This window comes from Taudactylus pleione, unplaced genomic scaffold (genome assembly GCF_031769625.1).
Source record: "Taudactylus pleione unplaced genomic scaffold, aTauple2 ptg000683l, whole genome shotgun sequence".
In the NCBI taxonomy this organism is placed as follows: Eukaryota; Metazoa; Chordata; class Amphibia; order Anura; family Myobatrachidae; genus Taudactylus; species Taudactylus pleione.
This window is the reverse complement of record NW_028285085.1, coordinates 59,505-124,230: the sequence shown is the minus strand read 5'-3', so window position 1 is coordinate 124,230 and position 64,726 is coordinate 59,505. Positions and strand designations below refer to the sequence as shown.

At 46.7% G+C, this 64,726-nt stretch overlaps 2 protein-coding genes across 2 annotated transcripts; one reads left to right on the top strand and one right to left on the bottom strand.

The window, feature by feature from the left end:
* Positions 1–4,651: 4,651 nt before the first annotated feature.
* PI4K2B (phosphatidylinositol 4-kinase type 2 beta) lies at positions 4,652–34,254 on the bottom strand. Its single transcript, XM_088455978.1, has 10 exons — positions 33,809–34,254; positions 24,164–24,318; positions 19,998–20,198; positions 16,755–16,886; positions 8,741–8,894; positions 8,385–8,476; positions 8,006–8,096; positions 5,595–5,728; positions 5,437–5,496; positions 4,652–5,044 (listed from the first exon to the last, which is right to left on the bottom strand). Exons 1-10 carry the CDS (start codon positions 34,101–34,103, stop codon positions 4,871–4,873), a joined length of 1,488 nt encoding a protein of 495 aa, XP_088312104.1. The 5' UTR covers positions 34,104–34,254; the 3' UTR covers positions 4,652–4,870.
* Positions 34,255–34,433: 179 nt separating this feature from the next.
* Positions 34,434–47,051, top strand: ATP5MG (ATP synthase membrane subunit g). The gene is made up of 3 exons (XM_088455979.1): positions 34,434–34,772; positions 43,172–43,332; positions 46,848–47,051. Exons 1-3 carry the CDS (start codon positions 34,709–34,711, stop codon positions 46,944–46,946), a joined length of 324 nt encoding a protein of 107 aa, XP_088312105.1. The 5' UTR covers positions 34,434–34,708; the 3' UTR covers positions 46,947–47,051.
* Positions 47,052–64,726: the final 17,675 nt, after the last annotated feature.

Below are 64,726 nucleotides of genomic sequence, written 5' to 3'. Positions count from 1 at the left end.
CTCAGCTATTCCCTATGCCAGTATAAAGTTATGCCCTGGTGGTCTAGTGGACTCCCAGATGAACAGGTGTCTACATCAGTGCCTCCTGTCTGTTTCTTGAGACCGGAGGAAAGTCTACGCATAGACGCGAGCTGGAACCCACCTTACCTGTCCCCTTGAGTCCCGGCTGCAGTCAGGGGTCCGACGAACCATACAGAGAGTACTGTACCTAGCCTATGGCTGGCGGCGCCGCCGCGAATGGGTGATGAAGCAGCAGTGCAGACATCCAGAGGACTGTCTAGCACTGCTTGCTGCTATGATTTACTATAACACAAAGCAGCCCCACTGTATAATGGTGATCCAGCTCCTGCTGGACACCAATGACAACTGAGTTGCCTTCAGGTTGTGGGCAGGGTATAGGGGGGAAGGACCGGAGCATCCTGGGACAGAAAAAGCTTTGCTGTTGGTGTCCGGTCTTCCAAGTAGCACCTACACCCCATTGTCTCCCTGTGGAGCCCTATGGACCCTGAAGAAGAAACTGTTTTTCTGCTAGCATTGCGTCAGCCCGGAGGGTGTCTGATTTGAGCGCCCTATCATGTCGCGCCCCTGTTCCTTCTCTTCCATTCAGACAGGGTTGTGCTGCGGACTCGCTTGGGCTACCTTCCCAAGATGCTATCCCGCTTCCACATTAATCAGAAGATTGTGGTACCTGTGTTCCAGATTGCGGATTCTTCCCAGCCAGAAGCTTCTTTGGGATGTGGTAAGGGCTCTCCGGCGTTATGCCAAGTGGAGCAGGGAGATTCGCAAGTCGGATTCTCTGTTCATCTTCTATGACATTCATAAGACGGGCTGGCTGCGCTTAACCATTTGTCAAGCTTACTCTTCGGCGAACCTTCCTATCCCAGCCGTGGTGATGGCCCATTCCACACGGTCAGTGAGGCTTCTTAGGCAGCACACTGTAGGGCTGCCACATGGTCATCTGCTCATACCTTCATCAGGTTTTATGCTTTTCATACTTTTGCGTTCTTAGACGCCACTTTTGGGTGTTCTGGGTTCACTGCAGCTCAGGAGCCTCCCCGCCCATAGTGGACTGCTTTGGGACATCCCAGTGTCATCCCTGTCCCTCTAGTGGAGGAATCAGAAAAGATGACTTATGTTTTACCTGTGAAATCTTTTCCTTCAACTCCATAGGGGGCACAGGGCACCCACCCTGACGCACCTCTCTGTCGGGGGGCTGTATTTTCCATGGTGTGTATGGTTCTGTATGTATGCCGGCCTTCCTTCTCCTCTGCCTCGCTTCTGCCATGGGCTTGCAAACTAAAACTGATGGCCTGTGGCTGGGTATAGAGGTGAGGAACCTGGGCTTGTGTGTAATTTCATTAATTATTTGGTGCCCAGACTCTACCCGGTATCATCCCTGTGCCCTCAATGGAGTCAAAGAAAAAAAAAAAAGACTTAATAGGTAAGATATGTTTCCTTTACTCTTGCAAAACAACCCGCTGTTGAGTCTATAAGCCAAAAGTCTTAAGGTGCGTACACACTGGATGACATACCGTAGGATATTGGCCAGATTGTACGATATATCATTCACATAGGCTGGGTGTGTACGCACTAGAACGTTAACGATGTGCACCCCAGTCATCTGTACATGCAGCTCAATCTGGGACTATCATTAGCGATGCCATGCTGCTTAATGCAGCATGGCCCCGCTCCCAACTCATCGGACTATCACTGAAAAAAGTATTCTATACTGTTCTTCACTTATGACTCTCTAAATTTTTACTTAAATCTCATACAATTTAGATGAACATTCCTATACTTCAAGACTTGTCCATGATTTGGTGACTATTTAAGCATGTCCCACTGTGTGAATCCCCTTTAATGCTGAGGGTACCACTGATAGGTGCAACGGGATGCAGTCACAATGCCGGATGTCGATATACAGACACCGGAATACCGAAAATGAAGATGCAGACGCTGCTATCCCGAACAGGATGAAGATACAGACGTAGGCATCCAGAAGGTTAAGTATGTGGCTTAGGCACCCCCAGGGGGAGTGTTAGTATTAGTTACCAGCCTGTCAGGATTTTGCAGATCGGGATGACGCCGTCGGTCTTCTGACCGCTGGCATCCAGTCTGCCAGCCATCCACACCCATTCCGATGCAACACTGAAGGCGTTTTCCAGCGGCTTGGCTGAGAATGACGACACTCCTTTTGCGATGATTGTCCCTAATTCTTCATCATACACTTTGGGAGGTTTGAGCATTTTTGCACAGAACATTTTGCTGCAGATGAAGAATGTGTAATGATGATAGTATCAGGCAAATAATGTATTTGTGTGTTAGCTGCTAGCCCTAGAGGAAGGTGTGTGAAGGATGAGAAAAGCATGAAGGTCATTTAAATGCTCCGGTCTCCTGGAGAATTAATTTGTCTCTAAGGCAGTGGAATTGACAATAGCGGAAAATGTAGCTTCACCAGTTTCTTTTGGAGAATATCCCCCTTACAGTAGATTCTAAAAATTACTAATGCCAGCTCAACTACTTCAGGTTTCAGATGTAGAACTTCACTAAAAGCGTTGTGGGAAGAGAATGTTTCAGTGGAACCCAATTTTATGGATGGCGATTATGAATTTTGGTAACTAACACAAATGGTCTTAACCTATATTCTCCAACTTATGACGTGATTATTACAATTCTAATTAGAGATGAGCAGTTTGGTTTTGGCTCGGTTAAGTTCAGATCTGAAAAACAAATCTTATTGGCTATCACATGTTTTGGATATCCTGCAAGATAAATCTGAAATTGTACTAAACTGAGCAAAACCAAACTGCTCCTCTGTAATTCTAACAGACAGTTTGTGAAATGACAAGTTTCTTTACGGTGCCTGTAATCTGATATTCGAACGTTATACCGTTTTTATGCCAATGGTTTAAAACATGGTTTGTTTTATTTTGTGTCCCTTTTATAAAATTCAAGGTAAATCGTTCAAAGTGAATCAGCATACCACATTAAACAAATTACGTTTCAGAAAGGCCAGATAAAACATTTGACATCCTAAATAAAACATTTACAAAAAAGGTGCCAAATTGTTCTGAAGTCCATTCTTTGGAGCTATACATAATCGTATTCTCCTCTTCATAGAATAGTTCCATTGCCCCACCCCCTTTAGGACTGAAGAGGTGACTGCAGTACTGCTTGGATGTAGTACGCCAGTTCAGTGTAAATCTATAATCATTTCTCTCCACATCATTTGAGGGATGGGCAATTGGGTAGCCTCTTATGAAATGTATTATTGGAGGATGTAATGAAGATGGGCAGAATTGGAGCTGGATCAGTTTGCCACTTTACTGACAGGGTCAGCCTGTCCAGGGACTTCCATGAGGAGTTACTGCTGACCATGAAGGGTAATCTGGCTACAGTGAGGGCTGGAACAGACACCTGGCCTGGTTCTCAGCTAAGCACGTTGTGTTTTGTATTTAGGTCTGTGTTCTGGGAGATTGTGGCCCTCAACAGTTTACCAAAACTTAAGTGGCTGCCCAAAAGAAATAATTGCCCACCCTTGTGTAGTATAATACAATTCTGCAAATAGACAGAAAAAGTAAGTAATTGTTTATTTTTCCAAATACTACATTATATCAAAAAGGATATGAAACCATTTCAGCTTTATCCATTAATAAAGGCTTTTTTTTTTACATACCTAAAACACAGAAAGGCAGAAGCAGTTTACAAAACCACATTCTCTTACAGTATGCGTTTATTCTGTAGAATACATCTTCATTTAGTCAGTGCATATACACATCGATCTACATCTTCCATACATTAAACAACTTAGGAAAAACTTAGATCTCTGGATGTTTTGCACATTTGTGAGCAGTCATTATTCAGATACATTTCCCTGGTTCACATGTGTACGGATATTTGAAATGAAGAGGCACAATGCTACCCATTCACATGAAATAAGGGACCAGAGAGAATTACATGATCATTTACCTCTGGTTGGAGGAGGAAATACAAATATTTCACGGGAAAATTGATTGTTAAATTTAAACTCAACATTCCAAAACGATTGAGGATAAAATTCTATTTCTATGTTATAGTCAAGAAACAACTTGCAGATGTAGCAATCGTCACTAACGGCTTCACCCGCTCTTATCCAGGTTACCTAGAAAGAACTATAGCGCCAGCATTTGTAGACCAGGGTGGCAGCGTTACACTGTTACATTTTTGGTATGAGCCTTAAAGTTATTTGGGTTATAGTTGTGTGGATGTTCGAGAATCTTAATGCGATAGGCAGACGCCATTGTTATAATTTACAAATAGGAAAGAAAAAGAAAAATATGTAATTTGGTCCAAAGGTTAAAATGTTCTCCAATTATGTAAATCCAACCAAGGGTTTTATTTTCCCTACCATAATGTGAACAGGGCACTTTCGGAAAATGCAAAAACACAATGCAAGTAATAACAGTGAAAAAAACTAAACATTAATTTAATGTGTTACACTTTTCCTTTTAACAAAATATTTACTTTTTTTTTTACAATTATAAATAAATCAAAACTAATTTGCAAAAGGATGCCTCATTCCAGCACTTATCAACTTTGTGGTAGAGGCAATTATTTCCTTCACAAGTTTCCCACCCCTCCCCCCCCCCCCCCCCCCCCCCCAAAAAAAAAAAAAAAAAAAAAAAAAGTTTGCAGGTATAAAATACAGTACATGTCAATGTAATCTTACCTGAATCCCTGACAATATAGATTCACATAGGACAGAACTGTAAACCAAATTACATTCAAAGACTTTCCTTAAGAGAGCAGAGGTTTGGCAACAGTTTTCACCTATTACAGTACTTGTGCAAAACAGCAGCTTTGTGAATTTAAGACGTGTTCTCTTGTCTGGCTACCAAGAGGAGAAGAACGGCTTCCTGCAGTGAAACGTCTGGGTGAATGCATTACTAAGGTGAACGATCCTGCCCTGACTTCCACTCCGACTTCGTTCCACTACTACTTTAGGCATCTGGACCAGCTGAATGGGAGATTTCTCGTCCTTTAGTGCTTGCGTCAGATTTAGGATCTGATTGAAAAAGGAAAAAACATAAAATATACACAAAAGGTGCTGCCAATTGCACAGTAAATAGACTAACGAAGGTTTATATATTTGTTTTATTCTTTGGTGGTAAAATGGTTCTCAGATATCGCTTTAGATTAGCTACAACTTAAAGAAAACCAGAATTACAGTACTAGAGCAAACTTTGTTCCAAGGTTACAGTTTCAATCAACACCTAAATAAAGTAAGGTTTTCAAATCTTAGATTACAGAACATGCAGTCATAGATTACCAATCATACACTAGATAGTCCCTTCTTGATTAACATTCTAGTTTATTATAAAGGTTTCATTATGAAGGGAGTTGTAAGTTATCTAGTTTGGTTCAACAAGGTCTCCATACAAAGAACCAGAAACATACCTGTCCTCTCATCACAGACATCTGTTTCTCAAATGTCGCTTTGTCAAATCCCTTATCAGTCTAAAAAGGTAAAAACAAAGTGGGAATAATTACACTCATGGAAAACCCCTTACTCGCACACAATTTATTATAAAGAGGAGTTATGAAACAATACACACTTTAAAGAGCTCATAAAGATCTTCACAAAGGTCTTGCACAAAATTCATATCAGAGATACGTGGAAGAATCAGGTCTCTTGTTTCCTGGCTGAAAGTAACTTTAGCCTGAGGAAGCCAGGCCCAGAGGAATGGATCTAAAATACACCAAGAGTAGAGAGTTCAATGTCTTTATAAAACAATGCTCCCCTACATTTTCCATGCCAGCATTGTACAGAAGAAAAAGTATTTGTATAAAAATGCTGTGATCGGACTCTATACTATAGCAGAGCGTCTTGCCCAGATAGATGCTGAAGAGGACATTATAAAAAGATAAGCTAACAATGAATGCAGGATTATTTTTATTATCCTTTATTTATATGGTACCACAAATGTTCCACAGCGCCTTACAGAGTACATAAACAAGTGACTTACAGTACAATGCAATGCAAAACAAGGTTTAAATACATTGCGGCATTAGTGATCATAACATCAAATGTTTAACAGGGTGTAAGCAACCAAGTGTTAGGTGCCCTTGTGGGGAGTAAGGAGTAGATGTAAATATAAGTAAAGAGAAGTACATGGGCGGGCCCGGCTCGTGAGATATTACATTCTAAAGGGAAGGGGCAGACAAATAGGCATGACACAGATGGGGTAGACGGGGAGGAAGGAGCATGTAGCAGTGGGTTAGTATGAGAGCTGGATCTTGGGTGCCCGTTTGAAGATTTCTAGAGGGGTGGAGAGTCTAATGGGGAGAGGGAGAGAGTTCCAGAGATAAAGAGCAGCACGGGCAAAATCTTGGAGGCGGGAGTGGGAGGAAGTAATCAATTGGCAGGAGAGGCGGCGTGCATTTGTTAATCGAAGGCGGCGGACGGGAGAAAAAAGGGAGATGAGATCAGAGATGTAAATGGGAGAGGAATGGGTAAGGGCTTTGTAAGTGAGTGTAAGAACCTTAAATTGGGCTCTGAAGGTGAAGGGGAGCAGATGTAAAACGTTTGGAGGGGAAGACGAGCCGAGCAGCAGCATTGAGGAGAGATTGGATTGGAGAGAGGTGGGAAGAAAGTAGGCAAGACAGGACTACTGTAAGCTCCTCCTATCTGGATTGAGTGGATGAGGGTTTTAGTAGCATCCTAGGTGAGAAAAGGTCTGATCTTGGAAATATTTATGAGATGGAAACGGCAGGACTGTGAGAGGTGCTGAATGTGTGGTTTGAAGGAGAGGGAGGAGTCCAGGATAACTCCAGACAGTGCATTTTGGAGCTAGAGAAGATGGTTGTGCCGTCAATTGATAATGAAATTGTGGGAAGTGAGGTTATGCGGGAGGGTGGGAAGATAATCAGCTCAGTCTTAGACATATTAAGTTTAATAAATCACTGGAACATCCAGGAAGAGAGAGACAGTTAGAGATAAGGAGTAAGGAGAGGGGGTAGGAGCAAGGTGGTAATTGGTGACTTTTCGTGAGGGCAGTTTCAGGACGAGTGGAGAGAACAGAAAGCCGGACAGAAAAGAGTGAAGGAGGGAGTGGGAGGAAAGAAAGGCGGTTGTAAACAATACACTCAAGGAGTTTGGAGACAAAAGTGAGAAGAGAGATGGAGCGGTAGTTGTTGAGAGAATGTTAGGGTTAAGGGTTAAAAATTTTTTAGAGACAAGTGCATGTTTGAATGCAGAAGGGACAGTGCCAGATGAAAGTGAGAGATTGAGGAGATGGGCATGATGGGAACAGGTAGATGGAGAAAGGTAGCGGAGGAGGCAGGAAGGGGTATTAGTGTGTGGACGATGCCTTATTTAATTAAATAGAAGCAATGTTTCCTGCTTATATAAATGCATACAGTGAAATCAGATTATATACGTGTTGCTGTTCAGCAAGTACACAATGGCATGAAGTTTGGATGTCCACATACATGTGAGCATGTGAGCGTATATACACACTTATCATATCAAGCACAATAGCATCAACTGCCAATAAAAGATGGAGATATTAGATTACAGTGTATGCCGTCTATTTTCCCATGCAAAAGTAACGTGTTTTATTCATGGTCCTGTTCATATACAAACGATCCTGTGAACAAGGCTTCAGGTGATACAGTATTTGCCTGTGTAACTTTTTATTAGTATATGCAAATAAGAATTTGAATATGATGTAACTTACAGCTCTGTGGTTAGGTTTGCAGTGCTTTCTTGTGTCAAACACACTAGAACACAGACGACTAGGGAATAAGTAGTGTAATTCAGGGAGAGAATAAGATGGGGCATTTCTCCCCACTATAGAACTGCCATTTGTCCCTGTGTAATACATGTTTGATGGCCTAGTTGAAGTGTATATGACTGGCAGCAGCTTCCTATGCAAAAGGCGGTGATCATTGTTGGTTATTACACTACTGCTGTCCTATGCACATACTTGTTCTTTGAAAGGACATTAAAACACACACTACTTACATGCTCTCCACTCATCAGGGTGTTTAAATGGAAATGCCAGGCCATTGTCAATTGCAGCAATTTTAATAATTGGCTCTGTATCATTCCAGTCCTAAAAATAGAAACATATTAGAGATTAAGCTATTGTTGCTAGGAATAAGCAATTCAACTAAAATAATTGGAAGAGAGAGAAATGCCAGAGGCAGTGTGAGGAAAAGGCCGGTCATTCCTTATATATTCATGTAATTCAGGATATTTTTAGAAATCCCGGACAGCTAGATAATACATCTCATATTTGTACTAAAACAAAACTGATGTAGCATAATAACTGGGTGCAATACTATGGCTCTGCAATTCTGCTAGATCCTGGCCCCAGTTGTAAACACAAAGGACATCATACCTTGGACACTGGCAAGTCATTGGCTTTCTCTGAATCTTCAATTAAGTCACCCTGGCTTTCATATCGAATTAGCCAGTTATCATTTCCTCTATCTGCGAATTAAGAACATAACTCGCGGTAAGTTTCTAAATAAGGAAACGGATCTTACACATGTACAGTACAAAATATATTCATCTTGAATTAAATATTAAAAACTGCAGCAATTTAGTTTGGATACATATTTATACTACTAAGCCCGACAAACTTTGTTTTCTTGAGAACATAAAACAATGTAAAATTTTCTTTTTTTTTTAATATAAATAGCTGTATGTAGGAACTGGATGAGCAAACCTAATGCATCAGAAATATATAATTACCAGTATTCCTAATAACATAGTCCAAAATGACGAGTCTCTCAAACTGGGACTGAAGTTGCTTGCGAGTATTCTCAGGCAGAGGTTCTGTTTCAAATCTCCTAATCCAGTAGTCAGCTTCCTTATAACCATCAACAAAGAGTTGAAAAGAACCAACCTAGAAATAAATCCGCACAGTGAATTGAATCGCCCAGAATACTGTAGTTTTTATTTGATTTTACAAAATGAACAGCAATATGATACCAGAAATATAAAGCCCATGGGCAGTAAAGAAGAGTTCAGTAAAACCAAGACGTCAGTCTATAGAAGAGGTCACAACTAGCATTTGATATGCACATTTATTAGTGTAAGAAATAATATGAGATATGGTAAGAACTTACCCTTGTTATCTCTATTTCTACGAAGTCCATAGGGTTCCACAGGATACCTTGGGGGTATAGGTGTGACGTCAGTCGCAGGGCACCAAAGAGTTAAGCTTTCAGCCTCCCAGGATGCACTAGGTCCCCCTCCTATACCCCGCCCCCGGGCCAAGGCACCTCAGTTAGTTACCAAGCCATAGGCCGGAGGAGGAGAAGGAAGAGAGAGAACAAAGATCTGGACACATACAAGAATCACATTCTCACCAGAGGGAGATGGAAAACCGGTGACCAGAGCAAAGCCCATCTGCAGCACAGGTGCGACAGGGCGGGAGTCCTGTGGAACCCTATGGACTTCGTAGAAATAGAGATAACAAGGGAAAGTTCTTACCATATCTCATATTTTCTACTTCAGGGTCCATAGGGTATCCACAGGATACCTTGGGGATGTCCCAAAGCAGTATCCTTTAAGGGTGGGGACGCTCCTGTGCAGAAAGGAGAATCCGCCGCCCGAAGGAAGCATCCTGAGAGGCGAAGGTGTCAAAACCTGTAATACCTCACGAAGGTATGGACAGAAGACCACGTAGCAGCCTTGCAGATCTGTACTGCCGAGGCACCACATCGAGCTGCCCACGAAGGACCCACAGACCTAGTGGAATGAGCCTTCAGAGAAGAAGGAGGGACCGGTAGGCCTTCATGAAGATAAGCTTCAGAAATAGCCATACGGATCCAGGCTGCCAAAGTTTGCTTTGAAGCAGGCCAACTCTTTTTACGGAAGCCATAGAGGACAAACAAAGCGTCCGACTTCCTAAACGAAGAAGTGCGGTCAACATAAGTCCTTAAGGCCCGCACAACATCCAAAGAGGCCTCACCCACGGAAAGACCCGGTGAGTTAAAGGCCGGAACAACTATTCCCTCGTTAACATGAAACTGGGAAACAACTTTGGGAAGAAACTCGGGCCGAGTGCGGAGCACTGCCCTGTTCCCATGAAAAACCAAGAAAGGGGGTCTACAAGAAAGAGCCCCTAACTCAGAAACACGTCTGGCCGAAGCAATGGCCAGAAGGAAAACAGTCTTAGCTGTTAGCCATTTAATATCCACTGAGCCCAGTGGTTCAAACGGCGGTCCTTGGAGAGCCCTCAGGACCACAGCCAAATCCCAAGGCGCCACAGGTGGAACAAAGGGCGGCTGAATACGGAGAACACCTTGCATAAAGGTGCGCACATCCGGGATTGTAGCAATCCTACGGTGAAACCAGACAGATAGGGCCGAAACCTGTACCTTCAAAGAAGCAAGGCGAAGCCCATGATCTAGTCCCGCTTGCAGGAAGGCGAGAATCCGAGACAGACGAAACTCCCGCGGTGCATAACCTCTCGGTCGACACCACTGGAAGAACGTATGCCACACGCGATGGTATATCCTCGCGGAAGACGGGTTCCGAGCTCGTAACATGGTACGCACCACAGAGCTGGAAAACCCCCGGGACCTCAGCATGGCCGTCTCAACAGCCACGCCGTCAAAGACAGCCGAGTCAGGTCCGGGTGAAGACAAGGACCCTGAGACAGAAGGTCCGGTCGTAGCGGCAACCGCAGAGGACTGTCCACGGACAGACCCTGAAGGTCTGAGAACCAGTGCCGTCTGGGCCACGCGGGAGCTATCAACAGGAGCGTCCCTCCTTCCTGTTTGAATTTCCGGATTACCCGTGGAAGAAGGGAGACCGGAGGGAACAGGTATGCGAACCTGAACGTCCACCGGACGGACAGAGCATCCACCAGAGACGCCCCTTCGTCTCTTGTGCGAGACCCGTACACCGGCAACTTGTTGTTGTGCCGGGACGCCATGAGGTCGATTTCTGGAAGACCCCACCTGTCCACCAGTAGTTGAAAAACGTCCGGGTGCAGGGACCATTCCCCTGGATGAACGTCCTGGCGACTTAGAAAGTCCGCCTCCCAATTTAGCACTCCCGGGATGAAGACCGCTGATATGGCTGGAAGATTGCGCTCCGCCCAAACCAGGAGCCGAGAGACCTCTACGAGAGCCGCCCGACTGCGAGTTCCTCCTTGCCTGTTTATGTAGGCCATGGTGGTAGCGTTGTCCGACTGGACCTGCACCGGGTGACCCTGGAGAAACCGCTGTGCCTGCAGGAGAGCATTGAAGACCGCACGGAGTTCCAAGATATTTATTGGAAGCTCCGCTTCTGTCGGCGTCCACCTGCCCTGGAACAAGTGTGGACCCGAAACTGCTCCCCAGACCCGAAGACTGGCGTCCGTTGTCAACAGGACCCAATTTGGAACCCAGAACGGACGTCCCTTGTTGAGGTGGGTCGTCTTTAACCACCACGCAAGGGACAGGCGAACCTCCGGGGTGAGCACAATCGTCTGGATCTTCAGAGACTGAGGCAGCCCGTTCCATTTGGACAGGTGCTGCAGAGGTCTGGAGTGAAACTGGGCGTATTCCACCATGCCGAACACCGACACCATGGAGCCCAGTAACCTCATCGCCGAGTGTAAGGACACCCGGCGGCTGTGCAGACAACTGCGCACCCTTGACTGTAAAGCAGAGATCTTGTCCTCCGTCACGAAGATCCTTTGCTGTCCCGAGTCCAATAAGGCTCCAAGATGCAGAATCCTCCGAGACGGGATTAGAGTGGACTTCTGCCCGTTGATTAGCCAGCCGTGCCGTTGCAGCAGTGCAATGGTCAGGTCCAAGTGGCGTAACAGGAGCTCTGGAGATCCTGCCACCAATAACAGGTCGTCCAAGTACGGCAACATGCGGACTCCCTGCAGCCGCAGAGAAGCTGCCATGACCGCCATCACCTTGGTGAAAACACGTGGTGCTGTCGCCAGGCCAAAAGGTAACGCCCGAAACTGGAAGTGGTCGCTGCGGATTGCAAACAGAAGGAACTCTTGATGGCGCAAAAGAATAGGGACATGCAGGTAAGCGGCCTGTATGTCCAATGACACCATGTAGTCCCCAGGTTCCAGCGCCAGAATGATGGACCGTAGGGTCTCCATCCGAAACTTCGGGACCCGCAAAGACTTGTTGAGTGCTTTGAGGTTGAGAATCGGACGATATGACCCATTGGGTTTCTGTACCAAAAATAGATTTGAATAGAAACCCTGGCCCCTCTGGGAGAATGGAACAGACACTATAACTCCAGCCTGGAGCATAGTGTGTAATACCTTCCGCAGCTCCGTAGCCTTGTTCCGGTCTGATGGTAGACCCGTGGTGAAGAATCGAGCCGGGGGTCTGTGCCGGAAGGAGAGGGCGTACCCGTGGGAGACCACCTCCAGAACCCAAGTGTCTGTTGTAGTGAACGACCAACACCGGGAGAACTGCAGCAGGCGGCCTCCCACCCTGGGATCCCCCAAGGGGAGACCCGGACCGTCAGGCCGCAGGCTTGTCATCTGGCTTGGGGGCCGGACGTCTGGTACTCCATGCCTGTTTCCGGGGCTTGACCGATTTCTTAGGGCCAGCCTGTCGAGCAAACGACTGTGGTTTGGGCCTGCCCTGGGCCCTAGATGACCGAAAGGACGATGGTCCAGAACCAGAAGGAGCAGCGGCCGACGGGAGACAAGCAGATTTGGCTGCCGCCAGCGTGGCCACAATCTTATCCAGATCCGGACCGAAGAGAACTTCTCCGGTAAACGGCAACGCTTCCAGACCTTTCTTGGAATCTGCGTCCGCCTTCCAGGATCGCAGCCACAAGGTGCGACGAGCAGCTACCGCTGCTGAAGAAATTCTAGACACCAGAGTACTAATGTCTAGAGCCGCCTCGTTGATGTAGGTGGCCGAATCACGGAGATTGCCAATCAACTCCGCCTGTTCGGCCGGACAGTCGGATTCAAAAGAAGCCTCTAATGAATCCGCCCAGCGCTCCATCGCTCTGGCAACCCAGCAAATGGCCATAACCGGCCGTGCTGCCCCCCCTGCAAGGGAATAAGCGGACTTCAGGCAGATTTCTACCTTGCGGTCCGTAGCATCCTTAAGGGAGGACATCGATGGCATCGGCAATGTGGCACTACGGACAAGACGGGTCACGTGAGAATCCACCTGTGGAGGGGATTCCCACTTAGCAAAATAATTATCCGCGAACGGATAAGCCACCGCCAGGCGTCTCTGCGGCTGGTATCTTTTGCCAGGTTGTTTCCACGCCTCCTCTAAATGGTCCACCAACTGACCCGAAAGAGGAAAGACTGTGGCATCGCCCTTCACATCTTTGAAAAAGGCATACTTAGATTTAGCCGCTGGGGGAACTTCGTCCTCAATCACCAAGGCTGTGCGGACCGCCCGAATAAGTCCAGGAATATATACTTTGAACTTAGCATCAGCGTCCGTAGTATGGAGAGGTTCCTGATCGTAAGGATCCAGAATCTCCCCATCATCAGACGTCCCTTCGTCATCCTCATAAGGAGCGGACAGAGACGCCACCGGCCTTTTATGAGGCCGCATCACAGACTCCCCTTGCAACACATCCGATAAGTGCTGTACAGAACTCATCAGGGAGTTAACCCACGCTGGCTCCTGAGAACCCGGGAGCGGGGAAATAGGGAGACTGTGGGGTACCACCAATTGTCGTAGGAACCCCTGCATGGGTGACGACACCACAGACTGCTGGGACAAACCCATCGGAGTAAACGCGGGCTGCGGAGCTAACTGGCCCACTAAAGCTGTTAACGCCTGAGCGAAACAAGCCCAGGGCGGCTCCTGTACCGGTGCTGTAACCGTAATAGGCCGCGCCATGGACAAACACTGCCGGCAAAGGCCCTCCACGCTACCCTCCCCCTCCGCTAACGGTACTTTGCACGTGGTACACTGTAGCCGGAGGGGAAAATCACTTTCAGACATGATGGCACCACGTATGTGACCTCTCTCACCAATTAAGTATTAAATAGGCGAGAGACCACCCTGCAGCACCGCACCGCAAGGGCTTTAGCAGAAAGAACAGGGACAGTAATAAAGCTGACAGTTTAGAGAAGAAAAGTTACAGGCAGCGCTAGCACAGTCACATACAATGCAGAGAAATAACAATTCCTGCACTAACAGCGCTGATCACTCAACTACACAGACACAGGGCCTGGTAGGACACAGCGCTGCATACACAGACCTGAGCCACAGCGGAGGAGAGGTATGCGGGGGGACCCAGACCACGATGCTTCCTTCCAGACTTCCAGCAGCGTTCACCATGCGTTGCAGAGAAGATGGCCGCCGAGGAGCAGAGAGAAGCTGGCCTGGGGGAGGAGCGCTGACACAGGGCCAGTCAGCACAGTGCAGAGAGGGCTGTGTGCAGCGGGGGAGGCGCCGGCTGTGAGACAGGGAAGGCGCGCTCCCCTGGCATGCATTTAACCCCTGGGACGCCGCAGCGCTACCGCTCTGCTGCGGTCCGCTGTCCCAGGGGGTAGTGGAAAGCGCAGGTTCAGTACCTGGCTCCACGCTGCAGCCAGTCCCCAGGGAGCCCCCTGCCTGGGGACTTAGGACCATGTGACCAGCGGGGACCCACCGCTGCTTACCTTTGTCCCCCTTGGATCCGGCCATGGTCCGGAACATCTGGGGTCACCGCTAGCTGTGACCCCAGATGCTCACCAGCCATCCCCGGATCGGTACCGGCGTTCTGGTACCGGCGGGGGTGTAGGGAAGACAGCATGGACGTCAGGACTGACTGTCCATGCTGTACATCCAGATGTGCAGCCACAGCTGCACTGAAGAAAGCTTCAGGGGCTCTTCTAGCCCCCACTCCGACAGGTGCACCCGACGCCGGCCGGGCACCAAACTAAACTGAGGTGCCTTGGCCCGGGGGCGGGGTATAGGAGGGGGACCTAGTGCATCCTGGGAGGCTGAAAGCTTAACTCTTTGGTGCCCTGCGACTGACGTCACACCTATACCCCCAAGGTATCCTGTGGATACCCTATGGACCCTGAAGTAGAAATTAATTTTAATACTCTAAGTAAACAGAAAGGTTTACCCGTAGCAGGGAAAGAACCAAAAGGATGTTTTGCTGGTAATTTGAAGGATATGGGCATCACCATCTAACCTAATCACTTCACTTGACCAAGGTTGACACTCCATGCGTTGTCCTGGCTGTAACTACCAACAGAGGATACGGTGGGCTTTAACCTTGCAGCACGGTACCAGGGACTCTAAGCAGCGAGTGGTGAAGACCACCAACAATGCTTTTTGAGTGAATGCTTTGGCTAGGGCAGAGGTTCCCAAAAACATTCTCAAGGCTTCCCTACAGTTCAGGTTTTAGAGATATCCATGGTTGATCACAGGCGGCTTAATTAGTACCTCAGTCAATTTGATTTAACCACCTGTGCTCAACCATGGATCTCTCTAAAACCACTGCTGGGGAGCCTTGAGGACTGCGTTTGGGAACCTCTGGGCTAGGGCCTTGTCAGCACTGCAAGCTCCCTACCTACTTGCACTTAAGATATACACAACCTGCCTTGAATAACAGGTGGGTGGAGTCCACGTGGCAAATGTATAACAGGCCGTCAGCCCAGTGCAGACTATTTTGATATGTAATCTGCTATTATAGGCTATGAAATGCTCAATTCGCTTTCAAATCTAGAATGGTCTAGTGTTCATTCTAGCACCCTGCTCCTGTCACAACCCGTGTAGTTCCTCTTTCCTGCCTGGGGTGTCGCTCTCTGCACTGGTGCTTCCTGCACATTCAGCTGATGCAACAAACTGCTGAGATACAGACCAGAGTGCGCTAGAAGCACCAGAGCAGAGAGAGACACCCTAGAAATGAAAGGGGAACTGCACGGGTTGTGACAGGTGCAGGGTGCTAGAAAGAACACTAATGGTCTATAATATCTTTTTTATATGTGGGAGGAGAAATCCCATCAAAACCAATGTGTACCCCAACTGCAGGCTACATGACACACCCCTCCCCTTCCACCACCGGACAGTACAAAAGTGGTGCAGACTACAATGGGATCATCGGAGACAGTGGAAATATAATTTTTTTGTTTTGCCACATGGAAGTGCTCTGGAATTGCTGTTCAAAAGCTGCTGTGCTGTGGTGTGGAGATGGCACAGCTTCAAGCTATGCCCTGTGTGACAGTTCTATCAGAAACTGCTCTGACAATATATACAAATGCCACTGCAAGGTACTATAACAGGCAGGTTTGTGCACAGCCGGACATCGTGGCAGCACATCACTGGTAATTTAATTCCCCCCTTAAATTCACTTCCATCATAATATTAAGGGGCCAGTGCCGCAATTATTAACAGTTTGTATCGTGGCCGCTTTACTTTTTACACAAATATCCTCGCTATATACTTAATCTAGCTTGTATTGACAGCGTTTGCCGCTGTTCCTGCAAGTTACAATCCGGGGATATCAGAGGAGTATAACTTTTTCGAAAGGCTCCTCCTGTGATTGCGACACTGCGCAGAATCCAGTGCTATACCGGGGAAACATAAAATTATGCAGAAACTATAATTTCTACATAAAGCTTAATGAAAAGAAAAAAAAAAACATTTAAAAAGATTTAGGGGCCTATTTATAAACACACATGCAGCAGAAATAAATGTAGTATACTCCATCTGATCAGTGCCATGGTAGAAACTAGGGTTACATACAGGACATGTCCACTATTATAACAAATAATCTGGGAGGGATATTATAGAATGCACTACAAGCCATGACCTCTTACCTTAGGGGGTAAGCCTATGCGGTGAAATTTGCGACCTACTTGTGGCACTTTTTCTAGAGCATATTTCTTGCCTCTTGATTTTGCACGATCTATTGCACTGTAATTGAAGGTCTCGCTAACAAGCCAAACCACCTTTATAGAAAGTAAAGAAATAAATAATACAAATAAGTGAGGGTGTAAAAAAGTATTACGCTATAAAGAACTATTTTAGTATAACCGTCCGGTTGGCCATACACACTAAGACTAGGGGTGAACAATAAGCGGCCCCCCAGCTGTTGTAGAACTACACATCCCAGCATGCCCTGCAACAATATTGCTATTTGGCCATGCTATAACTGTTGCAAGGTATGCTGGGATTTGTAGTTCGACACCTGGAGGGCCACTTACTGACCACCCCTGCACTAGACGATGTGCACCATATCGTTAGCGTCATCGTCCGGTTTAATGTGCAGCACATCAAACCTGACGTCACTGGCGACTGCAATATCAGTTCAGTGTGTACTCAGCTTAAGGTTATTTTTATTTATTTTCTCATTATGACCCAATTCACTTATCAGCATGTTTTTTGGATTGTGAGAGGAAACGGTACATCCACAGAAACACGGGGAGAACAAGCAAACTTTACACATTTAGGGACATGGTTAGACTCGAACCCATGACCTCAGCACTGCGAGGCAGCAATGCTAATCACTGCACAACTGTGGGGATATGCAAGTAAACACAAGCCAAATAGAACATGCTGCTCTGTCAGCATTTAGCATTAAGAGTTAAAAACAGGATTGTGTGAACTACACCAGTAAGAGTGATGGGTTCTAATTTTAGAGGTGATAAATAATGCATGAAAAGTTCATTATTAAGCACTCTGATGCAAACATCTGCAACACTGAATCTGTTGTCATAACGTGTGTTGCAAGTGGTGTGCTAGGTGACGGGCTGGGGTTTGTCAACAGCAGACTCCAGACTTTACCCTTTCCACTACCAAGATGCAACCTAATCAATCATATTACATGTGATGTATAGGACAATACATTAGCAGAAGAGAGCAGGGGTGTGGGTGCAGTTGCTATGGGGCCCGGACAGCCTCCTGGGCTCGCCTCCCCTGCACTCTGCTAATGGAGCAGAAACTTGCTATCTATGCACTAAATCACTGTCTGTATAATTTACAGTCATGAGACCATAATATGAGGAGCAATTTACAAATAAAACAGACTTTAATATACAGATAAAATATCTTCCTCCATAGAGACAAAGTGAGTAGGTAACACAAACACAGAAGCGGTGCAGAAGACAGGAGGAGAACCCTGCGGTTCTGGTATAAAAGAAAGACAGTTAAAAGGTCGACAATGTCTAGATGTTAGGCAATAGGTCGACAGGGACAAAAGGTCGATATAGTAAAGGTCGACAGGTACAAATGATCGACAGAGTCAAAAGATTGACACTTTTTTTATTCTAACTCTAATCTTCACCCTAACCCTCCAGTGCCTAACCCTTCCTCCTAGTAGCTAACCCTAACCGTCGAGGTAAGTGCCTCACCCTAACAAAAAAAAACAAAAAAACCATGTGTCGACTTTTTGACATTGTCGATCTTTTGTAACTGCCGACCTTCTATATCGACCCTTTGTACCTATCAACCTATTACCTGTCTTTCACCTGGTGTCTATCTAGACATTGTCAAACTTTTTACTGTCCATCTATAGTCCGGATACCGAATCCTGCATCTGCATAGGATGGGTACGGGTCAAAATCCTGACAGGGATAAGATCCAGACACCTGTCGGTAGGTATTCTAACCCTCCACCTCTAGCAACCCTACCCCTCCCTGGTGCCTGACCCTCCCCCCATTCCTACCCCTCCCTGGTGCCTGAACCTAACCTCCCTCCCTACTGCCTAACCCTCCCCATCTTCCTACCCTACCCTCCCCGGTGCCTGAACCTAACCTCCCTCCCCTACCCGGTGCCTGAACCTAACCTCCCCCCTAGTGCCTAACCCTCCCACCAACACCGCTACTTACCTACGGGATGCCATCGGTCAGGTAGCCAGCGCCGGGATTCTGACAGGTGTCGGGATTCCGGTGCCGGTATTCTAAGTCCCGGCATCCCCTGCTCTGGGATACTGAACGAATCCCACCTGCACTGCAGCTGAATGAACTGTGGGAGCTCAAGCTCTAATTTAATGATCAAAAAGATAAGTTGTAACATATTGAATACAATGTATGGGAAGACTGCAGCTGAAGAAATGGACCTCCATGGAGTAAACCAGCACAGATCAGTCACACAAGTTGGAATTAATGTACTGTAGGATGAGACTATTAATCTCTCTAATAGCTAATACTAAATATACATTAGAAAACAGTGAATGGATGCAGGTGAGACTGATATTCCTTATTTACTGAGAATAAATGTTCTATCATTGTGAGGACAGTATATTGTTAATAAAATATTGCAAATAGTGAATAGCCCCTCAATCATTATCATTCATCATTTCAAGGGGAATAAAACACATTATTAGAGTTATCTGACCATTTGTCATTCAGATATTCTCTTCTTACACTCTTATTTTATTATTGTGCTTGCTATACGAGATCTAGCAGTGATAAAATAAAAGGTGTGTTTTATTAGTGGAGGACACAACTCCAACAAGGAAAATGCAAGCCTAGTAACCAATACTCTACATAGAACATGTATTATGCATAGAATCAATTATTTCTCTCTCCTTCCTTGCAGAGTCAGGATACAGGGCAGAGGCGTAATTACAGTTGGGGCAGTGGATGCCATTTCTATGGGGTCTGGACCACCTCCGGTGCCCGCCTCACAATGCATTCAGTTTATGCTGCAAAACGCTGCTGCGAGAAACTGGGCACTACAATAGGGCATGAAATGAAAAACTGCTTTGGGGTGGGGGCCCCCTAACAATATTGCTATGAGGCCCACAAAGTTCTAGCTACACCCCTGGAAAAGAGCCTTCCATAACTAACAATCACCAGGTGTAAATTAAGTGTAATATATGGCTTCTTTACAGGTATTACAGGTATAAAATATACAGCCTTCACATTTTTTTTCTGCACTTTGAAAGGGTTTTGTATTAATTCTACAGATTAACAGGAGTCATGGTTTAGAATATATTTGCTTGTGTCTACAAGTGTGATTTATAATGAAACCCATAAATAAATTCTTAAAATAGCATTTATGTGCAAATCAGTCAGGTTTATGGAGTGTTTCAGGTGCAAGTAAAAGACCATTATTACCTTAGTTTTGGGTACAACGCCTAATCCCAGTTTTTCATCCACTAGATATGCTCCAGCCTCAGACAAATATCCCTGGTTAGGAACAAGGCAGCCACGGCCAAAGCAGCAAGGACAGCAAACCTTGTGAAAATATTTGGTCCATTTTGGGTTAAGGTGACCATAAGGCTCTTCAGATTTTGGTTTGAACACGCCGATTATTTTCTGGGGGGAGAGGAAGAGGAATAAACACATGTTGACACATAACAAAAAATGTATGATCACTTTTGCAAGCCCCACGTTTGTCATCTATCTAAAACTAGCTGGCGTACCCGGCATTTCCAGAGTTAAAGACTGGACCCTGGAGTCTATTTGTTTACTTTGTCATCACCTATAACCCCATTACACTGATCCTGAAACGTACCCCACTGTTTGCCAACATGCTTACAAACAGTGGCATAACTAACGTGGGTGCAAGTGGTACGGCGGCTATGGTGCCCAAGCTGCCTCTGTGGCCCGCCGCTCCCTCTGCACCCAGTCACGCACGCAAGGTGGCCCGGTCAAGTCAGAGCCACCGAGGAGAGCCTGGGTGTCAGCGATGTTGATTTGGTACCAGCCCTCCAGCTGATTACAGCTGGTGCAGTGGCAGGCTGTCATGGAGAGACAGTGGCGCCGGTCGCAAGGCATTTGGAGCTTGCAGACCGGCACCAAATTCAAATTGCACAGACGCTATCTGTCCATGTCTGCCGCCGCCTGCCAGTGCGCCAACAGTAATTAGCTGGCGGCCTGGCCCAAATCCACACCTGCTGGCTGCTGATGGCACACAGGGGAAGGAGAGAGGCTGCTGGAATGACACGGGGAGATGAGTTGCTGGGGGCAGAATGTGTAAGGGGCACTACTATTGTGTGGAATAATGTGTTACTGTATATGGGGCATAATCTCTAAACGGCATTACTGTGTGGTATAATGTATAATGGGCACTACTACTACGAGGCATAATGTGTATAAGGGGTACTCCTGTGTGGCATATCTTGAATGGGCTCTGTGAGGGGCAAATGTATGCTTTTTTTGTTTTTTTTATCATCTCTGGGGGAAGGGGGCTTTTAAGATCTTGTTATGTGGCCCACAAAGTTCTAGTTACACTCTTGCATGCAAATACAGAGGCTCTGGAATTAATATGAACTTGCATGAGTCATCAAGTTTGCTCAGACTGAGGTTAAAGGATACTTTTATAACTTATTTACAAATTTTTGTCAGACTGCTAATTTCAGTGGAGCCAGCCCTGGAACCTGCGTAATTTAAGAGTGTACCCATTTTTAGGGTTTGTGTGAGAATGTATGGCCCTGCCGGAGTTCAAAGCTAGGCAAAAACCTAATCCTGGTCAAACTACACCACCATGCCAAATTTGGTGAAGCTAGGTCCAAAACTTTGGCCGTGCATTTCTCGCTTATTATATAGATAAAAGATACCAGTGCCCCCAGTACTTACCAGACTTCACACTGGGCTTCACTCTTGGCACCGCTCCCGTTGTCACTCCCGCTGCATGTAATTGGATCCAGCAGACGCGCAGCCTCCTCAAATCGTGGGTGACGTCACTCGCGCACTGCATCACTGGGAACGCTGGTCTCTGAAGCGACCAGAGGCTTCTTTAGCCTCTGATTGCTTCAGAGACCAGCGTTCACAGTTGCAGTGGCGCAGCAACTTCTCCCTGCACCCCCAAGGGATCTGCAGGGGCTCTTGTTACGAGCCTAAGCACAGCAAAGAAAGAGCCGCATGCGGCTCTAGAGACGCGGGCTGGCCACCCACCCCCGATCCAGTAGCTCACCCTGCACTTGGTTTTGGTCTGTTGCACTTACACAGGATGTGGATCAGCAGTAAAAAGGTCGGTACACACTAGACGGTCTAAAACAGGGTGGCCAAAATGTTGTTCGCAGACACGTGACCGGTCAACATCCAGAAACAGCCAGCAGCAGCCAATAAGAGTCAGGCAGATTCTTATTGGCTGCTGCACCCAGGGCCGGCGCAATGTGCTTAGCTGGCCCTGCACCGCACGTGCCTACTCCATTTGCCAGGCCCCCACTGAGATTTTGTTACCAGCGGGCGCCCAGCATCTCCTTCCCTGCAGCCAGAGGTTGGAGCTCGCTTCCGAGCTTCGCCTTCCGGCTCCCGCTGTGGGTGAAGGGAGAGACGCCACTACTGGGGGCACCACAAAAGGGGCACTGTATAAGGGGAACTACTACAGTGGACATTATATAAGGGGTACTACTACTACTGTGGGCATTATGTGTATAAGGGGCCACAATGTGGGAATTATGTATAAGGGGCACTACTCTGTCGTAACATGAATAAGAAACACTACATGTGGTGTAATGTGAAGCAGGGGCACTTTGGTGTAATGTGAATAAGATTGTGCTACTGTGTAGTGTAATTTGAATTGGGGATACTAATAGGGGTATTCAATATGGGTGCGATAACATCGTTTGTTGCGTTAATATCACTTGTTTTGCTTTTACAACCTATTCAATTTCAAAGACTTATCGCAGTTTTGACAAGTCTTTGATAAAAAAACGGTGATAACTTTTCACCATTGAATAGGTGTCGAAAAAAAGTGCAGAATTGGAGTTTAGGGGGTGCAGGCTTAAAAAAAATAGCCTGCACCCCTGAGATTGACATTTATAAAAGAACTGTGTCAAAAAAAGTTTAGAAAAAAAAATAGGGACACCCCAAAAAATTAATTTAAAAATTGGGGTGCAAAAAAAAAAAAAAATGGGAAAAAATTGTTAAACAATAGGGAAATAGGTTCAGGGCTATTCTGCAAGTATGCGGCCGGTGTTTTCTAGAATAGATTTATAGCGGCAGGTGCACAAATGCAGAATTTAAAAAAAAAAAAAACTTACTTTAGGGACTTAAAAATATGCTAGTACCCATTTTCATGTACCCCAAATTTGATGGGACCACTTAAAAAAATAACCTAAGTGCTCTTCTGCATCACTTCTTCAATGTCGGGAAAAAAGCACCTGCTGTGGCTATTTAAATCCCTGACTTTCAATTAAAGGCTAAAACGGGGGTACCCATAGTGTTCCCCCATGTTTTTACAACTTTAGGGGGGTCTTGCAATTATTTTAAGGAAAAATTCGTAACTTTACGCAAATCCAACTTCGGAGTTTCCCGTTTTCGTTAATTTGATATTGAATACGGGGGATAAGCGGGCGCGCGCAGCAGACTTAACGCAGAAAAAAACTCCGATATGAAACGTTAACTTCGGCAGTGAAGTTAACTTTTCATATTGAATACCCCTCTAAGTGTGATATCGGCAGGCCAGACCCCACGCCTCTTGCTGCAAGGTGACGCATCCTTTTTGCATGCCACACCCCCTTTCTAGGGCTCGGTAGATGACAAATGTTTTTTTGGCTTTATAAAGTAGATCAGAGTCCAAAAGTCTTGCAACCCCTGGTGTAAACGGTATACAACATGATTGACAAGTAGAAGAAAAAAAACAAAGAATAAATCTTGATATGGTACAGGAACCGTTACTCAGAAAAAGTTTGAAAGTCTCACTAAGATTTTCTATATTGAATCAACTTGTATTTTATGAAGTGGTAATTTCAACTGTGGCAGGCATGTGTGTCAATTTGCCTTGTACAATTTAAAATAGTAGGGAAAGTGTGTAGTTCATCCTAGCTCTAGTGCAGGAGTTGGCAATAAGCAGCCCTTCAACTGCTGTAGAACTACACGTCCCAGCATGCCCCAACACAGTTTTGCTATTTAGCCATGCTGAAACTGTTGCAGGGATAAAAGGTCTCCAAATTAACCACTAAATTGCTTATCTATAAATAAATAAAACCTGAACACCAACTAAACTACCTCTGATTCCAGCAAAGAACATAATATGTACACAAGTGAATGGCTAATGTAACTACAGTAGGCATTCAGGTCATTAATCCTTATACCAGCACACACCTCCTATATACACTAACACATAGGAATGCTGTGTGTGAACTGAAACAGTAGCAATGATCAACCCCTACTCCTGCGGCTGTGGTAGTGCACTGCACAGGCTGTTACCAAGGCACAAGCATGTTCAAACCCTGCAAGAAGAGTAAACATTGTAATTGCTACAGACCACACAGTGGAGAATACCATGAAGCTGCATGCATACCAGGTCATGTTGATAGGTTTATAGTGCATACCCCCTTTGGATCTTTAACAAAGTAGCTTCCACTTGAGCCTTGTGAAATTCTTTCTGGAAATACACCACTTTCAATAGCTTGTTCGGCTCTGTGAATCACATCAGCAAATTCGATATCATCCAAAATGATGTTCAGCTCTTCACTACCACCATGACCTACAGCGAAGAAAAACAAAGTGTTTAGCAAAGGTGGATAGGTTTAATATTGATACAGGTATCATTTTGTCATCATCTCTTATATTTAGGGCTTATTCTAGCAACCTGCACTTGTCACAGCCCGTGTAGTTCCTCTTTGCTGCATGGGGTTTCACTCTCTGCTCTGGGGCTTCTAGCGCACTCAGCTGATGCAACAAACTCCTGAGATATAGACCTGAGTGTGCTAGAAACACCAAAGCAGAAAGTGACACCCCAGGCAGGAAAGAGGAACTGCACGGGTTGTGACAGCTGCAGGTTGCTAGAATGAACACTAATAAAGCAGATACTGTATAGTGGAGACCTCATGCAATAAAGACTAATAGAACGATTTAAAAGGAAGCAAATAAGTTTAAGGGAAGGAGTGGCGTAGCAGTGAACCAGAGAGGTTTCAGTTCAGTGGAGAAGCCACTGATAACTAGCTCACGCTTATTAAGTGCACCACCAACCATCTGTCTGATTATTTATACAGATAAGTATGCAAAATATTCCCTAGTAATAAAGGTCATAAAAAGAAAGTCACTACTCAAAGAGCCACACACAGTATTTTATTGGCTTTCCCGGACCCCTAGCAACCATCAAGTACAAAAAGTTGCCACAAACCATATAGCAGCAATTCAAGCTTTCCCATTTGGCAGGATCCTTTATTTGTAGGATACCACAGAAGGTCTACAGCACTCTACAATAGGGAGTCTATACAGTTGAAGTGTGAAAACTTACAGTGCAAGACAATACAAAACACAGGTGTATGAGAGCCATTTAAATATTACTGTTGTGGCCGGGGTCCCGAGTCACACAGGCATGCTGGCCACCACTGAATACATCGTCATGCTGTGGTGCCATAAAAAGGGGAATTGCTGACCTATCTGCCAATTGTGGACTAAATATATAAAGCCAATGTTATGCAAAGTAGGCTTAAATATGTACATCTTTAACAGTGTGTTTATATTTAATGGCTGCCCTGGAAAAAAAAATTAAGTCCAGTGAGTGTGCCAGTTGTACAGTCCCAATCCACAGTAGAAGTAGATCTTAAGAAAATATCCAAAACGTCCATAAAGAATGCAACCACACCGTGACAGTGCAGCGAGTGTTATCATACGGCCGCCATCTTGTTTGGGTAGTTATCCCAAACAAGATGGCGGCTGTATGATAACACTCGCTGCACTGTTTGACACTTAAGTTGATAAAGACGCTGCAGAGCATCGAAACGCGTCCGAGTGTCTGTTTATTTCTCCACCCTGTGCTATCTATCATACCTACCTAGCGTTATTCCCGGGATCCATCTTTCGCTGTAGGATTGTTTGATATACGTAGGGTATGTTGACTATGTGCTTTTATATGTATTTTTAATAAACTTTGGAGTATTAGCTATCCGTGGTGACTGTTTGGTCCCTTTATTTTTGGGGCTCCGTGGACTCTATCCATATGAGGAATCTGCGGATTTGTGATTGTTAAAGAAGACCCCTAAAGAAACTGCTACGTATCTGCATTATACTTTATTCATGTAAGCTTACATGTAAGCACCATTTGTTGCTATCACGGTGTGGTTGCATTCTTTATGGACGTTTTGGATATTTTCTTAAGATCTACTTCTACTGTGGATTGGGACTGTCATCACCTCTCCATCCATTTCTAACATTGGAGGTGTACAATATTTATGGCATGAACTGTATGACAAGAGAGTTCTCTTTTTCAATGTTTTTTCATATGGACTGATTGAAATACGTTCGGAGTCTGTGAAAAAGGTTCATTATCTGGAACATCTCATTAGCGCGGACTTGTAAGATCATTTTCTATATGTTTATGATTATATTTGTAAGTTGGTGACTTATATTTTGATCTTTTTTCTGCTGCTATATGAGGCAGCGCCAAAAGGTTGTGAAAGTCTTTTTCCTTTTTGATTATATTTTAACCCAACTCAGGGTCACAAATAATACTACACAACTGGATGTATCCAAACCAATTAGAAACTGTTGCAAATGGAAGAAAGTGAAGTAACCAGTAGCAACCAGACGCCAACCTTTATAAACTAATATTTATGGAAGTGATGGGCTACGGGCGGCCCCCAGAGACTACCTGTGGCCTACGACTCCTTGCCGCTTTGTTGGTTATAACCTGTAACAAGTCTGATATGCCATTACAGATAGGAGTCTGACTAAATGTATTGTTTTAATAATAAGAGTAATGTGCGGCCCTGAACTGTATCAAGATGCCTTTTGCCACTGTAGAATATGAAAGCAAATGCCTACTTGGTTGCTATGAGTAACAACACTTCATGTATTTGTCATTTCTACTAGCAACATAGAGCACAGAATGACCAAATGATTAACACATCACCCACAGGAGGGAGGTCAGTTGGTCAAACCTGAAAAGGTCCCATCTATGACTACTTAAAGCTGCCCATACACAGTAAGTTTTTTTGCACAATGTGTACGATTTTGATGGATCGTAACGATCAATCGTGCACATCGTGTGTTGTTCATGTACATTTACGATGCCGATGCGCGTCCCCACCATCGTAGAGCTGGATCGTAGATCTTACGGATAAACCGTAAGATTGCGATCTATCATGTACAATATGATACATAATATGCATATGGGGATCGTATGATCGTAACGCTCAATCGTACATCATTTTGACTACATCGTATGTAGAATTTCAAGGGCAATCGTACAACACATCTTACAACAGAAAATCGCACCGTGTATGGCCGGCTTAACCCCCTTCTTTAGCCAGGTACAGCAGCTCAGTTTTTCAGATGGCAAAGATAAGGAAGTTCAATTCATACTCCCTACCCATAATTAGATGGATGAATGGGTATAAAAATAATAAAAAAAAAAAAAAAAAAAAGAAGGATTGTTCCAAGTAAGACAGTGGGCCAAATGTAATAGACTGTGAGCTTGTGCCGCTGCGGAAATACATGAGAGTATGCCCGTATTTTTAAAGCAGAAAGCATGTGAAAAGGTTAAAAATCCAGCTTGGTTTAGCCTTTAACATGCTTACTGCTTTAAATATACAGGCATACTCGCAAGTATTCCCGTAGTGTGCTCCAGCTCGCAGTTCCATTTAGCCCAAAAACTTTCAGTTTTTACATGAATTCTACTTGTATCGTGAAAGTCCTTTTTTTGAACATTACTTGTTCCATTTTCTTGCATTTACTACATTTAAATAGAGTTAAATACTAAACAATGATATTGAAAATATATGTTAAACTGGAAGTAAAAAATGCATACCCAACGCATATTGAACATGTATGCGATTTTGGAGGTGTATCGGAAAACCTCTCTCAAATGCACATAAGTATAATAAAAAGGACCCCAGGATATACTTGTGATCCAATTTACTTTTCTATGCAGTATTGCACTTTTTATACAGATTCTCAACAACTCCAGAGCATGGCTGGTAGAGTCTGCGGACACTCGCTCTAGTACCAACTTGAGCTCTACCACCCTCCTCTGCTGGAAGTGCAATTAAACAGTTGCCATATGCTGCAATTTAAGTGACAAATTGAACAATGTATAAGTAATTCTCTCTAAAGCTAGAATTGCAGCAGAGTACAGTGACGTTATTTTCACAGTAATTGGAGAGGTGTTATATATAACTCAGCTCTACAGAAACATTGAGGAAGAGCAGAAGTGTTAAACATCTTGATTACATTTTATTAACACACCGCTGGCTTTACAGCTTGCCACCTTATTAAGGTATTTTTATGTGGCTCTCCATAAATCTGAACCGTAGTTGTAAGGACTTGTGATCCGATGATAGAACTAGGAACCAAAGTGGTTCCTTGTTCCGTAATCTATGCATAAATCATTCAAAGTGGATTTCATGTGCTAAAAGTTCAAATACTATGCAGTTCTGCATTTACAAATGTAAATCCCAGTGATCTCACATGAAACCACAGGGATTTGTATGCAAGACAAAGACTTAACGTGCCCATACATCAGCGACTGTTTGTCGCGATCCGGCAATGGGAAATGCCGGCGTTTCCGGGTGGAAACGCCGACCTCCCACCATTTATGTTCTGCGATCCGTCGCCGGATCACAGGCATTTGTCATGTTAAGTGTCCCCGATTTGAAGATTGCGATCATTTTTTGATCGCGATCGTCAAATCGCCAAAATCCAACATGTTGGATTTCTGCGATCCTGCGATGCCGGGTTGCAGCATCGCGGCAATCCATCGCAGATCGATGGGGCCCATCAGTCCTGTGAAATCCATGGGACACTCAAATCAGGCTGGATACAGACCAACGCTAATAGACCCATGCAAAATGGATCTTCTAATTGAGTAACAGCTACTAAAAGTTATAACAATATCATCAATGCAGTGCCACAATTGTCATAGTCATTAAGGTACAAACGACATCTGGATAAGGTGGTTTTAAAGGGAGAAGATTGGAACAAGGAGCTGGACCAAGATAATACAAACACATTTACCAAAGTGTATCCTTAGTGACAAACACCTCTGTTCTAACTGAGGGTTGGGTACGGGATCCTGGCGGTCAGAGTACAGACAGCGGCATCCCAGCAGTCAGAATCCCAAAGCCTGCAGGTAAGTACCCTAACCCTCCCCCTAATCCACTTCTTCTGTAGTCTAACCCTAACCCTCAACAGCCTAACCCTCCCGTAATGCCTAAACCCTAACCTAAAACTTATCGTAGGGATGTCAGTGGTCAGGATTTCGGAGCCAGGATTCCAACTGCTGTCAAGATTCCGGCACCGGGATTCTGAGCTCCGGAATTCAGACTACGTCCCCTAAATGATACCAAAAGACATAACCCTTTATCTGTTGCCGATCTAACATTTGCAGTCGACTATAGGAAGCAAGACACCATGATTGTTAAGTTACAAAGAAACGCAGATGTGTGCAAGTGCATGGAAAGTTTGCAAGCTTTAGGGCCCCCATACACCTACACGATTTGTAGACGATCACACGATTTTCGACTCGACGTACGTTCAGTCTTGTTGAAATTGTGCATTTTTTCATCCGATGCGCGCTCCCGTGGGTCCTTCAATCGTATCTTATGATCATATGTGCAGCACATATGTTCCATCGTATCGTGTTCAGATCGTGGCATTTTTTTTTTTTTTACATGCGATCCATTGTGTGGCAATACAGTAATTTCAATGACTGTTTGTCCCTATTCCCATAATAGGCGTGTGAGGCACAGGATCGATCTTACGACAGATCCTGTGCTAATAAAAAAAAAGAAATGGTGACGACGGGACTGCAGGGTAATCTGATGTGAATCGGATCGGATGCTGATCGCGTAGGTGTATGGGCCCTATTAGGATGCAATAAAAGGTTACAGGAGATAAAACACTTCTATTACCCAAGAGGTGTATGCTAAATATTTCATTTTTTACAGCAGCATAAGCTTTACACACACCATGGCCCTAACTGTGTGGAGTTTGTATATTCTCCCTGTGCTGGCCTTCCTCTGGTTAATCCGATTTCCGCCCATACTCTCAAAATATACTGGTAGGTTAATTGGCTCCTGATAAAAAAAAAAAAAAAAAAGAACCCTATTGTGTCTGTGTGTGTGTACATGTGGTAGAGGGAATATAGATTGTAAGCTCCACTGGGGCAGGGACTGATATGTATGGCCACATATTCTCTGTAAAAGCACTACAGAATATGTGTACGCTATATAAACAATTGGTAATAAATAAAACATACAGCCTGATAGCTCATCCCTTAACTGGATTAACAGTTCATTTGCCACTGTTGCTATAAATGTAAATAATCAAACAATAACGCTGCAGCAAATGATGCAGCCCCAGGGGGGCGAGAGTTGAAATGGGCGAAAAGTGACCTGTTTGGGGCTCAAACATCACTTTTCCCGATCGCGCCCAGCACTTTGGTCGGGGGTAGCCGTTTTACGCAGCTAAACCCAACCACTTTGGGCACGATTAGCATGAAAATCAGCAACAATTGAATAGTGCCCTGCTATCTGCCATCACTTTAGATGGGAGATCCAGACCGCAAAAACAATTGAATAGCACCCTTAGTGTAAAGCACACCGGGCTTTATACACTGAATGTGACTGCTGCTTTCAATTTTCAGCTCCAACCTGCTAGAAAGAGTCAGCTCTTTGAAAATATTATAATATAGATATAATTGTTTTATATTGCTGCCCCAAAAAAGGCCACTTGTGGCCAGAAGGAAATAAAGGAAGAAGATATGGGAGACCTTTGGGGAAATCATTTATACTACTATTACCATGTGCAGGCTAATTTCACGTTATCACATTGGGGGGAATTCAAATCAAAGCGATGTTTAATAGCCGCGGGAGGGAGCTCCCGCAGCTATTCAATTCACCGCACTGTTTGGGCGCACTAAGGATTTCTTCTCGCACCCCTCTGGGGATGCGAGGAGAAATCCGACCAAAGTGCCGGGCGCGCAGCTATTTTTCTGCTTAGCGCAGCACTAACAGCCGCGCGCCTGACCCTTTTGTCAGAGGATGCTGGTTAACGCGCCTTAACCGGCATTATCTGACCACACAGCGCACTGAATTGAATCGCCCCCATTGAGCTCAATATTGAATCATAGTCTTGCAGATCAATCACTGACCATTTGCTTTTTATAGACAAATGATCATTATCCAGAAAGCAGAAGAAATAAAGTTATTTAAAAAAGTGGTGGTTTATAAAAGCCGACACTTCTCAACGTTTTCATGTGCGGAATTTAAGACAGCAAGGAGATTAATAGTAAAGCACGGCCACTGCTTGTAGGTAAACCCAGAAGAATCCAAAATCTAAGTGCAAAAAAACCCCATGGAAACAGGATAGCTACCTGTTATTCCCTATTCATAGACCGTCAAAGAGCAAAAGTCTCAAAATCACCAATTGTAAAAATGGTTCAGACAGACTATTAATAAAAAGACTGATAAAGCCCCAGAGGAAAAAAAAAAAAAAAAAAAGAGGATGGGAAGTGGGAAGATCACACATACAGAGAGGCTTAGGGCTTACTCAGCAGCACAGCGTCAGTGACCTGGCCTGAGAAGCCACATGTTACAGCAGAACAGGGTTGATCCTGTTCCATGGTCTGGTTTACAATCACCATTTCCCGGAACCATAAGTTTGGATAGCCAGAGAAACCAGGATAAGGATTTCCCAACCAGTTAGCATTTGTAATTTATCTAGCACAGTCTTTGAAAGGACAGAAGCAAATTGGTTGCTTTGGGCAGCTACTCCACAGCTTCATTCATCTCCCCCATTAAAAAGAAGGCTCCATCTTCACGTCATCATTAATTTCACTCTGTGGTGATGTGTCAAGGTGGAATAGAAAGAGAATTACATAATGGGCAATGCACTTTCCATGACTCCTCCAAGACAGCAGCCTTCTATATCTCTTAAATATAAATAACATTTCACCATTCTGAACCACTAGCTGATGTACACGGTTTTACCCGGGTAGACCTTAAGGTGCCCATACACAGTGCGATATGCACCTTGCTATGCGACTTGTGATCCGACGGCTGACATATCAGGCGGTCCCCACACACGGAGTGATGGGATGGCCTACTGCCCGATATGCTGGCACCCCCACCCACATAGCGCTGCATGGGATCGTACATCGCATCCCCAGATCAAGTGAACATGCATTAAGATCTGGAGGTGCGATTTACGTCCCCACGGGAGTGCGCACTGGCCGATATACTGTACGATATAGCATCAATATTGTACCAATCCGTCGGATCGGCTGCTATATCGCACCGTGTATGGCCACCTTTAGATATTTACCATTTCCATCTTATCACTCCAGTAACACATTAATCCTTCACCTCTATAGTAATGCATCACTGCTATAGTAAGACATTACCCTCCCTCCCTTCAATCGACCATTCTGATAAGTGACAGAATTTAGTGCATACCACAAGTTCTCAAACTCTGGGGCACATGTTCTCAAACTCGGTCCTCAGAACCCAAAACATTGCATGTTTTCCAGGTCTCCTCACAGAATCAGAAGTGAAATAATTAGCTCCACCTGTGTCAGTAAGTAATGAATACACCTGTGCACCTGCTGGGTGACCTGGAAAACATGAACTGTGTGGGGTCCTGAGGACAGAGTTGAGAACCACTGCTTTATACTGTAATATTTTATTTGCAACATCCGTTTCCTCACCTATCTGACTTATGCAGGTCATACATATAAGACACGATACCTCGATCAAAAACACATTGATAATCGGCAATCAGTCAGAGAATCAAGAAAATTTAACATGTAAAAAAGCCCTGACTCACAGATTCCAACCATTTTCAGGTCGGAATCGTTGAAAAGATTGTCCAACATGTTGGATTTCTCCAATACACCTACTCCGGCAGAACAGGAAATTGCTCCGATACAGCCTAGATGTATGGGCCCCATTAGCTGCAGTAGGATAATGTGGGCCAAAAATCTACGGCCTAATTCCAGATTTTGCCAATGCCAATCCAATGATTGGTATACATCAATGATTGGCGATCTGTCAGGCAATCAGGGAAATTTAACATATAAAAAAAAAATCCCTGACTTCCCCGATTCCAACCATTTTCGGGATGGAATCGAGATTGTCCAACATGTTGGATTTCTCTGATCCCCCGAACCCCGGCAGAACAGGGAACTGTCCCAATACAGCCTAGATGTATGGGCCCCATAAGCCAGAAACTAATAATGTTGAGCTGGCGTATTACAGCCGATTGTTTCAATATAGTTTAAATTTAAAATCAGACATGAACACTTCAATAACCCAGGTGCGATTTTACTGGATTAAATCTGTTGCCTTAACCACACTGCCATCTAAGAGCACATCTGAGGCAATGTTAAAGCCACGCTGCAATCTAGGAGCACACCTTGTTCAATGCTGCAGTCACACTGCCAGATAGAAAGACATCTGGTGCAATGCTATATCCACACTGCCAGCTAGGCACACAGCTGGCACAATCCTGTAGTCACAACTGCCAACTAGGAACACAGCTGGCACAATTCTGTAACCACAACTGCCAGCTAGGAGTACAACTGGCACAATGCTGTAGCCACAAATGGCGTGATGTTGTAGCCACAGCTGCCAGCTAGAGGCAAATCTGTCACAATGGAGCAGACACACTGCCAGACAGGAGCATATCTGGCAATGTTACAGCCACACTGCCAGGTAGGAGCACATCTGGTGTGATCCTGTAGCCACAGTGCCAGGAGGGGGCACATCTGGTGTAATGCTGCAGCCACACTGCAAGGAGGGGGCACATCTGGTGCAAGCTGTAGTCACATGCCAGGAGGGGGCACATCTGGTGCAAGCTGCAGCCACACTGCCAGGAGGGGGCACATCTGGTGCAATGCTGTAGCCACACTGCCAGGAAGGGACACATCTGGTGCAATACTGTAGGCACGTTATGCAGCCGTGTGTGTACGTTGATGAGTGACAATAAAGTTGCCCCATGTCACTGTATGAGCCTCCCCCAGCAGCAGTTACCTGCGGAGGAATGCAGGCTCTCCCGGTCTGAGGAGGAACTAAGCCGTGGTCTCCCTTTCCTCCCCGCCTTAGGTGACGCAGCCCCGGACCTCTTCAGCAGCGGCTCCTCTTCCCCGGCCTCATCCTCCCGAGCCCGGCCAGGGAAATACCGGACTGCGCTTCCGGGTGTCACCCTGTCCTGCTGAGAAGTGACCGGACCGAGCGGCGAGGCTTCCCCTCCAGTCTCCGCGGAGGGCTCCAAGAACACCAGCAGTGGCGGGGAGGCTCCCGGTCCTTCCTGCGTCCCCTCCGCCATGGTAACTCCAGGAAGCCGTGTATCAGAGACTCGCGTGCAGCACAGCCATCCCCACACTTCGCTCGCACAACACTAAACTAAGAAAGGTCTGACCACGTCACCGAGCCCCGCACTGCCAAACAGCGTTTGGACGCTCCCTAATTGGCTGAGCAGCGCCCCAGCACTCCTCCTATTGGCTGCGCAATGCTACAGCACTGCTCCTATTGGTCGGGGTTTATAAGCCTCCCGACTAACGCAGACCGGCACTGTCACTGCGCATGCGCGTTCCTCTGTCAGTCCGCCCGAGGTCTGTGCGGTAATACGCTGTGATGTCACCCGATCAACAATACCTCAACAGCAGCTACACATGAGCAAAGCTCAAGCCTAACCTATCAGCTTCGCCGTTGTCCACGGATAGGGAGGTCTTCGTGACGCACCCGGCTTGCAACAGTTTCCAGTAGGTGCCGCTCTATCCTCTGCTAGAGCGTTCTTGTCTGCTCTGGGCGGGTGACATTGGGAGACGCTCTATCACTCTGACTTCCTCAGTCTCGTCTCTGTCTCTCCGGCTCAGGAGGTGACTTTCCCCTGTGCACAGTGCAGGCCTCAGGCAGTCCCCGGTGTGCAGCATGGCTCAGGCAGCACAGAAGCTCGTTAAGACCGTCGTAGTGAAGACGCCCCAGCTTGTGAACGGTGAGAGGAGGAGGAGGAGGTGTGCGCAGGAGGGTGGTGGGTTCTGCCCAAGGGTGTCCGGGACGTGTAGATGGCATTATGCCCGCTCTAGGGGCGACCACTTTAGGTTTTATCCAGGAGTTGTCTATTATTTCCTCCCTCTCTGTTATAGCACCAGTGTTGGGCAGCACGGTGGCGTATGGTCAAGCCCTGAGAGGTCATTAATTCAGTTCCTGACCAAGGCCATAACTCTGGCGTTTGTACGTTCTCCCCGTTTGTGTGAGTTTTCTCCCATAATCCAAAAACCATACAGTACTGATAGGGGATGGGCATCAATCTCTGATCTTTTGCAGAGATCGTTTTTCATGCCCCACTGATGGCAGTCTATAGAACGATTCAGGGGTCCTGGTTCTGAGTCGGACGCAGCGGCCACGTTGGACGCACTGGAGCCATATTTTTCGTATGCGTCTTGAGTCACGCTCTGCATGCATCCACATTTTGTATGTACTAAGTCTCAGTACATATTTGGATGCTGCATAAGGGGCGTTCCTGGGCAGTGATTAGGAGGTAATGGGGGTTGCTCAAAAGGTGCACAGAGATTTTGCGTCCTATGGGAGTGTTGCAGAAAACTGTTACCTACAAAGGCGCTGAACCGCTCACGTGGGAAGCAATGATCAAACGGCGGTAACTGCATCTGCCATAGGGCAGGTGCAAGTGCGTAAAAAGACTTACAAAGCTGTATTTCAGCATCTGCGCACAGTGACAGTGGGCGTCTCAGTCCTCGCACATTCGGATTGAATTACGCCTGGGAAGGGCATTGTAGCGACATTAGCGATAAGACACGTACACAAATCAGGTCGCCAGAGGTTTTTATAGAATCAATCCAAATACCTCAATGCTGCAGCAGTGAAATATTGAACTGGTCACTGACGTTTCCTGCTCCATAACATAAGTCGGATTTACTTTTTCTTTTTCTTTTTTCATTTGCTTATGCGCAATCTTTTATCTAAACAGTAATGGCGCATGCATCAAAATAATATCAATATTATTTTGCTGGTCATTTTCTTCTGCATTACATGCAGACATAACAATCGATGTGGACCACTGATTGACCATCCCTAATCCCAATGTCATGCCACCGTAAACTAGGGGTGAACAGAGGCCCTGATTCAGAGCCGGACGCTCTGACAGAGCGCTCGCTCTGATTCAGGGCTGGGCTATTTTTTTTTTTTTTTTAGAACGGCCTCCTGGCTGCTCGCATAGCTGTGGACCACCCACAGCTATAGCGAGCGGCCAGGAAGATGGTCGCGATGGTCAAGACTATCGCGACCATCGGGCTTGCGACGAGACCCTTGTGGTAGGGTCTCGTTGCCGCAAGCCCCAGAGAGATTTCGGCTCTAACAGAACCGAAATCTCTCCCACTGACATCACTCATGATGTCAATGGGGCCACCCCCAAACGGAGGCGTTCACATGGGAACGCCTCCATTTGGGCAGCCACTGCCCCGGCCCGCACACCAAAGGGGGCGTGCTGTCACTCAACAACGACAGCACGTCCCCTTTGGTACGAGACCCGGAGCGACGGAGTGCCCGTCGCTAACCGGGTCTCGCGTGGCGTGCGCGCGACGGAGCCGGCAGAGAGCTTCCATGCATGCTTATTTGCTGCTGTCATCGTATAGTTGATTTATTTATTTTATATAACCTTTGTATTGTCAGGGCTTCACCGAAAACTTAGGCAGATCTAACCACTGACCCTTAAAGGCCCCATGATGAATTGTTTCTACATCAGGGTCCATAGGGTATCCACATGATACCTTGGGGTATAGGTGATGACGTCAGGCATCGGGCACTATAGAGTTAAGTTTTCAGCCTCCCAGGATGCACTAGGGTCCCCCTCCCCGTTGGTGCCCGGCTCGGAGTCGGAGCACCTGTTTAAAGGGGGGCTAAGGATAGCCCCTGAAGTTTTCTTCACAGCAGGTGTGGCTGCACATCTGGAAGTACAGCATGGACAGTCACTACTGACATCCATGCTGTCTTCCCTACACCCCCGCTGGTACCAGAACGCCGGTACTGATCCGGGGATGCTGGTAAGCATCTGGGGTCACAGCTAGCGGTGACCCCAGATGTTTTGGACCATGGCCGGATTCGAGGAGGCAGCAGGTAAGCAGCGGGGTCCCGCGGTCGGTCTCTGCTGATACATGGTCCAGAGTCCCCAGGCAGGGGGCTCCCTGGGCACTGGCTGCAGCGTGGAGCCAGCTAACCAACCTGCGCTTCCACTACCCCCCTGGGACAGTGGACCGCAGCTAAGCTGTAGCGCTGCGGCGTCCCAGGGGTTAATTGCATGCCAGGGCAGCGCACCTTCCCTGCACACAGCCCTCTCTGCACCTGCCGATTGGCCCTGTGGCAGCGCTCCTCCCCCAGGCCGGCCTCCTCTCTGCTCCTCGGTGGCCATCTTTCAAGAAGCATGGTGAACGCTGCTGGAAGCTGTTGATCGGTGGCATCACGGTCTAGGTCCCCCGTCAATACCTCTCCTCCGTTGAAACAGGTCTGTGTATGCAGCGCTGTGTCCTACCAGGCTCTGTGTCTGCGTAGTTGAGGAACAGCACTGATAGTGCAGGGATTAATTTCTAGTGTCAGCCATTTCACTGTCCCTGCTCTTCTTCTGCTAAAGCCCTTGCGGTGCGGTGATTGCAGGGTGGTTCTCCCACTATACTAACGAGTATTTGTGAGAGTGGTCACATACTTACCATCGTGTCTGAGAGTGAATTTCCCTTCCAGCTTCTGTGTACTACGTGCAAAGTACCAATAGCGGAGTGGGAGGGTAACGCGGAGGGGCTATGTCGGCAGTGTTATTTTTTGGCGCGGCCAATTACTGTCACGGCTCCGGTACAGGAACCGCCCTGGGCTTGTTTCGCCGAAGCGCTTACATCCCTAGTGGGCCAGTTAGCTCCGCCACCTGCGTTTTCACAGATGGGATTGTCCCAGCAGTCAGTGGTGTCGTCACCCATGCAGGGCTTCCCGAGACAACTGATGGTACCCCACAGTCTCCCTATTTCCCCTCCCCAGGTTTCACAGGAGCCTGCGTGGGTTAATTCACTGACAAGTTCTGTACAGCATTTGTCGGACGTGTTACAAGGGGAGTCTGTGTTGCTGCCACATAAGCGGCCGGTGGCGTCTCTGTCCGCTCCTTATGAGCATGACGACGTGACGACCGATGATGGGGAGATTCTGGATCTATCTGACCAAGAACCTCTCTGTACTAAAGAGTCGGACGCTAAGTCCAAGGTTTATATTCCTGGCCTTATTCGGGCAGTCCGCACAGCTTTAGTTATTGAGGATGACTATCCTCCGGTGTCCAAGTCCAAATATGCCTTTTTTAAGGATATTAAGGGTGACTCCACAGTGTTTCCTCTTTCGGGTCAGTTAGTAGACCATTTAGAGGAGGCGTGGAAACACCCTGGTAAACGGTATCAGCCTCAAAGACTCTTAGCGGTGGCTTACCCGTTTGCAGACAATTACTTTTCTAAGTGGGAATCCCCTCCACAGGTGGATTCTCATGTGACACGCCTAGTACGAAGTGCCACATTGCCCATGTCCTCCTTGAGGGATGCTACGGACCGTAAGGTGGAGATCTGCCTTAAGTCCATCTATTCCCTCGCGGGGGGGGGGGGGTTTGCCTTGGATATCAGTACCCTCACATCTCGGATTTCTTCGGCAGCTGTTGCTGCTCGTCGCACCTTATGGTTGCGATCCTGGAAGGCGGACGCTGATTCCACTAAAGGGCTTGGAAGCTTTACCCTTTAATGGAGAAGTCCTATTTGGTACAGATCTGGACAAAATTGTGGCCACGCTGGCGGCAGCCAAGTCTGCATGTCTCCCGTCTGCTGCAGTCCCTTCCAGTTCGGGTACGTCGGCCTTACAGGGCCCAGGGTAGGCCTAAAGCACAGTCTTTTCCCCGACAGGCTGGCCCCAAGAAATCGGCACAGGCCTGGAGTACCAGACGTCCGGCCCCTAAGTCTGATGACAAACCTGCGGCCTGACGGTCCGGGCCTCCCTTTGGGGGATCCCAAAGTGGGAGGCTGCCTGCTGCAGTTCGCCCAGTGTTGGTCGGTAACCACGACAGACAATTGTGTTCACGAGGTGGTTTCTCACGGGTATGCCCTCTCCTTTCGGCACACGTCCCCATCCCGATTCTTCACCACGGGTCTTCCCTTAGACCGGAACAAAACCATGGAACTGCGGAAAGTTTTGCACACTATGCTCCAGGCTGGAGTTATAGTGCCTGTTCCATTCTCCCAGAGGGGCCAGGGTTTCTATTCCAATCTATTTTTGGTGCAGAAACCCAATGGGTCGTACCGTCCGATTCTCAACCTCAAACCTCACGAGTGTTCACCAAGGTTATGGCAGTCATGGCGGCTTTCCTGCGGCTGCAGGGGGTCCGTATGTTGCCGTACCTGGACTACCTTCTGTTGGTAGCAGGATCTCCAGAGCTCCTTCTACGCCACTTGGATCTGACGATTGCGGTACTGCAACGGCACGGCTGGTTAATAAACTGGCAAAAGTCCACCCTGATTCTGTCTGAGGATTCTGCACCTCTGAGCCTTATTGGACTCCAGACAGCAGAGAATCTTTGTGACGGGCGAAAAGATCTCTGCCTTACAGATGAGGGTGTGCATTTGTCTGCAGAGTCGCCGTGTGTCCCTGAACTCGGTTACTGGGCTCCATGGTGTCCGTATTCGACATGGCAGAATATGCCCAGTTTCACTCCAGACCTCTGCAGCAATTGATCCTGTCCAAATGGAATGGACTGCCTCCAGAGGCTCAAACCCCAGACGATGGTGCTCACTCCGGAGGTTCGCCTGTCCCTAGCCTGGTGGTTGCAGACGACCCATCTCAACAAGGGTCGTCCATTTTGGGTGGCGAACTGGGTCCTGTTGACAATGGACGCCAGCCTTCGGGCTGGGGAGCGGTCACGGGTCCACACTTGTTCCAGGGCAGATGGACTCAGGCGGAAAAGGAGCTTCCAATAAACATCTTGGAACTCCGCTCGGTTTTCAATGCTTTCCAGCAGGCACATCGGGTTCTCCAAGGTTACTCCGTGCAGGTCCAGTCGGACAATGCCACCACCGTGGCCTACATAAATAGGCAAGGAGGAACCCGAAGTCGGGCGGCACTCGTAGAGGTGTCCCGCATCCTGGTCTGGGCAGAGCGCAATCTCCCGGCCATATCAGCCGTATTCATCCCGGGAGTCCTCAACTGGGAGGCGGACTTTCTCAGTCGCCAGGACGTACATCCGGGAGAGTGGTCTCTGCACCAGGACGTCTTTCAACTTCTGGTGGACAGGTGGGGTCTTCCAGAGATCGACCTCATGGCGTCACGACAACAAGTTGCCGGTGTACGGGTCTCGAACAAGAGACGAAAAGGCGTCTCTGGTGGATGCTCTGTCCGTCCAGTGGACGTTCCGGTTTGCTTATCTCTTTCCTCCGTTTTCCCTTCTTCCACGGGTAATCCGGAAATTCAAACAGGAAGGAGGGACGCTCCTGTTGATAGCTCCCGCGTGGCCCAGGAGGCACTGGTTCTCAGACCTTCAGGGTCTGTCCGTGGACATTCCTCTGCGGTTGCCGCTGCGACCAGACCTACTGTCACAGGGTCCTTGTCTTCACCCGGACCTGACTCGGCTGTCTTTGACGGCGTGGCTGTTGAGACAGCCATGTTAAGGTCCAGGGGGTTTTCCAGCTCTGTAGTACGAACTATGCTAAGAGCTCGGAAACCATCTTCTGCAAGGATATACCATCGTGTGTGGCATACGTTCTTCCAGTGGTGTCGACCGAGAGGTTATGCCCCTCGGGAGTTCCGTCTGTCTAGAGTGTTAGCTTTCCTACAGGCGGGACTAGACCATGGGCTACGCCTTGCTTCTCTGAAGGTGCAGGTGTCTGCCCTGTCCGTCTGGTTCCATCGTAGGATTGCTACAATCCCTGATGTGCGCACCTTTATGCAAGGTGTTCTTCGAATTCAGCCTCCCTTTGTTCCACCGCTGGCGCCTTGGGATTTAGCTGTGGTCCTGAGGGCTCTCCAGGGACCGCCGTTTGAACCACTGGGCTCAGTGGACCTTAAATGGCTGACAGCTAAAACAATTTTCCTTCTGGCCATCGCTTCGGCCAGACTTGTTCTGACTTGGGGGCTCTCTCCTGTAGACCCCCTTTCCTGATTTTTCATGGGAACAGGGCAGTGCTGCGTACTTGTCCTGATTTTCTTCCCAAAGTTGTTTCACGTTTCCATATCAACGAGGAAATCGTTGTGCCGGCTTTTAACTCACCTGGTCTTTCAGTGGGTGAGGCCACTTTGGACGTTGAGGAGGCCTTAAAGATGTATGTTGACCGCACTTCTTCGTTTAGGAAGTCGGACGCCTCGTTTGTCCTCTATGGCTTCCGTAAAAAGGGTTGGCCTGCTTCAAAGCAAACTTTGACAGGTTGGATTAGTATGGCGATTTCAGAAGCTTATATTCATGAGGGCCTACCGGTTCCATCCTCTGAGAGGGCTCATTCCACTAGGTCTGTGGGTCCTTCGTGGGCAGCTCGACGTGGTGCCTCTGCAGTCCAGATCTGCAAGGCTGCCACGTGGTCCTCTGTCCATACCTTTGTGAGGTATTATGCGTTTGACACCTTTGCCTCTCAGGATGCTTCCTTCGGGCGGCAGATTCTCCTTTCAGCACAGGAGCGTCCCCACCCTTGAAGGATACTGCTTTGGGACATCCCCAAGGTATCCTGTGGATACCCTATGGACCCTGATGTAGAAAATATGAGATATGGTAAGAACTTACCTTTTGTTATCTCTATTTCTACGAATTCCATAGGGTTCCACAGGACTCCCGCCCTGTCGCACCTGTGCTGCAGATGGGCTTTACTCTGGTCACCGGTTTTTCCGTCTCCCTCCGGTGAGAATGTGTTTCTTGTGTGTGTCCAGAACTTTCTTCTCTCTCTTCCTTCTCCTCCTTCGGCCTATGGCTTGGTACGTAACTAAGATGCCTTGGGGCGGAGTATAGGAGGGGGACCTTAGTGCATCCTGGGAGGCTGAAAACTTAACTCTATGGTGCCTGATGTCATCACCTATACCCCAAGGTATCCCGTGGAACCCTATGGACTTCGTAGAAATAGTGATAACAAAGGTAAGTTCTTACCATATCTTTTTTTTTTTTTTTAGTTTTCTCACATGAAATTGTATATTGATCAGGACTCTCCTTTTAGATTGTTCTACTTCTATATAACTATTGCGGGAGCTTTACTGATGTTCCTAGAAAGGCCCTGTGTCTAACCATAAGTATTGTTTTCCTGTGTGTATTGCTGCTCTCAACACACACATAAAATTTCAGTGCGCTGAAACCTGCTGATGTAAACAGTGCACTAATCTCCAACTGTTGACTTTTAAAGGTGCCTATCCACTAGACAATTAAAGCGATTGAACGATATCGATATTTTTTGAACATCGTTTGAAAATTTGGTCTTTTAGACATCTATCATCGTGCAAATATGCTGGTCAACCTGACAATATCGTCAGGTTCAGCATGTTTGCAGATGATTGGTTGTGCCTGCACTGAAAAAAATATCATTCAGTGTGGGCACCCTGCAGTGTAGTGAACGAATGAACGCTAACGATATCGTTCAGTCTTTTCACTGTCTGGTAGTGGATACTCGCCTTAACCCAATACTCAAGTCAAACCCCAATCTTCAGGTTGATTGGAACAGCCATACACCAAGGCAGGAGTGAGACCTATTGGGTGATAATTGTATAACGCGTAGATGTAATTATGGTGCTGGGGGACAGTGCAGAACCTTCTAAGAGCTCTAACCCATTTCTGAGATGTCCATGTCTAATAATGGGGGGCTGTACTAAAATTCTAGCACACATTGTCAAGTCTTTAGAATTTGTTAAGTTTCTTTTTATATTGGATTGCCTTGAATTTTAGGGCCTGATTAATACCCGCTCGCAAGTGGGTCAATGATGGCCCAATGCGCATGCACACGACTCCCAGGATGCACTTTGTTCACAGGAATAAAATTACAACCTAAATGAAGGGATTGTTTACCCATTCATTCACATCAAATTGATGCAATAATCTAGTCCTGTTTATAAAAAAAAAAAATTAAGGCCGAATAGCTTTTCAATTTATGAAGATCATTTCTGCTTTTCACTGCTAAACATTAGTGATTTTTACAGTTTTATACTATTACAAACTGATGGTCCTGCAAATGAACTAGAGTGGGACTCGCAGTTTAGAAAGCATTGGAGGTGATAGTGGTTAGCTGTCTACCCACACTTTGTTTAATTGCATGTCTGCATTCTGCAATAGTGTGTATATTCTACACTCACTGCTTCATTTGTTCTAATGCGGTTGTTTCTTTTTGTTTCTTTTGTTTTCCTTAGCCGCTGTCAGCTTTTCACGGCCTCGACTTGCAACTTTCTGGCACTATGCTCGCGTTGAGCTGATCCCTCCAAGTCCTGCAGAAATTCCAAAAGCCATTGACAGCATAAAGGGACTAGTGCAGTCCTTCCAGAAAGGCCGCTTATCTGAAGTTACCGTCAGGGTGAGAAATTGTCTGACAGTAAAACTCAGTGTCTGTTTTTCTTAGGATCAGAACTGTACCATATGTAATATTTAGGTGTTGTATAAGGTACTTCTGCATCAAAACAGCGGCTGAGAGTAAGCACCGTGTGGTAGGGATTAATTTCCTTTCCATGCATGACTTTGTTTTGCCCGACTCCTTCTGCATCATGCCCAACATGTGATGGATTGTCATGCCATCCAAAGACAAACATGAAGTGGGAATGTGTCACGCTTCCCGAAACACAAATAAAAACATAATTTAGCAAACCCGTGCTTTACATGATTAAATTAATGCAAAAAATATGGAAGTGGTACAAAGTCTAATCTGGTTTCTTCCTTCTGGTCATGGTTATGAAATTTGTCTTCCGTTGCCCTGTCTTGTTTTTTTTTTTTTTATTCTCTTTTAAGAGAGCTTTTAAGTAATTAAAATGTCCTTGTGCTGTGGTTTAACAGGCACTGTAAATAGTGTTAATTCTAGCACCATGCAGCTGTCAAAACCCGTGCACTTCCTCTTTCCTGCCTGGTGTGTCGCTATCTGCTCTGGTGCTTCTAGCACATTCTTGTCTGTATCTCAGCAGTTTGTGGTATCAGCTGTGTGTGCTAGAAGCACCAGAGCAGAGAGCGACACCGCCGGCAGGAAAGAGGAACTGCACGGGTTGTGACAGGTGCAGGGTGCTAGAATGAACACTATACATCCTTAGAGACTCTGGCCCAGCGTGACACGATAACATCACTCAGTTGCTGCTGATTTATCGGCTGCACATTCATGCTGCAAATTTCCAATTACACCACATCGCAAAGGCAATCGATCGGACTGAGGTTTGGTGGTTTTGGCGCCCATCGGAGTACAGCCAACTCGTTGACATATTGGTGGAACCATGTTGCAATGACGTGTGCTTTGTAACATGGCGCATTATCCTGCTGGAAGTAGCCATTGGTACATGGGTAGACTGAGTCTATTAACAAGCAGGTATAGAGGAGGTGACTAACTATCATGTTGTGAGACAAAGCTGCAAAATAAGAACATTTCAGTTTGAAATGTCCTTGTAGTCACCATTATAAAAATCAAATTGTACCGCTAAATAAGAACCAATATAATTTTCTGCCAATTAGAACATGGAGTGTCAGGAGTTACCTGGGGCAGTGCTTTAAACTGTGCTAAAGAAAATCTCCTCTCCCCATTTTCAGCAGAGATAATTGGGAACTTTTTTGAAAACTTTTCTACACGTAGTTGGGTAGAAAAGTTGGCTTCGCCTTTAGTGTCGGTTGGTTGCTATGACAAAATTTTTGTTCTACCTGTAGAACCATTTTAATGTCCCCCAGTGTGATGTCTTGGAACACAAGAGTCAGAGGCTCACTTGTAGTCATTATCTATGTGACTTAAGGCCCCCATACATCAGAGATGGATTGCAGCAATCGTGCAATTTGCAATCGATCGTGTAGAAAAATCTTTCCCTTTTTCAATCGATTGTGGCTATTCTGCAATCTGAAATCGATTGAAAAAGGGAAAGATTTTTATATACAATTGACTGATGTATGGGGGCCTTTAGGAGTGAAAATCAATCCTTATCTCTTTTAATCATGTATATGGATTGTGGGTTTTTTTTTTTGTTTGTTTTTTTGTCAGTTTATATAATTTTGTGATTCTCACCTTTTGATTTACATATTATGAGAAATTAGTACAGCGGCCGTTTTGAGTACTTTTGAGCAATGGCCACCGATGAGGCTATTTGGCAAAACCTCAGTGTATAAGAATTTGATGTCTTAGGGGTTATTCATCATCACTTAATTTATACAAAAGCAGGTGAAAAATACAATTTTCACCTACTTTTGTATAATTTGAGTGTCAGACCCATTCATCATGTAATGCAAAAGATATTAGCCAGATTGGACACTGGAGGATGCAGGGGGGCTTCTGGATCGGGGACACCGGAGGACGCGGTGGGTGAAAGACAGCGAGAAAGAGAGAGAGAGGGGGGGGGGCAGACTCAGTGGGGAAATCCTTATGGATACCTCAGCAGTAAGGGGCAAAGGATCCCTTTTCCCGAAAACCTGACTCCGCAAAATGAGCAGCTTTTCGGAAGTGAGTTTCTGTTAGTGAGACATGATGAATTTTATTTTTTTGAACTTGCAACGAGTTTAAAACCTGACTATCACTAGTGATAATTATGTCATGATAAATAGGCCCCATAATGTGAATAATTACTTTTTAGTTCTATCACTGTCTTTACTCCCAGTGGGTTTACTAACATTTAAAGTCACCCCTACACATCCACACTTTATGGACCAGTTTGCTAGGTACAGGGACATCAATCTGTTTTCAATGGGTAAATTGTGTTTTCCATTTACATTTTGCCTGGTTTGAACCTTAGACTGCAACACTTAATCATCATTTACCTGATCCAAATTTCTAGAACGTGTAATAGTGTTATAATCTTATCAGACATTACTGATCCCAGAGTGTGTGTAAGTTTTCATTGTCCTAAATTCCATACAGTCTCTTTCTGCCTGCTTGCAGTTGGTCTACTGGTCTGTACTGAAAAGGCTGTGCTACTCATTTGGAAACTTCATAAAATGCAGATCGGGGCAGTCTGGATTAAGTGATCTGCAAATTTATTTCAGATGTGTAATGAACTGGAGGCTGTGCCGACAAAATTCTCAATCGGGGGCAGGCACAGAAGATGTTGGTCTGTGTCGCCCCTGTGCATGAACTGCAGAAGTTGAAGTGAACAGATCATAGATCTCCTTGGTGATTACATGAGCTGTTCATGCAGCCACTAAGGGCAATATAGCGTGGTTGCTTCCCGGAGCGTGTATGGATACAAATATTGCAGGCTGCCCCCATTCTCCGTCGAGGCTTTGCCAATAGGCAGATGTTTCAAAAACTGTGGTGATCACGGTCTTAGGAGTCTATGATCTTGAAGTTTTATTTAAGTTGCATTCTGAGTTTGTCTACACATGCGTATGCATATATCCTACTGCATGGGTACCACGTATTGAAGGATAGCTACAACTTGAAACCAGGGTGGATTGTACAATTTAGAGCCTGGATTTAAATCATGGCCTGCCTGCTCCATTCATGTGAATTTACCGCAAGGGAACACGTTAGAGGTGGCTGGGAAACTCCATGACCACCTAAACACGAATAAACCCAATATTAACAACCAGCACATGCCGTTTACATTTTTGTGTGACATACCATTTCTCTGGCGTTTGTATTTATTAACACAAAATAAATGTGAGTGGATATAAAGACTAATCTGCTTCTCCTTTGGGACATAGGTTTGTGTGTGTGTGTGTGTGTGTGTGTGTGTGTGTGTGTGTGTGTGTGTGTGTGTTTATGGCACTGTTTAGCATTTATACACCAGGTCATATGAATTTTATGCTTCAGTTTGGTTGTTTTTATGTTGGCCTGTTAATTGTACTTATGAGCTGTTTTACCTGATTAACTTGACTATCTTTTTTTTTTTTTTTCCCCTTCCCCCGAAACCACAGGAAGCCATGAGGAATGGCCTGGTAGCGACTGAGGTCCTGTTCTGGTTTTACATTGGTGAATGCATCGGGAAAGGAGGATTGATTGGATACAATGTCTGAGACTCTTCTGTTCCAGTTTGTAAAGCTTGTGATGTGACCTGTATCTCTAAAATTATGGACTCAATAAATGAAACGGCAAGAGGCACCCCCTCTGCTCAACTTATACATGGCACCTACTGTCGTTTTTACACATCCAGATGGCTTTCTTCATCAATCATATTTTCTATTAATATTGGGGACTGCAATGTTTTCTAAAGCAGGATTCTCCTACTGCAGGTATTAAGATCCAGTTAATGGCCTGCGCTCCCCGCCTCCCCCCAAGCCTATAACTATTTATTTAAAGGAACACTCCCATGCCAAATGACAGTGTGCATCTACTTAAATGTAGATTTAGGGTTTGATTATGAGTTGGGAGCAAAGCAAAAATAAGCAAGTAACTTTGTACCTGGAATAAACCACATTCCACTGTAAGGGGTGCAAATATATTTATTGTTTTTGCATGCAGGGTAAGTACTGGTGGCTTTTGCATGTAGCCCATTATTGCGTACACCCTACGCAATAATTACTTAGTTTCAAACGATCACCTGGACTCCAAATCTTTGAGGTGACATCTTATATGCAGCATCTGGTCACTATCCGTACAGATGCCAAACGATGTCTTTACGCTGGGACCAACATAGCGTATGCAGCTGTTGTCGACCGACCGTCAGCCCTGGTGCAGCTTACACACTAAATTCTTGGACCAACGATCCAATATCTGACAGATCAGCCCAAGAATTCTATACTACAGGATGTACCCAGCTTTAGATTTGAGTTTGGACATGCCCCTTTCACATTTAAATCTCTCTGTACGTTTTAAATTTCCCCACCTACAGTGCAACATGGTTCTACCAAGGTGCAAAGTTACTTGTTTTTTTTGTTTTTTTGGGTGGTTTGCTTGGCTCCCAAATCAGAATCAGCCTCTTGTGCATAGGAAGACATTGAATCCAAAAAAATAAGATAAATTCAAAATATATTATATCTAAGGCCCTGTGAATATGCTTTTTGAGCACTTTCGTCATAAAGTTGTAGCTAAATTGATTTATTCTCTGATGGGTCCATCTATCATTTATTTGTATACTTCCACAAACTCCGGCCTGTTACATGCTCCTAATAACTTTGGATATATGCATTCCTGTTCTATAGAGTGGATTGAGAGTGAGGCAGAGTTATATTTAATTACACTCAAATAAGATATTCCTTAATGTAACTGATGCACCTGATACAGTCACCTTACTTTTATTATAGTTTATAAGCATGTTTGGATTACCTGTCATACATGCTTTGATTTTAAACAAATGTTTTCAAAATTAGACCTGCCAGATGCAAGCTAGTTTTCGGGATGAGAGAGTGATCATGTCCTGTAAATATATTGACGTGATAGGCAGGTTACAAACCTGTATTATAAGCAGAAACTATTTCCCACTTAGCCCTTATTATATACATAGGATATGGACAACATATAATTTTCGATTACACTGCAGAGCATTTTGAGAAAGAAGTGATCTGTCAGTGCAGCACTTTGCACTGCAACACTGGCACCAATTGGCTCTCTCAAAGCATTAGATTTCTGAGATTTGCCAACTTGTTCGGTTATCTTGGTTTTATTTTGTTAAATGTAAACACTTAATTAATTAACCAAACTCCAATGACCCCCATCTAATGACATGTAAGTCATGCGTTCTCTTTTTGCATAAAGTTGGTCATTGGTCACAGCTAGGAAAAAAAAAGCGCCCTATTTGTCACCATGGGCATCATTTCTATTATGACATTTTGCTGCCCAAACATAACTATAAATTGTAAGTGACTTGCTGCTGCATGCATTGATATGGCATCAAGGCACTGGCTGCTGCAATAGGAACCGTGTGGTGGAAAAAAAGAATTCTGACAGGTTAAAAAAAAGGTACATAAAGTATAACTGATAGGGGGTCGCAAGTGCAAGTTACACGTAAATGTTTTTTGGGGGGCAGTGTTTAAGTGTACTGTGCAGAGTCCACAGCAATAGCAGCCTTTATTTTAGCCCCTTGCTATGACTAATCTGTGTCCATCTCACGACAATACCCTGCAAATATAGCCACTTGTAGTTTACAATTAAAAAACAGTTTGCTGTGCAGCGTAGTTGGGTGTTGTGGCCGGAGGTTGACCACACGTGATTAAAATGTATGCCACGGCGCCGAAGGGGTTAACCCCCGTGCTGCGGCGCCATTTTTAAACGGACAAAAGACGCTAGGTGCCCATTGTAAATGTGTACTCTGCGCTAGGCGCCGAGTGTTTAAACATAAAAACATATTCAAAATGGTATGTGCAGCACTGAGCCAGGAAATGTATTTAAAATGTATGATTTTAAATGTAAAATGGGTTTAAACTTTAAATGCACTTTTTGTATATGACATGACCAGCCTCTGTGTCTGCAGAAACTAGATTCTTATTGTGATTTCCTAGCACGAGGTCTGATGAATAGGAAGACCTGTTGTGGTCAGTGAATTCTGGCTGGAAGGTTTCTACCCTTCAGATACAACACTTCCTTTGAAAAGACAATTTGTTCGTTTTTCAGAACCTTTTGGATGTCACTGAATGTGTTAAGGTTGGGAATGCCAAACTGATTGATACTTCCATTGGGAAGGATGAATGTCATTTACTATTTCCTGTGAAATGTTATATCAACTTGTTATACTGTCCATAGGGTATCCACAGGATACCTTGGGGTATAGGTGATAACGTCAGGCATCGGGCACCATAGAGTTAAGCTTTTCAGCCTCCCAGGATGCACTAGGGTCCCCCTCCTATACCCCGGCCCCGAGCCAAGGCATCTCAGTTTCGTGTGGTGCCCGGCCGGAGTCGGATGCACCTGCGAAAGGGTGGCTTAGAAGAGCCCCTGAAGTTCTCTTCTTTGCAGCTGTGGCTGCACATCTGGAAGTACAGCGTGGACTGTCAGTACTGACGTCCATGCTGTCTTCCCTACACCCCCGCCGGTACCAGAACGCCGGTACCGATCCGGGGATGCTGGTAAGCATCTGGGGTCACAGCTAGCGGTGACCCCAGATGTTCTGGGCCATGGCCGGATTTAAGGGGGATTACAGGTAAGCAGCAGGGGTCCTGTGGTGGGACCCTGCTGAACATGGCCCTAAGTTCCCAAGCAGGGGGCTCCCTGGAAACTGGATGCAGCGTGGAGCCAGGTATTAACCTGCGCTTCCGCTACCCCCCTGGGACAGCGGACCGCGGCAGAGCGGTAGCGCAGCGGCGTCCCAGGGGTTAAATGCATGCCAGGGGAGCGCGCCTTCCCTGTCTCACAGCCGGCGCCTCCCCCGCTGCACACAGCCCTCTCTGCACACGCCGACTGGCCCTGTGGCAGCGCTCCTCCCCCAGGCCAGCCTCCTCTATGCTCCTCGGTGGCCATCTTTCACAACGTATGGTGAACGCAGCTGGAAGCCTATGATCGGAGGCATCGTGGTCTGGGTCCCCCCGCATACCTCTCCGCTGTGGTCAGGTCTGTGTATGCAGCTCTGTGTCCTACCAGACTCTGTCTGTGTAGTTGAGTGTCAGCGCTGATAGTGCAGGAATCGTTTTTCTGTGCATTGTATGTGACTGTGCTAGCGCTGCTGGCTGTACTTCTTACTGTCAACCTTATCACTGTCCCTGTTCTTTCTGCTAAAGCCCTTGCGGTGCGGTGCTGCAGGGTGGTCTCTCGCTATACTAAAAGTATTGGTGAGAGGGGTCACATACTTTCCACCATCATGTCTGAGAGTGACTTTCCAGCTTCAATGTACTACGTGTAAAGTACCTATAGCGGAGGGGGAGGGTAGCGCGGAGGGGCTATGTCGGCAGTGTTATTTATTGGCGCGGCCAATTACTGTCACGGCTCCGGTACAGGAACCGCCCTGGGCTTGTTTCGCCAAAGCGCTTACAACCCTAGTGGGCCAGTTAGCTCCGCCACCTGCGTTTTCACAGATGGGATTGTCCCAGCAGTCAGTGGTGTCGTCACCCATGCAGGGTTTCCCGAGGCAATTGATGGTACCCCACAGTCTCACTATTTCCCCTCTCCCGGTCTCTCAGGAGCCGGCGTGGGTTAATTCCCTGACTAGTTCTGTACAGCACTTGTCGGATGTGTTGCAAGGGGAGTCTGTGTTGTGGCCGGTGGCGTCTCTGTCTGCTCCTTATGAGGATGACGAAGTGACGTCTGATGATGGGGAGATTCTGGATCTTTCCGAGCAGGAACCTCTCCATACTAAGGAGGCGGACGCTAGGTCCAAGGTGTATATTCCTGGACTTATTCGGGCAAACAGCACAGCTTTGGTGATTGAGGACGAAGTTCCTCCGGTATCTAAATATGCCTTTTTTAAGGATGTTAAGGGTGACCTCTTTCGGGTCAGTTGGTGGACCATTTAGAGGAGGTGTGGAAACAGCCTGGCAAACGATACCAGCCGCAGAGGCGTTTGGCGGTGGCTTATCCGTTCACGGATAATTATTTTTCTAAGTGGGAATCCCCTCCACAGGTGGATTCTCATGTGACACGCCTAGTCCGTACTGCCACATTACCCATGCCATCCATGTCCTCCCTTAAGGATGCTACGGACCGCAAGGTGGAGATCTGCCTAAAGTCCGTTTATTCCCTTGTGGGGGGGGGGGGGGGGCAGCTAGGCCAGCTATGGCCATTTGCTGGGTTGCCAGAGCTATGGAGCGCTGGGCTGATACTTTGGAGGCGTCCTTCGATTCCGACTGTTCGGCTGAACAGACGGAGTGGATCGGCAATCTCAGGGATTCGGCCACTTATATCAACGAAGCGGCCTTGGATGTTGGTACCCTGGCGTCTCGAATTTCTTCAGCAGCTGTAGCTGCTCGTCGCACCTTGTGGTTGCGATCTTGGAAGGCGGACGCTGATTCCAAAAAGCGCTTGGAAGCGTTGCCTTTCAATGGAGAAGTTCTCTTTGGTCCGGACCTGGACAAAATTGTAGCCACGCTGGCGGCAGCCAAATCGGCATGTCTCCCGTCTGCTGCAGTTCCTTCCGGTTCAGGTACTTCGTCCTTTCGGCCTTACAGGGCCCAGGGTAGGCCTAAAGCACAGTCCTTTCCCTGACAGGCTGGCCCCAAAAAATCGGCAAAGCCCCGGAAGCAGGCCTGGAGTACCAGATGTCCGGCCCCTAAGCCAGATGACAAGCCTGCGGCCTGACGGTCCGGGCCTCCCTTTGGCGGATCCCAAAGTGGGAGGCCGCCTGCTGCAGTTCGCCCGGTGTTGGTCGGTCACCACGACAGACACTTGGGTTCTCGAGGTGGTCTCCCACGGGTATGCCCTCTCCTTCCGGCACAGACTCCCGTCTCGATTCTTCACCACGGGTCTGCCATCAGACTGGAACAAAGCCACGGAGCTGCGGAAGGTCTTTCACACTATGCTCCAGGCTGGAGTTATAGTGCCTGTTCCATTCTCCCAGAAGGGCCAGGGTTTCTATTCCAATCTCTTTTTGGTGCAGAAACCCAATGGGTCGATTTATCCGATACTCAACCTCAAAGCTCTCAACAAGTCTTTGCGGGTACCGAAGTTTCGGATGGAGACCCTACGGTCCATTATTCTGGCGCTGGAGCCTGGGGACTACATGGTGTCATTGGACATACAGGACGCTTACCTGCATGTCCCTATTCTTTTACGCCATCAGCAGTTCCTCAGGTTTGCAATCCGCAGCGACCACTTTCAGTTCCGGGCGTTGCCTTTTGGCTTGGCAACAGCACCACGTGTTTTCACCAAGGTGATGGCGGTCATGGCGGCTTCTCTGCGGCTGCAGTGAGTCCGCATGTTGCCGTACTTGGATGACCTTCTCTTAGTGGCAGGATCTCCGGAGCTCCTTCTACGCCACTTGGTCCTGACCATTGCGGTACTGCAACGGCACGGCTGGTTAATAAACTGGCAGAAGTCCACCCTGATCCCGTCTCAGCGGATGCTGCACCTCGGAGCCTTATTGGACTCCGGACAGCAAAGGATCTTTGTGACGGGGGAAAAGATCTCTGCCTTGCAGTTGAGGGTGCGCAGTTGTCTACAGAGCCGCCGGGTGTCTCTGCACTCGGCGATGAGGTTATTGGGCTCCATGGTGTCTGTATTCGACATGGTGGAATATGCCCAGTTTCACTCCAGACCTCTGCAGCACCTGATCCTGTCCAAGTGGAATGGACTGCCTCAGAGTCTAAAGTCCCAGATGATGGTGCTCACTCTGGAGGTTCGCCTGTCCGTAGCCTGGCGGTTGCAGACGACCCATCTCAACAAGGGCAGTCCGTTCTGGGTGGCGAATTGGGTCCTGTTAACAGCGGACGCCAGTCTTCGGGGCTGGGGAGCGGTCTCTGGTCCACACTTGTTCCAGGGCAGGTGGACTCGGGCAGAAACAGCTTCCAATAAACATCTTGGAACTCCGAGCGATTTTCAATGCTCTCCAGCAGGCACATCGGGTTCTCCAAGGTCACCCAGTGCAGGTCCAGTCGGACAATGCTACCACCGTGGCCTACATAAATTGGCAAGGAGGAACCCGAAGTCGGGCGGCACTCGTAGAGGTGTCCCGCATCCTGGTATGGGCGGAGTGCAATCTTCCAGCCATATCAGCAGTCTTCATCCCGGGAGTGCTAAACTGGGAGGCCGACTTTCTCAGTCGCCAGGACGTTCATTCGGGGGAATGGTCCCTGCACCCAGACGTTTTTCAACTGCTGGTGGACAGGTGGGGTCTTCCAGAGATCGACCTCATGGCGTCCCAGCACAACAACAAGTTGCCGGTGTACGGGTCTCGCACAAGAGACGAAGAGGCGTCTCTGGTGGATGCTCTGTCCGTCCGGTGGACGTTCCGGTTCGCTTATCTGTTTCCTCCGTTTTCCCTTCCACGGGTAATCCAGAAATTCAAACAGGAAGGAGGGATGCTCCTGTTGATAGCTCCCGCATGGCCCAGACGGCACTGGTTCTCAGACCTTCAGGGTCTGTCCGTGGACAGTCCTCTGCGGTTGCCGCTGCGACCGGACCTTCTGTCACAGGGTCCTTGTCTTCACCCGGACCTGACTCGGCTGTCTTTGACGGCGTGGCTGTTGAGACGGCCATGTTGAGGTCCAGGGGGTTTTCCAGCTCTGTAGTGCGAACCATGCTAAGAGCTCGGAAACCGTCTTCCGCGAGAATATACCATCGCGTGTGGCATACGTTCTTCCAGTGGTGTCGACCGAGAGGTTATGCACTGCGGGAGTTTCGTCTGTCTAGAGTGCTAGCCTTCCTACAGGCGGGACTAGACCATGGGCTTCGCCTTGCTTCTTTGAAGGTGCAGGTTTCTGCCCTGTCTGGTTTCATCGTAGGATTGCTACAATCCCTGATGTGCGCACCTTTTATGCAAGGCGTTCTGCGCATTCAGCCGCCATTAGTTCCACCTGTGGCGCCTTGGGACTTGGCTGTGGTTCTGAGGGCTCTCCAAGGACCGCCGTTTGAACCACTGGGCTCAGTGGATCTTAAATGGCTAACAGCTAAGACTGTTTTCCTTCTGGCCATAGCTTCGGCCAGACGTGTCTCTTGTAGACCCCCTTTCTTGATTTTTCATGGGAACAGGGCAGTGCTACGCACTCGTCCTGAATTTCTTCCCAAAGTTGTTTCCCAGTTTCATGTTAACGAGGAAATAGTTGTACCGGCTTTTAACTCACCTGGCCTTTCAGTGGGTGAGACCACTTTGGATGTTGTGCGGGCCTTAAGGACTTATGTTGACCGCACTTCTTCGTTTAGGAAGTCGGACGCCTTGTTTGTCCTATATGGCTTCCGTAAAAAGGGTTGGCCTGCTTCAAAGCAAACTTTGGCAGCCTGGATTTGTATGGCGATTTCAGAAGCTTATCTTCATGAAGGCCTACCGGTCCCTCCTTCTCTGAAGGCTCATTCCACTAGGTCTGTGGGTCCTTCGTGGGCAGCTCGACGTGGTGCCTCTGCAGTCCAGATCTGCAAGGCGGCCACGTGGTCCTCTGGCCACACCTTTGTGAGGTATTACGCGTTTGACACCTTTGCCTCTCAGGATGCTTCCTTCGGGCGGCGGATTCTCCTTTCAGCACAGGAGCGTCCCCCACCCTTAAAGGATACTGCTTTGGGACATCCCCAAGGTATCCTGTGGATACCCTATGGACCCTGAAGTAGAAAATATGAGATATGGTAAGAACTTACCCTTGTTATCTCTATTTCTACGAAGTCCATAGGGTTCCACAGGACTCCCGCCCTGTCGCACCTGTGCTGCAGATGGGCTTTGCTCTGGTCACCGGTTTTTCCGTCTCCCTCTGGTGAGAATGTGATTCTTGTGTGTGTGTCCAGATCTTTTTTTCTCTCTCTTCCTTCTCCTCCTCCGGCCTATGGCTTGGTATGTAACTGAGATGCCTTGGCTCGGGGGCGGGGTATAGGAGGGGGACCCTAGTGCATCCTGGGAGGCTAAAAACTTAACTCTATGGTGCCCGATGCCTGACGTCATCACCTATACCCCAAGGTATCCTGTGGAACCCTATAGACTTCGTAGAAATAGAGATAACAAGGGTAAGTTCTTACCATATCTCATATTTTTGTTTAGGTTTGGGTGACTCCTTTGAAATGTAATATGTGGTTAAATTATATTATGTGAGTAATCATGATTGGTTGAGTCGAATACAGGGTGATTTACCTCCTTGTGATATTGTGGATAAGAATTAAATAAAAAGAGGGACTGTGAGCCCTGTATGTGGTACATCTCTGAAAATCCTTTGTGGAGAAGAATTGCTGATTGATAAGATTTCTTGTATGCAGATATTCCCCTTCAATCCAAAGGGACGAGTCTTCTTCAAGACTTTGAGCAATAAACACCTTTCTGCCTTTACTTCGACTACATCTGTACCCTGCGACAACAGAATTGTGCAAAACGCTATTCCGTTCTGCTGTTCTGGGTAAGAGCTCAGCGTCTCCAAGTTCAAGCCCTCTGCCAAGCTACCATGCTGACCTGGACCATTGCGAGGGATCGGGTGGGAACAGCCGACACCAAACAGGAGATGTGTCCGCAGTTAGTCGACGCATACGCAGCAGAGCGGTTCCAGGCGCCAGTGGTAGGAGCCTGAGTGTACCTAATAAGCGGTTCCAAATGCCGATGGTAGAGTTTGGTGGTGGCAGCTTCAGTAAATGCCAACGGCACAGTGGGCGGAGTCAGTGACAGGCGGGCCCTGACGGTGATTGGGAGGCCAAAAGCGCTAACTCTTGACCATGGCCGGCCTAGACGAAAGGCGTCTGGTCACAGGTATCCTGTATTTTTACAGCTTGCTATCAGAGATCTGATACTGCCCCTCACAGAACAATAGCTGACTAACCATTTGGATTTTAAAAATATAAATATTTTGTTAATCTTTTTTTGTAGCACTTTTATGGACAGAGGGCCTGATTCAGAGATGTACAGCCATGGCCAAAAGTTTTGAGAATGACACAAGTATTGGTTTTCACAAGTTTGCTGCTTGTGTTTTTAGACTTATGTCAGATGATACTATGGTATACTGAAGTAATATTACAAGCATTTCATAAGTGTCAAAGGCTTTTATTGATAATTACATAAAGTTTATGCAGAGTCAATATTTGCACTGTTGACCCTTCTTTTTCAAGACCTGCAATTCTCCCTGGCATGCTGTCAATCAAATTCTGGGTCACATACTGACTGATGGCCGCCCTTTCTTGTCTAATCAATGCTTGGAGTTTGCCAGAATTTGTGGGGGTTTTTTGTCCACCCGCCTCTTGAGGACTGACCATGGATGGTTGGGAGAAGTTTCTCTTGGAGGATGTTTTGGTACCCTTCTTTATTCATGGCTGTGTTCTTTGGCAAAATTGTGAGTGAGCCCACTCTCTTGGCTGAGAGGCAACTCCACACATGAATGGTCTCAGGTTGCTTTACTGTTGGCAGTACTGATCTGGGGATCTCGGTGGGACCTCGGGGGCTGTGCTAGCCAGACCTCTCGGGACTCCCAGGCCTGCGGCCGGATGTACGGGGAGCAGGTAATAAGCGGATCACTGCTCTCGGTGATACGCTTATAGCAGTCCTTTTCCTCTAGTTCTCAGGGGACGGACTGAGGATGACGGCAGTGGAGTCAGGCACAGAGATCAAGTGACTTTGGTGGGTAACCTCCGTGATTCAGCCGCATATATTAATGAAGCTGCTTTGGCTGTCCGCCTCTTAACTTCAAGGATTTCGGCTGCTGCTGTGTCAGCTCAGCATTCCTTATGGCTGCATTCTTCAAGAGCAAACACGGACTCTTAAGAAAGGATTAGAGTGTTTGACTTATAATGGTAAAATCTTGTTTGGTCCTGACCTGGACAAGATTGTGGATATGTTGGCAGCGGCTAAGTCTGTGTGTCTGCCTTCGGCATCTACTACTTCAGGATCCTGGGCCTCATCCTTTCGGCCCCAAGGTAAGCCTAAGGGTAAGCCCTTTCCTAGGCAGTCAGCCCCCAAAAAGACTGCCAAGCCCATGAAGCAGGCCTGGAGTACCATACGTCCGGCGGCCAAGCCCGACAATAAGTCCTCAGTCTGACGGGACGGGCCTCCCCTTGGGGGATCACAGGGTGGGAGGCCGACTTCTTCAGTTCACCCAGTGCTGGTGTCGGACCACCACAGACACTTGGATAAGAGAAGTGGTCTCTCATTGGTACGCCCTCTCCATCAGAAGGCCTCCCCATCAGTTTTTCTGAGCAGGTTCTCTGTCAGACAAAGACAAGGCATTACAAATACAGAAGGCCAATACAATCCTTGCTTCAAGCAGGAGTTGTCGTCCCTGTCCTGTTACCTCAGAGAGGAACAGATTATTACTCCAATCTCTTTCTGGTTCAGAAACCGAACGGATCCTATCGGCCTATCCTCAGTCTCAAGTCCCTGAACAAATTCCTCGGGGTACCTTGGTTCAGGATGGAAACCCTACGCTCAATTATACTGGCTATGGAACCTCGGGATTTTATGGTATCGCTGGATATTCAGGATGCATACCTGCATATTCCGATAGCTTCATCTGACCAGTGTTTTCTCCGTTTTGCTTTACTGCAACAACATTTCCAGTTTTAGGCTCTGCCGTTTGACCTCTCTACTGCGCCTCTGGTGTTTACCAAAGTTATGGCAGTCATGGTAGCCCATCTACAGCAGCAGGGTGTTCGCCTGTTGCCTTATCTGGACGACCTTATTGTTGGCAGGGTCTCCAGAAGTACTTCACCGCCATCTACAGCTTACAATTTCTGTGCTTCAGACTCACGGATGGTTGACCAATTGGACAAAGTCCTCCCTGACTCCATCCCAGAGGATGTTCCATCTGGAAGCTCTGTTGGCTTCCCAACAGCAGAGGATCTTTCTGACCGCAGAAAAGATCTCCACTTTGCAGACGTGAGTACGCAGATGCCTCCACAGTCTCCGAGTGTCAATCCACTCAGCAATGCAGGTACTGGGGTCCATGGTATCGACATTCGACATGGTGGAATATGCCCAGTTTTGTACCAGGTCTCTGCAAAAATTGATCCTCTCCAGGTGGAACAGATTACCCCATTGGATAAAAGCACAAACAGTGGTGCTCTCTCTGGAGGTGCGTCTGTCTCTTGCCTGGTGGCTGCAGACGTGTCACCTCACCAAGGGGTGCCCCTTTTGGATACCGGAATGGGTCCTCCTGACGATGGACGCCAGTCTCTGGGGTTGGGGCACAGTGACAGGTCCACACTCGTTTCAGGGGTGGTGGACAGCAGAGGAGTCTGCCCAACCAATCAACATATTTTAGCTTTGGGCGGTCTTCAGGGCCCTACACCAAGCCAGACTCATACTTCACGGAAAACCCGTGCAAGTTCAGTCAAAGTCACAAAGTCAGGTGGCAATGACGGAGGTGTCACGCTTTCTGACATGGGCGGAAGGTCATCTCCCAGCCATATCGCCAGTGTTCATTCCAGGAGTTCTCAATTGGGAAGCGGACTTCCTCAGCCGTCACGACGTGCATCTAGGGGAATAGTCTCTTCACCAAGAGATGTTTCAGCTGCTAGTGGACAAGTGGGACCTTCTAGACGTGGACCTCATAGCCTCCCGACACAATCACAAACTGCCAGTGTACGGGTCCAGAACAAGAGATGCCAAGGCAATCTTGGTGGACACTCTGTCGGTACAGTGGACCTTCCAGTTTGCGTACCTGTTCCATCCAGTTTCCCTGCTTCCTCGAGTAATTTGAAAGTTCAAACAAGAAAGAGGCATTGTCCTGCTGATGGCCCAGACGACACTGGTACTCTGATCTACAGAGTCTCTCCATCGACACTCCGTTGCTGTTGCCTCAACATCTGGACCTGTTGTCTCAAGGTCCTTGCCTTCACCTGGAACTGGGTGGTCTGTCTTTGACGGCATGGCTCTTGAGACATCCCTCCTAAGGTCAAAGGGTTTTTCCAGCTCTCTTGTAGATACTATGCTCAGAGCACGTAAACCAGCCTCTGCTCAGGTTTACCACAGAGTGTGGCATATCTACAGTCAGGTGCATAAATATTGGGACATTGACAGAATTTTCATATTTTGGCGCCTCTTCACCACCTCAATGGCTTTGAAATGAAACAAACAAGATGTGCTTTAACTGCAGACTTTCAGATTTAATTTGAGGGTAATAACATCCAAATCAGGTGAACGGTGTAGGAATTACAACAGTTTCTATATGTGCCTCCCACTTTTTAAGGGGCCAAAAGTAATGGGACTATCAACTCAAATGCTATTTCATGGACAGGTGTGGGCTATTCCCTCGTTATTTCATTATCAATTAAGCAGGTAAAAGGTCTGGAGTTGATTCTAGGTGTGACATTTGCATTTGGAATCAGTTGCTGTCGACTCTCAATATGAGATCCAAAGAGCTATCACTATCGGTGAAGCAAGCCATCATTAGGCTGAAAAATCAAAACAAACCCATCAGAGAGATAGCAAAAACATTAGGTGTGGCCAAATCAACTGTTTGGAACATTCTTAAAAAGAAAGAACGCACCAGAGAGCTCAGCAACACCAAAAGACCCAGAAGACCACGGAAAACAACTGTGGTGGATGACAGAAGAATTATTTCTCTGGTGAAGAAAAACCCCTTCACAACAGTTGGCCAAATCAAGAACACTCTCCAGGAGGTAGGTGTATATGTGTCAAAGTCAACAATCAAGAGAAGACTTCACAAGAGTAACTATAGAGGGTTCACCACAAGATGTAAACCATTGGTGAGCCACAAAAACAGGAAGACCAGATTAGAGTTTGCCAAACAACATCTAAAAAAGACATTACAGTTCTGGAACAACATCCTATGGACAGATGAGACAAAGATCAACTTGTACCAGAGTGATGGGAAGAGAAGAGTATGGAGAAGGAAAGGAACTGCTCATGATCCAAAACATACCACCTCATCAGTGAAGCATGGTGGTGGTAGTGTCATGGCGTGGGCATGTATGGCTACCAATGGAACTGGTTCCCTTGTATTGATGATGTGACTGCTGACAAAAACAACAGAATGAATTCTGAAGTGTTTTGGGAATATTATATGCTCATATTCAGTCAAATGCTTCAGAACTCATTGGACGGCGCTTCATAGTGCAGATGGACAATGACCCAAAGCATACTGGCTCTACGGAGACCTTCCTGTTCCGCCCTCTGTTACCGCTCATTCTACTTGGTCTGTGGGTCTCTCGTGGGCAGCTCACCATGGCGCCTCGGCTGTTCAGCAGTGTAAGGCTGCCACGTGGTCTTTTATCCAGACCATTTTAAGGTTCTATGCATTTGATACATTTTGCCTCTCAGGATGCTTCCTTTGGGCGGAGGATTTTCCTCTCAGCACAGGAGCATCCCCACCCTTAAAATGACTGCTTTGGGACATCTCCAAGGTCTCCCTGTGGAGCCTATGGACCCTGAAAAAGAAAATGAGATATAGTCAGTACTTACCTTTGTTATATCTTTCTTCAAAGTCCATAGGGTCCACAGGGCACCCATCCTTGAGTGTTCCAGACTTTCTTCTCTCTTTTTTTTATCCTCCTCTGGCCTTTGGCTTACTACGAACTGAGGTGCCTCTGGCTTGGGGGTGGGGTATAGTGAGAGGCCCAGTGCGTCCTGGGAGTAAAAATTTAACTGAGTGGTGCCCGGATATCCTTGCCATCACCTAAACCCCAAGGTCTCCCTGTGGACCCTATTGACTTAGAAGAAAGAGAGATAACAAAGGTAAGTTCTTACCATATCTCTCATTTTTGAAGCACAGAATTACAACTATCAGCAACCTCTGCACAGACTTTTACGTTAAAAGGGGGAGAAACTTAAGTATTCACTAATGGACTTCAGCATGTGACTTCAACCCTCTCCCCCTCTCTCTAATTACACCTACAGATGTGTCCCCAAACATCTTATCTCCGTGCGCTACAAGTTGTGTTAATGCATGAGTGCCATGCGACTTGGAGGCACTAAGCATCTTATAGTGAGACTATGGGGCATATTCAATAGGCTGCGAGAATAGCAAAAAAAAGCAGCACCTGCGAGGTTTTTCCAGCAGGTGCGGGTTGTTTGCTATTCTATTAGGTGTGTGTTTTTTTTAAAACACGAGCCGGGAGGTTTCTTTTTACGCACCACCTGAGCAAGCGTGATTTATCATAAAATCGATGATTTTAGGAGAAATCACCGGGACTTAAGCTGCATACACACAATTTTTTGAATGATTATCGTTAAACAATATCGTTTAACAAAATCGTTCACTTTCTAAGTCAAACGATGAAACTATAATCGTTCATGCACGTTCACGTTTGTAGTTCAGTCAGACTTGTCAACTCAACGATTTTCATTAAGGGAATATGCAAAAATCGTTTGTAGTTCAAAAAAATCGTTCATTACACTTTCAAAAATCTGACAGAAAATCGTTGGTAACAAAATCGTTGTGTGTTTATGCAGCTTAACTCTGACACCCCGGCGGCACCCCATCTGAGGACTAATCAAGCAATTGGAAGTATCCAATTAGCTTAATTAGTCCTTAATTACTTACCTTCTGCAGCGCTGTCTTCGGCATCTTCTTCTTCATCCAGCGTCGGAAACCGAGTCTTCTGCAGCAGCGGTGAGTGTGTCAGTGTGTGTGCTCTATGTAAGTGTGTGTATGATTGTTGTGTGCATGTGTCCCGGTGTCAGTGTGCCCAGTCTCACTGTGGTCCCTCCGGAATGGGTACGGGGAGAACTACATCCCCCAGCATCCCCCTGTCCAGTAAGAAGATAGAGGGGAAGCCACTGGGAGCCCAGCGCAGGTAAGTGTTTTTGTTTTTTTTTCATTAATTTTACGCGGCGCAAGGTTTTCAATGATGAAAACTCCGCATCCACTATTTTTTAAATTGAATCCCGCCGGTATCGGGAGCGCGCACACCCGTGGAATTCCGAAATTGGACACGAGGATTTAGCCTTGCTAAACCTCGCGCCCAATTGAATATGCCCCTTAGCCTTCAAATTCGTCTTATTCGCAAACGATGCAAATAGGATGCACAAGCAGCTTATGCTGATTAAAATATGCGGCATGCCTATTGTGCGACTGCAGGTGTATGCAAAATGCTATGTTACAGTGTCAGCGGCTGTAACACTAACGTAGCATGGCTATGCGAATAAGACACACTTGAAGGTAAAAAGTTGCATGAAAGGACACGCAGCGCTTCAGAGTCAAGCCATGGCATGGCGCAACTTGAGCTGTTTTAGGCGCAAGGAAGTAAGATGTATGTGGACATATCTGTATCACACCTACTACACCACTTCACAGGCTAGCAAGTGTACAATGGCTTCCAGTCCAGTAGAAAATACAAATAGACTGTCTTCAGCCTCATTACATTAAATAATTCCATCTAACAGTAATGGCAGCTGAAATCAGAAATGAGTGGCTTTATATGCAATCCAGAACACACACAAGCCAAGATTTCAGGGAAAATCATGTTTGCTTGGTGTTCAAGTCTGGATTTGGTGGGGGGAAAGGAGTAGTGACTCTGGGCCTGATTCAGACCCGGTTGCAAGCGCTGAGCACTTGCAACCGGGTCGATGGTGGCCCAGAGCGAATGCGCACAATGGAGTTGGCTCTGTCGTGCACATGCGCGAGACCCGGATAGCGAAGGGCAATCCATCGCTCCAGGTCTCGCACCAAAGGGGGCGTGCTGTCGATGTTGAGTGACAGCACGCCCCCTTTGGTGGGCGGGCCGGGGGGGGGTGGCTGCCCAGACGGAGGCGTTCCCATGAGAATGCCTACCGTTTGGGGGCGGCCCCACTGATGTCAGTGGGAGAGCTTTCGGCTCTGTTTGAGCCGAAAGCTCTCTGGGGCTTGCGACCACAAGACCCTACCACAAGGGTCTCGTCGCAAGCCCGATGGTCGCGATGGTCTCGACCATCATCCTGGCCGCTCGCATTAGCTGTGGGTGGCAACCCACAGCAATGCGAGTGGCCAGGAGGCCGTTCCATAAAAAAAAAAAAAGACTCCCTGATTCAGAGCGAGCGCTCTGTCAGAGCGTCCGGCCCTGAATCAGGGCCTCTGTTCTCTCTGGCTCCTCAATATTCGGTTCTGTTAGATTTTCCTGAATACAAACTGCTCATAAATATACATTTAGGTCCATACATATTTGGACGCTGGCACAATTTTATTAATTTTTACTTCTGTATGCCACCACAATGGAGTTGCAATTGAAGTGCATACTTTATGCTTTAATTCTAGGGGTTAAAAAAAAATACTGTATGAAATGTTTAGGATTTGCAGTCATTTTTTTGCTCAGTCCCTTATTTTCAGGGGCTCAAATGGAATTGGAAAAAGTAACAATCATACATAAAAGGCCAAATGTAATAGGTTGAGAGTTTAGCAGTAAAACTCTCACACTAACACATTGATCGAGTTGTATTTTCAATACAGGAAACACCTGGATGAGAGTGTAAATCTTTGAGAGTTTTTTGAGTCTGAAAAACATGCAAGTTTGCCTGTTCTGTGACTTTATTACATTGGCTGAGTTTAAAAATGTGAGAGTTTTCTCACACATTTTCTAACCTCTCACCTTATTACATTTGGCCCATAATGTTCATTTTTTTTAATACTGTTGATGATCCGTTGCAGTCAACGACTGCCTGACATCTGGATCCCATGGACATCACCAAATGTTGGGTTTCCTTGATTGTTATGCTTTGCCAGGCCATTACTCCAGCTGTATTCAGTTGTTTGTTTGTTTGGGGGTCTTCCTGCCTTTAGTTGTGTCTTCAGCAGGTGAAATGCATGCTGGATGAGATCAGGTGACTGACTCTGCCATTGCAGAATATTCAACTTTTTTGCCTTTTACAGTATGTTTTAGATCATTGTCCATCTGTACTGTGAAGTGGCGTCCAACCAACTTTGCTGAATCTAAGTAGACCGTATATCCCTATACAATTCAGAATTCATCCGGCTGCTTCTGTCTCCTGTCAAATTATCAATAAACAGTAGTGACCCAGTACCATTGGAAGCCATGCATGCCTATGCCATCACACCCTCTCCACCGTGTTTTACAGATGATGTTGTATTCTTTGCATCATGAGCCATTCCAAGCCTTCTCGGTACTACTTTATTCCCATCGTTCTGGTACAAGCTGATCTTAGTTTCATCTGTCTAAAGAATGTTGTTCCAGAACTGGGTTGGCTTTTTTAGATGTTTTTTGGCAAAGTCTAATCCAACCTCTATATTCTGGAGGCTGTTGAACGGTTCGCACCTTGTTGCCGAACTTACTAGCAAATTCTTTTTTTTTTTTTTTCCTCAATGTTCCAAACTGAGTGTAAGGATGACCTGTTTTACCTGCATTGATAGCTCCTTGGACTGCATGTTGT

Coding starts and splice junctions, on each gene's coding strand:
- PI4K2B (XM_088455978.1), bottom strand. CDS start 34,103: ATGGCGGAGGGGACGCAGGAAGGACCGGGAGCCTCCCCGCCACTGCTG. Junction 20,199..24,163: donor TTGTTAAAGATCCAAAGGGG/GTATGCACTATA, acceptor CTCTCCCCCCAG/AAAATAATCGGCGTGTTCAA. Junction 8,895..16,754: donor GCATAGGCTTACCCCCTAAG/GTAAGAGGTCAT, acceptor ATTTATTTCTAG/GTTGGTTCTTTTCAACTCTT.
- ATP5MG (XM_088455979.1), top strand. CDS start 34,709: ATGGCTCAGGCAGCACAGAAGCTCGTTAAGACCGTCGTAGTGAAGACG. Junction 34,773..43,171: donor GACGCCCCAGCTTGTGAACG/GTGAGAGGAGGA, acceptor TGTTTTCCTTAG/CCGCTGTCAGCTTTTCACGG. Junction 43,333..46,847: donor TATCTGAAGTTACCGTCAGG/GTGAGAAATTGT, acceptor CCGAAACCACAG/GAAGCCATGAGGAATGGCCT.